The sequence below is a fragment of the Bos indicus genome, chromosome 21 (genome assembly GCF_029378745.1).
Source record: "Bos indicus isolate NIAB-ARS_2022 breed Sahiwal x Tharparkar chromosome 21, NIAB-ARS_B.indTharparkar_mat_pri_1.0, whole genome shotgun sequence".
NCBI classification, from domain to species: domain Eukaryota; kingdom Metazoa; phylum Chordata; class Mammalia; order Artiodactyla; family Bovidae; genus Bos; species Bos indicus.
In genome coordinates, this window is record NC_091780.1 from 59,208,991 (window position 1) to 59,279,135 (window position 70,145).

General features: G+C 46.7%; 3 protein-coding genes and 1 long non-coding RNA gene across 6 annotated transcripts in view; all 4 read right to left on the reverse strand.

Moving 5' to 3' along the window:
- Positions 1-5,928: 5,928 nt before the first annotated feature.
- SERPINA11 (serpin family A member 11) lies at positions 5,929-19,673 on the reverse strand. Of its 2 annotated transcripts, XM_019983963.2 has the most exons (6): positions 19,539-19,640; positions 17,227-17,346; positions 15,281-15,926; positions 12,919-13,192; positions 9,213-9,360; positions 5,929-6,273 (listed from the first exon to the last, which is right to left on the reverse strand). In XM_019983963.2, the coding sequence occupies exons 3-6, from the start codon at positions 15,921-15,923 to the stop codon at positions 6,070-6,072; spliced, it is 1,269 nt and encodes a 422-aa protein (XP_019839522.2). In that variant the 5' UTR covers positions 15,924-15,926; positions 17,227-17,346; positions 19,539-19,640; the 3' UTR covers positions 5,929-6,069. The 2 variants fall into 2 exon arrangements, with proteins under 2 accessions (XP_019839522.2, XP_019839521.2); XM_019983962.2 differs by lacking the exon at positions 17,227-17,346 and having other exon boundaries at positions 19,539-19,673.
- Positions 19,674-21,851: 2,178 nt separating this feature from the next.
- Positions 21,852-42,861, reverse strand: LOC109575749 (uterine milk protein). Its single transcript, XM_019984036.2, has 6 exons — positions 42,323-42,861; positions 33,288-33,487; positions 29,791-30,451; positions 26,888-27,155; positions 24,932-25,079; positions 21,852-22,726 (listed from the first exon to the last, which is right to left on the reverse strand). The coding sequence occupies exons 3-6, from the start codon at positions 30,425-30,427 to the stop codon at positions 22,439-22,441; spliced, it is 1,341 nt and encodes a 446-aa protein (XP_019839595.2). The 5' UTR covers positions 30,428-30,451; positions 33,288-33,487; positions 42,323-42,861; the 3' UTR covers positions 21,852-22,438.
- A 64-nt stretch (positions 42,862-42,925) lies between these two features.
- On the reverse strand, positions 42,926-56,886 carry LOC139178248 (uncharacterized). 2 transcript variants are annotated; one of them, XR_011562694.1, is made up of 4 exons: positions 56,455-56,886; positions 55,403-55,525; positions 47,772-49,336; positions 42,926-46,689 (listed from the first exon to the last, which is right to left on the reverse strand). It is a non-coding gene; the product is annotated as an uncharacterized lncRNA (long non-coding RNA). The 2 variants fall into 2 exon arrangements; XR_011562693.1 differs by lacking the exon at positions 42,926-46,689 and having other exon boundaries at positions 46,696-49,336.
- A 5,292-nt stretch (positions 56,887-62,178) lies between these two features.
- SERPINA12 (serpin family A member 12) overlaps positions 62,179-70,145 on the reverse strand; it is a 9,470-nt gene continuing 1,503 nt past the window's right edge. Inside the window, exons 2-4 of the mRNA XM_019984062.2 lie at positions 69,091-69,361; positions 65,235-65,382; positions 62,179-62,606 (exon numbers count right to left, since the gene is read on the reverse strand). Of these exons, the coding sequence (XP_019839621.2) occupies positions 62,415-62,606; positions 65,235-65,382; positions 69,091-69,361 (611 nt within the window). The 3' untranslated portion in view covers positions 62,179-62,414. The remainder of the gene's footprint in view (positions 62,607-65,234; positions 65,383-69,090; positions 69,362-70,145) is intronic.

Genomic DNA, 70,145 nt, shown 5'->3' on the forward strand with positions numbered 1-70,145 from the left:
AGAGACATATGAGACAGGATAAAAACATCTAATACATGCATAATCATGGTCCCAGAAAAAGAAAAAAAAATTGGAATAAAAGCAATTTTTAAAGAGATAATTTCTGAGAATTCTTCAAAACAGACATCAAATGGCGTATTCTAGAAGTTACATGAACCACAAACAGGATTAGGACAAGAAAAACAGCATGTAGAGACAGCATTTTAAAGCAGTTGGAAGACCAAAAAAAAAAAAAAAGAGAGAGAGAGAGAGAAGAAATTTAAAGCAGCCAGAGGGGGAAAAATTCATTACCTTCAAAGGATTATAAAAATTATGGATAGCTTTTCAGCCAAAAATATGAGTCAAATATAATGGAATGACATCTTTTCAGCACTGAAAAAAAAATCTGCCTACTTAATACCCAGTGAAATTATCCTTCAAGAAAGAAGGCAAAATAAAGATGCCTTCATGTGAATTAGTCTGGTTTCTTGATCAGGAAAAGAGGCACTGGGAGTAGTTTTGTAATAAAGGGTTTTATTATAGAAACTGGGGCTCTCAGGGGTGGGGGTGGATTGGATGAGGGGATGAAGTTCTGGAAGGCTGCAGCTGGGGGAACAGAAAGTCACCAACCTCTTCAGCCTAAAATACTGAAGTGGCATATGTGTGAATGTATGTTCGGTCGTGTCTGACTCCTTGTGATCCCCTGGGCTGTAACCCACCTGGCTTCTCTGTCCATGGGATTATCCAGGCAAGAATTCTGGAGTGGGTTGCCATTTCCTTCTCCAGGGGATATTTCCTGACCCAGGGACCTAACCTGTGTCTCCTGCATTGGCAGGCAGGGTGATAGACAGTGGCTTTTATGATGTTTTCCCCACAGGGTCCTGTGTATTCTGGCAGGCTGCACAAGGCCAGGGCCTTAGTTCCAGCACTCAAGGCCTATTTACCTACAACCCAGGGCAAAATAAGTGTAGCTGGCACTCTAAGGCATGGCAGAGATGGTTCAAGACCTACCAAAAAGAAAATGATAAGATCTTAAAAAATATAAATTTTAGGTAGCTGTTGACTTACATTGAAAATGATCAGGTTCTTCATCTACTTATGGTTACTAGGGGAAGGCGGAGGGGGAGGGAGAGAGAGCTTGGGAGTTTGGGATGGAAATGTGCATATTGCTATATTTAAAATAGATAACCAGCGAGGATCTACTACACAGCACAGGGAACGCTGCTCAAAATTCTGTAATAACCTAAATGGGAAAAGAACCTGAAAAAGGACAGACACATGCGTGTGTATAACTGAATCACTTTGCTGTACACCTGAAATGAACACATTTTTAGTCAACCATATTCCCATATGACACAAGAATTTAAAAAAAGAAAATGATCATGGTCTTCTAGATGGTTCGAAGTCTGGTTTGGAGTCTAAATACATCTGGAACCTGCACTTGGGGAGAAACATACTCAATTCACAGATGATTGAAAGTGACAGCTTAAGAAGGGAGTAAAGAAGCAGCCCAGTGAATGATCACCAACAATGATGTTTCTAGAGGAAACTCACAGGGCTCTCACCTGCGCAGGCCTCTGCAGTCTCAACCCTCATTCCTGGGCCAGCGGCTCCTCCTGGGTGCCACAGTACTGTCACAGCCAATGTCCCCCCACAGCAAATGTCCCTGGAGCAAGAGCGGTCTCACCCTCCAGGCGGATTCCCTGGGCAAAGTCCCTGAAGGCTCTCCACCCACACCTTTGGGTTCTGAGGATGTTCTACCTCCATGGTTTCACTGGAAGGGTTTACATCGCACACCTGGACCAGTGGTCACCTGAGGGATGTGGACACTCCCTAGAGCTGACCTATGCTCTGTGGGAGTAAAGGGCAACCTTGAGAGCTGGGGCAGCCAAGAGAATAGGGGGGGATAAAACCACCGTTCATTGAGCACCTACTGTATGCTGCTGCTGCTGCTAAGTCACTTCAGTCATGTCCGACTCTGTGCAACCCCAGAGACGGCAGCCCACCAGGCTCCTCTGTCCACAGGATTCTCCAGGCAAGAACGCTGGAGTGGGTTGCCATTTTCTTCTCCACCTACTGTATAACAGGTGCTTAATGCTTTGCACTCATGACCTCATTTGATATTCACAATTCTGTGTGTGTGTGTTTTTTAATGGATTTAACAGTATTTGAGTTATCTATTTATTTAAAAATAAGTATTTTATTTATAAATATGTATAATATATTTATAACATTTCACTGCATCAGCAGTGAAATAAATATAAATAAAAATTTATTTATTTTTGACTCTGCTGGGTCTTTGCTGCTGCATGAGCTTTTCTCTAGGTGCCCTGAGCCAGGGTTACTGTTCATTGTGGTGTGTGGGTTTCTCATTGTGGTGACTTTTCCTGTTGCAGAGCACAGGGTCTAGAGTGCACGGGCTTCAGTAGTTGAGGCACATGGGCTCAGCAGTTGCAGCTCCCGGAGTCTAGAGCACAGACTCAGTAGTTATGGCAAATGGGATTAGTTGCTCCACGGCAAGTGGGATCTTCTTGGATCAGGGGTCAAACCCATGTCTCCTGCATTGGCAGGCAGATTCTCTAGCACTGAGCCACCAGGGAAGCCCTGTACATTGGGTTTTGTGTTTTCCATTGTGGCCAAGATGCTGAGGCACAGACAGATCAAGCATCTTGTCCGAGGTTGTCCAGCCAGTGGGAGGTAGCAAGAATTCACTCATGTCCAGAAGTCTGCCTCAACTGGTCTCCCCAGGAAAGGTGAAAAGAGAAGACAGGAGAGAGAGTGGGCTGTCTGCCCAGCTTGAAAGGGAGTGGGTTCCCTCCCACTAAACCCTCCCATGGGACTGTGTCCCATGTCCCTCACACCACGCCCTTCATCAGGCTGTTTCCTTCTCACCTCTGAGGCTTTGCCTCAAAATGTCACTAGGTGGCATACCTCCCGCCTCACACCGTTCCATTGGTAAACGTGTTTCACTGCTTCCTTTGTATCAGTCCCCGACTCAGGAATGGCTCTAAACAGATGAAAGGGCACGTCTCTGTCCTCCAGGCATGCTTCTGGGTCTTTTCCTGTAACGTCTCCCCCAAGGGCTCCTGCTCACCGGCTTTCCCCCTCCTTCCCTTCTCCAGCCTAGGTCCTTGCAGTATTGGAGCCAAGGAGGTGTGTTTGGGTGACTTTTGAGTTGTTCTCCTGGCAGGTGAAAGTGAAGTGAAGTTGCTCAGTTGTGTCAGACTCTTTGTGAACCCATGGACTGTAGCCCACCAGGCTCCTCCATCCCAGGGATTTTCCAGGCAAGAGTACTGGAGTGGGTTGCCATTTCCTTCTCCAGGGGATCTTCCTGACCCAGGGATCGAACCCAGGTCTCCCACATTGTAGGCAGACGCTTTACCGTCTGAGCCACCGGGGAAGTCCAGAAGGTGTGCCCTAGAGGTGAAGCATATGGACTCTGGAGCTGGACAGCCTGGTTCAACTCCAGGCTCTGCCTTGGGCTAGCAAACCATGCCTCAGTTTCCCTACCTGGAAGAGGGTCGCAGAGCAGAACTACTTCTCATGATTTCAGGGGGGCAACTAATAAATTTATTGATATCTGTCAATTGCCTATAATGCTGTTTAATCCATAGTACTGAATGCATAGTGAGCACTGGACACAGAGAGGGAGACTTGAAAGGTTGGTCAATGGTTCTGTGATCACCATGCCTAGGCTGGAGCAGAGAGTTAATATCTCTAGACCTCCTGGCCACCTTGGTCTCAATTCAGAGCCTCTTCTCCAGTAGACAGGATTGGATTCCACCTGTAATTTCCTGGGTAGGAAGGCTAAAAGGGAGCACACAACACATTCTGCTGAAATTCAGCTTCATCCCTGGGTGCTCTGCTCAGTCACCATCAAGCGTCCTTCACGTGCATCAGACTTTCCTGGGTACATTCTCATCCACAGAGAACTCATCCTCACTGCTGTCTCTCTCTAGGGCAGCGGTCCCCAAACTTTTTGGTACCAGGGACCGGTTTTGTGGAAGATAAAGTTTCGTGGTGCCCAGGATGGTTTCAAGCACATTAGATTTGCACTTTGCTTCTAGGATTATTGCTGGCTCCACCTCAGATCAGAAGGCATTAGATCCTGGAGGTTGGACCCTCTGCTCTAGTGTTTATTTTATTTACCTGTTTCCTTTCCGCCACTGGAATGTAAGCCCCATGAGGGCAGGGCTTATTGTCTGCTTTTCTCACTGCCCTGTTCCCGGTGCCTAACAGTGCCCGGCACATAGCACATAGTAGGTGTTCAGTAAATCTGTGTTGAGGCAGTGCCTGTGTTCACCGCCATAGCGGTGCATGTAGCGCACGTGGTGGCCACCTACCTGCACACTTTAATTTTTTTAACTTAAAACAATTTTTTTTTTTGTTTCTGCAAGAGCAAATTCCAGTGTTGAAGAGGATTTGGGCAGCTCTTCAAGCTTTTGAAGGTTAACTCTTATTCAATTTTTAGTTCAAAGCAACAGAGAGGTTTTGTGCTTGGCAGCTTGCCAGGACACAAGGCGGGCCTCCTGGGATCCCCTCCTTTCTAATAAGAGAAGTATGGTCCACATAGGCAGGCAGGGCAAGGAGGGGAGGGGTGCAGAGGGCCCAAGGGGGCTGTTTGGACATGGGGTCACGTGTGCTGGCGGCCTGGCGGAGGCAGGAGGTGGGATGGGCCAGGACAGGGCACGAGGTGGGAGTGGACTTAGTGCAATGCCTGTTCTGGCTGAGCCCTCACACTGGCTTCACCACACCTGGTCTCATCCACACCCACCTGTCAGGAGTCTCCAATCACTGCTTCGTCCACACCCACATCTGCTTACACACTTGTACAGCCACTCCCCGCTGTGGACAAAACAGAGTTCACACCCTTTACCCCGGCAACCAAAGCCTCCAACATTTAACTTCATATCCCTCTCCAGCGTGACTCTCCTGTGATCCTATGCAAGCCTTCTATTGCTATGAAGCTGGTCTTCTCTTCTTTTCTCAGAACATACATTTTCCTTTCTTTTCTCTGGTGGTCTTTGCCCATAACACATCTCCTCCATCCTCTCCTGGACTATCTTACCCTCTTTCTCTTTATTTCAGGCTTCCCTGGCTTTCAAGATCCAATTCAAGTCTTACCTCCTCGGGATGAGGGTGGGGGAGTTCTACCACTTGCTCTTGTTGGTACAGCTTTTTCCTAGACATGTACCATCCACAGTCACCCTCTAGGGACCAACTTCATTGTGGGGATTGTATTGTCCCCACATTGTGACAATGTGTATTGTCACATTCATGGTACATACATGCAGCTGTGTTGGCATTTCTGAGTTTCCCCACTACTTCCAGACAGATGCCTTTTTAAGACTGGAGGCACACACTGGTGGGAGTGGGCCTGCTGACCCCCAAAAGGATGCATCATTGCTTAGATGCAAATTCATCCCACTGATCAAGATTGCACCATAAGCCCACTGTCTCACCACGCCATATTGATTTTTCCACTTTCTTTGATCTGGAGTTGTCCTTGGACACTTGACCTCTGTTTCTGGATTTTATTTCATTGGCCCATCCTCGCACCCCCTTCTTTTCATAGAACATGGCTTACAGATCCTGCCCTGCTTCAGTCTCCCCTCAAAGTGAACTACCTTCTGACATCCAGGCAATGATATTTCAGGTAGACATCACTTTGCTATACAGCCAAGATGGGTCACCAAGCAGCCAGAGATTCACTTACTCCTCCTGACGTCCTTTGCGCCTTTTCTTAGGACTTTTGCCCAAAGGACACTCAGGAAGGATCAGCTGTGGTAGCAGCATTGGTGGATGACTCCAGGGAGGCTATAACCGAAGGCTGTTCTCATCGCCAACTTTCTAGCCACAGCTGACTCCAGATTGGAAGAGACAGTAGAGTGAATGACTGACCCCTGCTCTGGGTGCTCAACCCCCTTTTGTAAGCATCACTCCTCACTGTTCACAAAACCCAGGGTCAACTTTATTAGCATCTTTGCACACTGATTCACTGGTCCTCACAGCAGCCCTGAGATGGAGGTTGGTGCTGGCCCTCCTGTTTTTTTAAAAACGGACAAGACACCCCCTGGCCTCCCACAATGGTCACCCAGCAGCTGGGTTGACAACTTTTCCCAGGAAGAGTGGGCTCTCGGTGGTCACCTCCCAAAGGAGCAGGAGGAAAGGCCGGTTAAAACCGGCGTGTGGGGCCGATGTCGCGTTCAGAGACCGAGGCTGGGAGAGGAGGCTGGAGGCCACAGCCGCCTCGGTTCCCCGCTCACTCACGTCCACTGTCGCCTTGTGTGACACCTAGGAGAGTAGAGGGGCAGAGACAGCACGGGGTCAGTGCGCTTCAAGGGGGCGAGGCCACTTCGTGCAGCACAGGGAGATGGAGGCGGAGTTACCCCACTCAGGCCCCGCCCTCCCAGGAAGCAACTCCGGCCTTTATTTCATTTCCTTCCTTCACATGTTTCTCTACCTCCATCATCTCCTGGGGTGTCACCCTGGCCATGCTGTTTGCTCTTTGAAGGAGAGACAGATAGGCCTGAACGGGGCTGAGGGCTGCACGAGCATGTATATTTGCTCAGTCATGTCCAACCCCATGGCCTATAGCCCACCAGGATCTTCTGTCCATGGGGTTTTCCAGGCAAGAGTACTGGAGGGGGTTGCCATTTCCTTCTCCAGGAGATCTTCCTAATCCAGGGATAGAACCCATGTATCCTGCATCTTCTGCATTGGCAGGTGGATTCTTTACCAGTGGACCACCTGGGAAGCCTGCTCAGGCATGCACCAGTCTGTAAAAAGCCAACAGCGACTCTTAGGAGCATTTCCCAAGCAGTCGGGTGTACGTGGCACAAGCTGGAGACTCATTTTCTGTTAAGAGCTGCACTTGTTCTTGCCAAGTCTCAGTTTCCTCATTGTTAAAATGGTCTGCTCCACCTAAGTCAATGGTTTCCAAAATGAGCTCAGCAAAACCAGGTTGTCTGAAGTGCCAAGCCCCCTACTGGCCTCCGTGAAAAGAATTCTGCTCTTCACTGTTTACAATAGCCAGGACATGGAAGCAACCTAGATGTCCATCGGCAGATGAATGGATAAGGAAGTTGTGGTACGTATACACAATGGAATATTACTCAGCTATAAAAAAGAACACATTGAGTCAGTACTAATGAGGTGGATGAAACGAGCCTGTTATATAAAGTCAGTCAGAAAGAGAAACACCGATACAGTATATTAACACATATATATGGAATTTAGAAAGATAGTAAAGATGTAAAGAAAACTTTTGGACTATGTGGGAGAAGGTGAGGGTGGGATGATTTGAAAGAATAGCTTTGAAACATGTATATTACCATATGTAAATTAGATGACCAGTGCAAGTTCGATGCATGAAGCAGGGTGCTCAAAATTGGTGCTCTGGGACAACCCAGAGGGACAACCCAGAGGGATGAGATGGGGAGGGAGGTGGGAAGGGTTTTCAGGATCGGGGGACAAATGTGCACCCATGGCTGAAACATGTCAACGTATGGTGAAAACCACCACAATACTGTAAAATAATTAGCCTCCAATTAAAATAAACCAATTAATTAAAAAAAAAGAATTCTGCTCTTTTAAAACCTTGTGAAAGTGAAGTCGCTCAGTCGTGTCTGACTCTTTGCGACCCCATGGACTGTAGTCTACCAGGCTCCTCTGTCCATGGGATTTTCCAGGCAATAGTACTGGAGTGGATTGCCATTTCCTTTTCCAGGGGATCTTCCTGACCCAGGGATCGAACTCGGGTCTTCTGCATTATAAACAGACGCTTTACCATCTGAGCCACCAGGGAAGTCATGCTAAGTCATGTCAGACTCTTTGCAACCCTATGGGCTGTAGCCCGCCAGGCTCCACTGTCCATGGGACTGTTCAGGCAACAATACTGGAGTGGGTTGCCATTGTCTCCTCCAGGGGATCTTCCCAACCCAGGAGCTGAACTCGCATCTTTTATGTCTCCTGCATTGGCAAGCAGGTTCTTTACCACTAGTGCCACCTGGGAAGCCCTTTAAAACTTCATTTTCACACAACTCCTTAGGAAGGTTTCTGAGGCTTTAAATTTAATTCAATTGAAAATGTTGGCCTTGACAATCTCTTTCGTTTCTAAAAAGATCTGTAAAGAGATAAATCTAACAGCGAAGGTTACCATAAATTAAATCCTTTAAAAGATTAAATTATTCCTTTTTCCTCTTGTTTGCTTTCTCCATGATGGGCAGGTACACACACACACACACACACACACACACACACACACACTCAGAACCCTGTCGCTGTTCCCTAGTTTCATGTTCCAAATCTCAGCTGCTCTTTCCGAAATTGAAGACAGTATACTTTCTTTATGAAATTCCTAGCAAAGACTAAACTGATAATTAATGACTCTTATCTTAGGAAGGTAATGGAAGAACAGAAGGGTCTTTCTGGTCTTCCCTCTTATGGAAAATTGCATTCTTCTTCTCAAATACGAACTCTCCCTTCCTGTAGGCTGTCATCAGCCCCCGCCCATGCCTGTGGCCTGCAGTGCTTCCTGCAAGAGAATATGAGCCCACCCCACTGACGGCTGTCTTAACTGTGAGATTCGTCTTAGTCAATGAGTGGCCTTGACAGAGGCCATGAGTGAGGAGAAGTGCTAAGAGACATTGCATGTTTTCTCTGTTTTTCCCCACTGCAATGAGAATGGCATGTCCCACATAGAAGCCTCTCTTTTAACCTACATTCTAGAATGAAGAAGACATGCGAAGTAGATTTGTAGTGAGATGTAGTGATACACCTCTGATATGTCACATGAATGACATAAACCTCTGTTACAAGAAGACACTGAGATTTGGGGATTGTTTGTTACTATAGCAAAGCTGATGGATACACTTCCTGTTCATGCCCACTACTCTCTACAGTTGTAACAAAGGTAGATAGAATCTCACTGGCTGCCTTTGGAGGAAGTTTAAAGGATAAAAAGAAGACTGGTCCCACTCCTGGGGCAATTCTGGCTCCGTGGATGGGCGCCTACTCTATTCAAGACTCTGTTGCTTCTTTGAAAAACATAGAAGTCTAGAAGAAAGGGGAGTAAAAAGAGAGCTGCCAGTGAAAAGAAGCCTTAAAGATTGTGATATTAAGGAACCAGAAAAGAAAAAAAGGAGCACTTGACTTTCAAATGAACCTTATGTCAAAGGAGAACATACCCTCCTCCTCCCAGCCAACACACACACCCACATACACCACCTTACCCTGGAGATGGTTCTGTTGAGCTGCCCAGTGATTCCTGAGTAGTCAGCTTCTGAGTTGAATAAGCCAGTGAGACCAATGTGGGGAAGTATCTCTTCCAGGTTATATGTTCCAGAAATGGAAAACTTTGGCAGGTGCAAATCCAGCAGGCTGGGGAGAGAATCAGATGGAGAAGCACTGCTGTCTCATTATACAGGCTGCTCTTGCCCTCTGTGTGAGAAGCCTGAGCTTTGGGAGGGAGACATGCTCCCCAGGGCGGGGTGGGGAATCAGGCTTCTCATGATACCACCTACTATGCCAGAACATCCCACAATCCAGAAACCCCTTTTCTTCAGACCACACAGAGTATCTTGTCTGGATCTAAGAAGACTCCTGGCACAGCCATAGGTGTTCATCTTTGTCACATTTCTGGAGGACTTTCTAGGTGCTGGACATTGGGTTAGGTTTCCAAGGCTTTGCTGATTAAAGTCACAGAGTAACTATGGAAGGTAAATGCTGTTAACATTGCCCCACCTCCATATCTGATTCATGAGCAAGTTCTGTTGGCTCAGTTTCTGAACTATATCCTAAACCTATCTACTGGCAACCCCTTAATAAAGTTACACCATCTCTAACCTATCTGGACTTCAGGGGGTGTTGAAGATCTGATGAGAGACCTTGCCTGTGAAGTGACGTCATGAATCCAGAGTAACTCTCTCCTGTTACTGCCATGCCTTTGCCATCAGATTGTCTTATTCCTGGATGGCATCACTGACTCGATGGACGTGAGTCTGAGTGAACTCCGGGAGTTGGTGATGGACAGGGAGGCCTGGCGTGCTGCGATTCATGGGGTCGCAAAGAGTCGGACACGACTGAGCGACTGATCTGATCTGATATTCACAAGTTTCCTTTGACCCACAGAATTCTGTCCCTTTCTTCCTGGGATTATTCATCTCTGAAATTATTGTTTGACAGTTGTCATGACACCTGCAAGCTTGGTTTAGTTACCAGCCAGCTTGGCAACTTGTGCCTCAAATAAATTCAAATTAGAGATGCTAATTCAATTTTTTATTGGTTTAACTCCTAGGCCAATATGAGGGTACAGATGTCTAACTGAAGTGGGAGGTAGTGGGAAGTCGGTGAGTTGAACCGTGATAAAAAGGAAACAAATGTGGAGGACAGAAAGCAATAGGGTATGGCAGAAATTACATTGGCCAATTTTTGAGCCTACCAGACACAATTTCATAGGCAGCCTTTGGAAGGCAGGTCCCGCCATAGAGTGGGGTTTGAGTACAGCCTAGCTGAGGGGTGTCTTTTAGAGAGCCCAACATAAGAGTAGGTGTTCAATCAATGTAAATAAAGAAATGGAGTTATCAGAAAGCACAGTTCCCCTGGGCAGACCAGCCTTTCTCATAGCTGAATAAAGGGAAACCTGCTGCTGCTAAGTCGCTTCAGTCGTGTCTGACTCTGTGCGACCCCAGAGACAGCAGCCCACCAGGCTCCCCCGTCCCTGGGATTCTCCAGGCAAGAACACTGGAGTGGGTTGCCATTTCCTTCTCCAATGCGTGAAAGTGAAAAGTGAAAGTGAAGTCACTCAGTCGTGTCTGACTCCTAGTGACCCCAATGGACTGCAGCCAACCAGGCTCCTCCATCCATGGGATTTTCCAGGCAAGAGTACTGGAGTGGTGTGCCATTGCCTTCTCCGAAAGGGAAACCTGGCAGCTTGAATTTTCCATGTCTGGAAGCCCATTCAAATGCCACCGTGATATTGTGACTCTCTAGCACAACACATGGTATCAGGGAACAACTGAGGTTTAGATAAATAACCTGGGTTGGTTTTGATCTTTGAAGGTCAAAGTGGGAGGTCAAAACAGACCCTTCTTAAGAAAAAAAAAAATCTCCTGGTCTAGAAGATTCTATGGTACTTCCTCCTGTGATGGGGGAAAGGGCAGGTTCATCCCAAGGGAGCTTGAGAATATGGGGCTAGAGTCAAACTGACCAGAGCTGTGTAGAGTCACAGACAACAGGAATAATACCCTAAATCCTGGCCTGTGTCCTTGACCTGTATCTTTTATTTGGTACTTGAATCTCTACCCAAACACAAAACACTGTTTCTCTATCCTTGGTACCTGTGCCACTGGGGTGCTGAGAGAAGGCTCCCATGGGGATGAAGGTGACTGACACCTATCAAGTAGTGATGGTGGATTTAAGAGGTTTAGTCTATACCCCACCCCTTTGAAGCCAGTGAATGTTCTGACCAATAGAATATGGCAGAAATGACATTGGCTAACTTCTGAAACCAGGCCTTAAAAGAGCGGGAGCCTTCACCTCCTGCCTTTCAGAATGCTCCCTCTTGGATCCTTGAGCTGTCTTATAGCAATATCAACTGTGCTGAGCTGCTGTGCAGAAGCCCAAGCTAGCCTCATGGAGATGCTACATGGAGAGAGACAGATGCCTGCTAAGCTCTTAGCTTAGCCAGCCAGTCAGCCCAGGCTCTAGACATCCAAGTGGAGGAAACTTCAATGCTCCACTTCTGGCCACTATCTGACTCTGTCTATGAGAGACCCAAGTGAGAACCGCCCAGCTGAACCCAGTCCACCCGCAGAATCAAGAGAGATACTAGATGGGTGTTTTTCAAGCTATTCTTTTGGGGGTGGATCGTTATGCAGCAAGAGGTAATTAGAACTTGAGGCCAGGTTTTATCCAGAGTACCCCATAAAAGAAGATAACATCTCAAGAATGGGTTAGTTGGAGTATGTGGTCTAGGGAAACCAGAAAAGGCTAAAACCACTATGAGAAAAACCACAAACCAAAAAGCAAGTGAGAGGGAAGCGGATAGGTAGAGTTTTCCCAAACTGGCGATCGGCATTTTTATTTTTACAATGTTCTTCTTGGTATTTAGGTTCTTTAAGGAATGTTTTAACTAAAACAGAGCCACTCTTAAGAAATACCCACTGTTCTTGTGAATCATAATTATTCTTAATATTGGATAATTGTCCTTGATCTGATTTGTTATGTAGACTTAGCTGTCTTCTGGTAGTAAATTATTATCTGGAGAAAAAGACAAGAGGAAAAGCAGAAAGATGTCCAGAAAGGGGTGAAGAAGTGAAGTGAAGTGAAGTCGCTCAGTCATGTCCGACTCTTTGCAACGTCATGGACTGTAGCCTACTGGACTCCTCCGTCCATGGGATTTTCCAGGCAAGAATACTGGAGTGGGTTGCCATTTCCTTCTCCAGGGGAACTTCCGGGTCTCCCGCATTGTAGGCAGATGCTTTACCGTCTGAGCCACAAGGAAGGGGTAAACATGATTAATGCCCGGGGAGCCCTTCTCCTGCACCAGGTACCACTCTCATATTCTATACATATTAATTTGATTAATCCTCCAAGCAACCCAGTGTGGTGGTTATAATGGCCCCATTTTACATTTGAGAAAATTTGAGACCCACATCCTGGAGAAGGGCATGGCAACCCACTCCAGTATTCTTGCCCGGAGAATTCCATGGACAGAAGAGCCTGGTGGGCTACAGTCCATGGGGTCACAAAGAGCTGGACATGACTGAGCGACTAAGAACTGAGACCTACATGGCAAGAATTGCCCAAGATCACGTAGTTGGTTAACTGACAGTGCAGAGAGCCAGGCTAGGGCTTAGGATCTTGCAACTGGAGTTGATCAAGACCTGCTGGTTTCTCATATAAAGTCAGCCAGAGTCCTTCCGCTCTGGCACTTACCTGGGGAGGAGCAGTTTATCCCATTTCTTCAGGGTCTCTGGCTGCAAAGCGGCCTCCACCTGTGCCATCTTCCCTGGGTCAGGGAGGATCAGCAGGGCCTGGGCATTTCCACTGTATTCCAGCTGCAGGACAGTGCAGGCCACCTCCTGGTCATAGAGGAACCTGTGCATTTCCTTCTGGTGCATCATGGGGATGCGGAGAGAGGTCCTCCCATCCACAAAGAAGCTCTCTTGCTTCTGGGTCTGGTAACGATTGAAAGGATGCTTCCACTTGGCTTAGGACAAAAAACCCACACAACCATGAGAAGACATTCTAGAAGGGCAAGCCTGGGGAGACATACACTAAGCTGCACTGGTTAGAGATGCAGGATCTCTCACAGTCCTGTCCACGTGTGCAGTACTTTGTTTCTTTCTACTTACCATCTCCACCCACAATCATCTCCTGACTTGACCTCCTGAAAACACTGGTCTTGGTGATGGGGGAGGGGGCTGGCTCATCCTGTCCTTCATGCCCACCCCCAATCCATGACCAAGTATTGCTGATTCTGTCTCCAAAGTTACCACTTTATTTGAAGCCACCATCTGACTTTGAACCATTTCAGGAACCTCCTAAGTTGTCTTTGTTCTACCCTTAAGTGAAGTAGCTCAGTCGTGTCTGACTCTTTGCGACCCCGTGGACTGTAGCCCACCAGGCTCCTCCATCCATGGGATTTTCCAGGCAAGAATACTGGAGTGGGTTGCCATTTCCTTCTCTAGGGGATCTTCCTGATCTAGGGATTGAACCCACGTCTCCCGCATTGCAGGCAGATGCTTTAACCTCTGAGCCACCAGGGAAGCCCTGTTCTACCCTTATTCTCCTCCAAATCATTTTCCAGATTGTAGCCAGACTGAACTTGCACCAGTCTAATTAAATTTGTTTCTTTCTTGAAAATGTAACGGTAACTCTTTTCCTTGGACCTTTGCACATAGTGTATTTCAACCTGAACCCTCTTCCATTCATTTCTCCCATAGCCTCTTTGCCTGAGTATGTCTAACTCATCCTGTGTGTCTTAGCTTAGATGACTTCTCTTCCGAGAAGCCTTCCCTCGCTCTTTGAATCTGGAAAATTATATCTTCCAAGAACTCCAGTGCACTCGTATCTATTCAGAAGAGTATCACTTTCCTACTGAGTTGTAGTTGTGCTTTTTCTTACTGACAACTCACATGGGACTGTGGCCTCCACAAGAATGAGAAAACTCTGTCTTATTCATATTGTTGTTGTGTGGTTGCCAAGTCGTGTCCAACTTTTTGTAACCCTGTGGACTGTAACCCACCAGGCTCCTCTGTGAATGGGATTTCCCAGGCAAGAATATTGGAGTGGCTTACCATTTCCTTCTCCAGGGAATCTTCCAAACCCAGGGATTGAAACTGTCTCCAGCAGATTTCCCCAAAAGGTAATGAAAGTCCTTGTGATATAGTTAGTACTTAATGTATGCTTTTGAATGAATGAATAACATTCCTAGAGGCCTTAAACATAAAGCCAAAGTTTACCTTGAAAATCATTCATTCAGCAAATGTCCTTAACCTGAACACATACTTAAACCTGTGTCAGACTCAGGAGAACCAATAATGATTTAGACTCAGACCCTAATGGTGCAAACCCAAGGATGTGAGGAATACACACCAACCCTAGGATACTGGTTGCCTTTAGGGAGGGATGGAAGGAGGAAAATGGGACCAGGGAAGGATTAAGAAGGAATTGAATGTCTCTGCAATATTACTTTAAAAAAAAACCTGAAGTGAATGGCAAAATGTTAGCATGTGTTAATTCTAGGTACATGGAGGTTTTTATGTAATTTTCTACATATTTCTGTAGGTTTGAAATAGGCAATAATATAAAACATAAAATATTTCCCTAATAGTGAATTACTAATAGAAAAGTAAGATTAACTGTAAATTGTATTAAAAAATCAGAGTAAAAGTAGAACAGAAAGAAACATGGCAAAAGAAATCAAATATTGATAAATTAAGAAGTAGTGATATAAGACCAAGGCTTCTCTGGTGACTCAGTGGTAAAGAGTTCACCTGCCAATCCAGGAGACGCAGGTTAAATCCCTGGGTTGGGAAGATCCACTGCAGATGGAAATGGCAACCTATACCAGTATTCTTGCTTAGGAAATCCCATGGACAGAGGATCCTGGAAGCCTACAGCCCATGGAGTGGCAAGAAATCAGACATGACTTAGTGACTAAACAACAATAAAAACAGATAAGACCAGTATTTAAATATAGGGAGGTAACTTCCAGAAGATACAGCTATAAACTTTTAGATAGGTGCCTTTTAGGGGCAGGGTTGGAGACGGAGGAGCCTGAGCCAGTCCTCACCTTTAAAGAACATATAATTCAAGAGAACCATGAGCGTGTCTGGGGTGAACTCCTCCAGGCAGTCCACGACCTGCCCGTACGTTTGCCTGCTCACGTAGCCATTAATCTGCTTCCTAGTTGCATCAGAGTTTGTGAAGTTGGCAGAAAAGGCAAAAACTCCATACAGCTCCCTGATGTTGTCCAAAATGTGCTGCTGAGGCTTCAGCTGTGTGTCCAGGAACAGAGAGTTGCCTAGTTTCAGTTCCAATTTGGGGCTGGGTAGGTCAAGGGTGTGGATGAGGCTCTGGAAACCCCGGTGGATGTCGGCTTCTGGGGTCTCGGTGAGGTTGAAGCCAAGGCCCTCCAGGATCTGAGTCCGGGTATTAGCTTGCACCCCCAGAGAGAGCAGGGCCAGGGTGCTGGAGAGGCTCACTGGGGAGAAGAAGATGTTTCCTGGGGTTTCTGCTGCCAGCTGCTTGTACAGACGCAAAGCGAAGCTGGTAAGGGTGGGTGTGATTTTCTGGTAGGCGGGGAGGGACTCTGAGAGCTGACCACGCGGGGCTTCAGGCACCCTCAGGCTCTTATCTCCATGGGCAGGAAGGGGCTGACAGTGGACAGAGGCCAGGATCCCAGCTCCCAGCAGCCACAGCCATGCTGGCCCCATCCTCTGAAAACAAGATGGGGAACACGTCATCCTTCTTCATAAACAGCCTCGTGTTTACACAGTAAACCCACATCCAGGCTGGATCCCACAGAGATGTCAAGTGGGGCACTGCAGAGGGTGAGGAGGGAGTGAGCAAGCTGGCTCCAGACACTTTCCCCCAGGGCTTCAGTCACAGCAGGAGCCCCTTCTCAGCTTTATGTACATATTCATCTATAACATTTTGTTGATTTTTCTGAACGATTAACCCCCCTTCCCCCTCCCCAAAATAAACCCCAACAACTTCCATGGTCTTTACCCTTTGCCTTCCTTCTCCCTGCCTTCCTTCCTTCTTCCTTCCTTCCCTTCTTTCCTTTTTCTTTCTACTTTCTAGTCATTCTTTCAATCATTCATTAACTTTCAAAGACTGGGGTGACCCTCAACAGTATAGGACAAAAGTCAGGACACTGTGACAGGAGGGATGCTGGCCTCCCCTGCACTTGGGTGTGACCTTTAACTAGCATCTTGCCTACTGGAGGGGTAAGATGCTGCATGAACCTCCTGGCCAGGCTGTCCCAGAAGGAGGCATGCCCTCTACTCTTCTGGTCTCCATGAGCTGGAGTGTGGATGTGACAATCGGCCTCAGAGACCTTATGGATGAGGGCAGCTCATGAGGCGGGGCAAAGCCACAGGATGAATGGGGCCCGGGGGTTGGGGGAGAGGAGAGAGATTTACTCCATCTCTGTTATCTCCAGTAGCTCTTGTCACTTGCAGGGGCTGAAACCTCTATCTTAACTGATGGAGAGATTTAGGAAAGACATCTGCTGAATTGAGTCTCCCACCCACAAATTCAAATGTTGAAGTCCTAATCCTCAGCATATCAGAAAGTGGTCTTGTTGGGAAATAGAGTCATTGAGTTGTAATTAGTTAATATGAGGTTGTGTGCATTCAGGCTAAGTTGGCTTCAGTCATGTCTGACTCTTTGCAACCCTATAGGCTGTGGCCCGCTAGGCTCCTCTGTCCATGGGATTCTCCAGGCAAGAATACTAGAGTGGGTTGCCATGTCCTCCTCCAGGGGAATCTTTCTGACCCAGGGATCGAACCTGCGTCTCTTATGTCTCTGAAGCTCTAATCTATATGAATGGTTGCATGGGCCCTAATCTATATAACTGATGTCCTTATAAAAAGGGGAACTGAACACAGGGACACACACAGGGAGAAGGAGATGTAAGGATGAAGGCAGAGATCAATCAGGGTGATGATTCTACAAGCCAAGGAACACCTAAGATTATAGGAGCAAAGAGAGCAGCCTGGAGCAGACTCCCACCTTGGAGCCTCAGGACCCAGCCTTGCTGACACCTTGATCTTGGATTTCTTGTCCTCAGAACTGTGAGAATCCGTTTCTGTTGTGTAAGCCACCCAGTTTGTGAAAGGTTGTTAATGCAGCCTAGGAAACAAATACAATAGCTCCTGCGCTTTAAGGAGCTCATTGATGTGACTCCATTAATATCATCCATAGTATCATAACATCATTAATATCAGTCTATTAATATGAAGTGGCCAGAAGAGCCTTCATGCCACCCCTAGGGGGTCAAAGTGCTTCAGGGTGAGGAGTGCAGCATCAGCTCGGGGTGAAGGCTTATCACACACACGTCCCCACATCCACACAGAGCATGCACTCAGCACCCCCCCACCCCCACCTTGCTGTCCTCGGTAAGAAGTCCCATCCCCTTGCTCCTTTCAAGACTGACCCTTCTGTTGTCCCATGCCACAGCGGCCATCCACAGCTCACCACCCCATCTTCGTTTGTCTATCCTGATATATTTTATGTTTTAACACACTATTGACCAGGGGATTTTGCAGAAACCAAATCCTATTGCTGGTGTTTTGTTATATAAGTGAATATTGAAATGACTCTGGTCAATAATGTTTCAGTAACAAAAGATATATCTCTGATCAGTACGTTGTTAATCAGCACCTTTAATGCCTTTCACTCAAACCAACGATCTCTGGGCCATTTACATATTTTTGCAGATGGTTTATAGCACCTGGTGCCCTAAAAATCCCATTAAACCCCAAGGCCAGTTGTTGGGAGGGAAGAATGTAGTCTCACTATCGATTATGTCGAAACACATTTGCTGGTCAAAGTACTGCAGGCAGATCCCCAAGGCCATGTCCTAACCTCTCCACTGCAGCTCAGTACGTGGCATCACTGACTCAACGGACATGAATTTGAGTAAGCTCCAGGAGTTGGTGATGGACAGGGAGGCCTGGCATGCTGCGGTCCATGGGGTCGCAAAGAGTCAGACATGACTGAGTGACTAAACTGAACTGAATTGAACAGGCCCACTTAGTAATGATTCTCATTCATATTGGGAAACAGAACAGCTTAAAAATTGGACTGTCCCTGGATAAAATTAGAAATACAGCTGTAATAAAACTTTTTCCAGTTTATTCTTTTTATCCCAGTGAACTTACTACCATTTTCTACTTATTGCACCCTGAGGACACCCAGACCTGCAGAGTTTCTATTTCACAAAGGACTGAACTGTAAGTCAGAGGGCCTGGGTTTGAATCAAGGCTCTGTAGTTAAATCACTGGGTGGCACTGTGTTAAGGAAGCTTTCTGAACTGCTGGTTGATATTTGCAAAATGCAAATGACAATGCCTACCCCCTGGGGGTGGGGTTGCTTAAGGATCGTAAGACATAATATAATATAAAAGCACCTGGCATGTAGGAAGCATGCAGTGCTAATTTTCACCCCTTTCTACTGAGACTGGATGTAGTTACACCAAAGTTATTCCTTTATTCCTTTTCCCAAAAGATCTCAGAAGAAAATTAAGAATCCCATGAATTAGGTGTAGTATCCCTATTTATCGTTTCTTTTGTGGTGGAGATGGAGATATTAGCTGTATTGGGTCACTAGTTCCCAGCCTGTTCTCAGATGCTGTGGGAGGGATGTGTGCGAAAGCGGGGATGATATTTTGGATCATCTCAAAGTCTGGAGAAGGAGATGCAACTGCAGTGTAGTGGGAGAGAGAAAGCTCTGGAAATGCTAGAATAGACTCAAGCCAGGAAGCACGGTCTGCCCCACATCCCAGCAGTGCCCCAGTGGAGGAAGACTGCTTCATGTCATTTCATGGAATCCTTATGAGAACCTAAGACCTCTGTAATATTATCCCTGTTGTACGCATGGGGAAACTGAGTCTCGAGGCCAGACAGACACAAGTGGCAGGAGCATGGGTCAAATTCCAGACCAGGGCCCTGAAGCATCCCTCTTTCATATAATAAAATGTCCCATCAAGTTGCTACGACCGTGCGATCATTTTGCTTTGGGTTGTATTGCTCTGTTTTCTTGTCTAACTGTGAGAAATACTGAGAGTTTCTCAAAAGAAATTTAAAGGCCAAGTTATTCATAAAAAGTTGTTTAAAACCTGAAGTTCCCGCTTCAAGGCTTAGAAGCAGTACACCATCACATTTTTCCTTCAGGGAACTCAGTTCTGCCATTTACTCTGCCAAAGTGAGAAGGAGGGACTGGTTGGGGGAGGGGGGCGGTGAGCAGGGGGAGGGAGAGGAGAGGGGAGGGAAAGAGAGTGCCGTCATCCCCACCTTCATTTCAGACACGAGCGTGGTACTCACAGCAAGGTCCCTGGGCTGGGGGCCCTGGGTCTTCAGCACCGCCTCGCCTCCTACCCGCAGGAAAATAGTGTTTGACAATCACGGCAGCCTAGTTAATATTTGTCAGGTCAATTCCTAGAACTGGTATGAAGGCCGGAAGTGACGTTTTCTTTATAGTTTGCGTCCTGCTGGCCTGTCCAGCAGAGTGAATTGAGATCCTGGACCCGGCCTGGTGAGTGAAGACATTCACATATGGATGTGACGTCAGGGGGTCGTGACGTGGCAGCTGCTGACCCATTACTGGTGGTTTTGTGTGTCTGGGTTGTGTCCTTTATGAATCACTCTGAATATGAGATGTTAACTACACGTACTGTGGTGATCATTCCACAATATGTGTAAATCAAACCATCATCCAGTACACCTTGAATAAATCCTTCATGGACTCCCTCTGCTAAATGGAACTGAGCCAGGTGGTAGATGCTCCCCTCCCCCAGGGTAAGCAGATAGAGTTTATTCCCTGTGGAATATCCAAGCTCCAAAACTCCAAAAATACAATAGCAGGACCATCAGGAGAGGAAGCTGGGCCTTGCCCAGACAAGAGATAAGGGACCACATATTTCTCATTTTCAAAGTCAAGAAAATCTTCCCAACTGGAAAGCTCCTTGGAGGTTAGAAAGGGAGGGGGCACCACCCCATAGTAAGTGATGTCAGTTACCTGTAGTCCTCTTCGATGGAGCTCATCTTGACTGAGAGATGCACATGTATACATGAGAGGACCCATCTTCCCAACCCAGGAATGGAACTGGAGTCTCCTGCATTGCAGGTGGATTCTTTACCAACTGAGCTATCAGGGAAGCCCAACTATGGGTTCAGAACCAGGCAAACCCAGAAGAAACGCCCTATATAGGTGATTAAAACTGCCACGAGGCACCACTCTCTCTCTCTCTGAGTCTACACATGTCTGTCTACATGTCCTGTACTCTTTTCCCCAAATAAACACTTTAATTGTTTCAGTACTTTCTGTATTTATGGGAATTCTTTTCTGCAAAGCCAAGGGGCCAGGGCCTTGTCACTGACCACTGGTCTAGTGATTAGGAGCTGGTCTCTCCCTGCAGCAACCTAACCTCAGTCTCTGACAAGGAACTGAAAACCTGCTTCAAGCCACTGCAGGTTGGGGCCACTAAAGTCAGGACCAGGCCCTCAACATCCTCTACAATCACCTTCCCTCTCTGCCTCTGCCATGCATCTGCTTGGATATGATCCGTGCCCAAGCATGGGTCTCCTGGCCTGCTTCCATTTGCTTATGCTTCTGACTCCACTTCTTCCACATTTTCTAAAACAATCCACCTCATGGTTCCTCTCTTGAGTTAGCTCTTTACTGGACTACTTTTCCAAGATACTCTTGTGGCCCATCCCCAAGCCTCTCTTCTTGTAGCTTGGGTTTAAGTGATAATGCCAATGGCAAGGCCTTTTCTTGGGCATCTTTGTTAAAAGAATGAAAGTTCTAGCCCTGAAACGACTCCTCTGGTAGTGGATGGGGTTCCTTCGGGCTCACATCATCCCCAGAACACCCTTGGGTTGTGTCCTAAATCCCACCACAGAGGGACTTTTCATGTTTTGAGGGGGCCCAGGTCTCTCTTGTCCAGTCCAAGGCTCCTGGGTCTACTGGCGGCCCCCAGGAGGTTCTGTCTTGGTCATGTCATTACATGGCTCAGGAGTCAGTGCCCCCTGCCCCATTTTTGTCCACCCGTCTCACTCCTGGCCTTGTGTTTTCAGCACTGAACCTGGAATTTCTACCAGAAGAGTTTCATTTCACCATCTGGCCTCGTCTTCTCTGGCTGCTACGCTGAGCTAACCCATCCAGGCAAGGTCCTGCTGCGTGGGTAGCGCTATTGGGTCAGCCTGTTTGGATGTCTTTGTGCCCTTGGCCTCTGGACCTGACTTGTCAAATGTCTGGTTGCCATCAGAGTCCTTGATTCTATATGTCCAAGGACGTTCATAGCCAGCCGGGTAATACCCAAGTCCCAGCCACACACACACACACACACACACACCCTATTCTGTGCATGATTGTCCTTTTTTTCCCACACTGCTTTTACTTCCTGTGTGGTAGGAGGCAATAACAACTCTCTCATAGAAGGCTGTTTTAGCTCAGTTGGTAAAGAATCTGCCTGTAATGCAGGGGACCCAGATTCGATCCCTGGGTCGGGAAGATCCCCTGGGGAAGGGAATGGCAACCCACTCCAGTATTCTTGCCTGGAGAATCCCATGGACAGAGGAGCCTGGTGGGCTACAGTCTGTGGGGTTGCAAGAGTCAGACAGGACAGCAACTGACTACCACTACTACTATTAGAAGCTTGCTGTGAAGGTGGAAAGAGGCCAGGGGAGGGACAGAGGAGATGCTGTCAACATACTCGGGACTTTCAACCTCTCTGGTACCCCATTTCTCCCTGGAGCTGGGTGAACATATGGAAGCCCCCCAGGGGTCTGTCCTCTTCCCAGCCTCCTCTCTGCAGTGGGACCTGCCTCTCCCTGGGGCTGCCAGGGGCAGGGGGCAGGGGGTAGAGGGAAAGTACAGATGAAGGGCCACGCTCTGACTTCCAGTTGGGCAGGAAGCAAGGCTGTGAGACAACCCCCGACTGAAACAGCCCTCCTGCACCTGCTCACCCACTCAGAATTGCTTCTCTGCCTATGTCAGCCTTGTTCCAGGATAGAAGACATCCTGGCCAAATGTCCCTGGCAGACCCCCTCAACCCCTTTATGCCGCTCTGTTCCTGGACAGAAGACCAGTGAAGACCTGTCCCCACTCCATTCCCAGACCACACTTCTCAGTTTCAGTGTCTCTGATGCATGGCTGGTGAATTGTACTCTTTTTATTCTTGGCCTGCTAAGTTCCTGTGCTGCACAGTGTGGCCCTGGCTCTACTCAACTTGGGGGTTGAGGACTTTGCCCACAAAGAGGTCTCTTTGAGTCTTCTCATCCTCCACAAACAGCAAGAAGGGTCTGTTGACCTTCACGACCACCGGGACCTCCTTTGTGTTCATTGGGACTTTCACAACCACTGGGACCTCCTTTGTGTTCATTGGGACTTTCACGACCGCCGGGACCTCCTTTGCCTTCATTGGGACTTTCAACAGATTATCTGTGTGAATGGCTGTGTCCACGGTTAAGGCGTGCTCGCTCAGCTCTATCTCAGCTTGATGTAGGGCCTGGAAGACACAGATTCTGAGTTAGCCCCAGACCAAGCTGGCTGGAGTGGGGGTGGCAGTGGGGGTGGGGTGTGCCCAGCAATTTCCTATGGCAAGATCGAGAGGCAGCCTCCCCTGACAGCTGATGCCAGTTGAAAGAAGGCTGGTTTCCACTCCTGGAAAGCCACCAGCAGTTGGAGGAAGGCTAGCTTCCACTCCTGGAAAGCTGCCCTTGGCTCCCAGCAACCGAATTCGCCCTTGAACGTCAGATGTCCCCAAAAGGGGTCAATTACTAGGGTTGGGGATTGTTGGGTTCAGACATCCTCAGGGTTGGGCGGATGACTCAAGGAGTCTGCGCATTTAAAAGGGAAGAAAGGGGAAGAAAACAGAGAGGAAGTCTGGGTGATCTGAAGGCTTAGAAAAAATCCCGCAAAATAACTGAGAGATAGTCCTTTCCAACACTTCTATAAAAGGATGTGATGAAAACCACCAGGGAGCTAGGTTTTCTTGTCTCCATCCAACCAAGGACAATTTGCCCTCTGAGAAAAAGCGCTTGTGCCAGAACTCACATGACCCCCGATCTGCAGGAGGCCCTGCTGGGGAACGTGGCCATGACATTGTTTGTACTGGATTGTGAAGAGCTCAACATCTCCCAAACCCAGCACTCAGGGCACATCTGCTGGGTGGATTTTGTTAGTGGCTCAGGTGGTAAAGAAGCTGCCTGCAGTGCAGGAGACCCGGGTTTGACACCTGGGTTGGGAGGATCCCCTGGAGAAGGGCATGGCAACCCACTCCAGTATTCTTGCCCGGGAAAGCCCATGGATAGAGGAGCCTGGCAGGCTACAGTCTACAGGACTGCAAAAGAGTCAGACATGACTGAGCCACTAGCACTTACTTACTTATACCCACTGGGCCATGGAAAGCACAGCATGCCTGTGGGGTCCCAACCTTGGGAACTCCATCCAATGTCTCTGAGCAGCAGGTCCCTCATCTCCCAATTAAAGAACAGGGTTCTTTGCGTTCATTGGGAGACTGAGCGAGAGAAACCGTGAGAAAGTGTTTTGTGGTTTGTCAAGCGCTGTACCAGGATGAGAGACTGTGATTGCTGTTTACATTCTGGGCAAAGTGTTACAGGGCAGCCACAAGGCAGCCAGCTAGTTAGTGACCTTGGCGGAGTCATTGGAGGGCAACCCCTGTGTCCACCAGGGTGGGTAAAGTTATCTCATGAGTAGATGCTTCCTGGCATCCGAATGTCTAACTGGCATCTCCAGTTTAGCAGAGCTAGTCTCTGCCTGCCCGAGACCCACCCCTTCTTCATCTTTCCTGCCTCAGACTTTGGCTCCATTGTTTCCCACTCTTCTAGCTCACAAACTGACTCCCCTTCCCGCTCCCCAGCTCTGTCTAAAAAGCCCACAGCACCTTCTCATCACCATTAACTCTCCCTTGAATGCCCCGTCTAACCGCCAATATCTCTCACCTAGGTTACCCACCAAACTTCCTACTGGGTCCCCTCTTCCTCCAGGGACACTGCCTGTTTTCCACATGGCAAAAAGTGATCTTTCATAAAACACTCATGTCAGCCTTGGTGGTCTCCCATGTCGATCAAATAAAACCCCAGTCCTATCCAGGGCCTGGGAGACCCAAGTGACCCGGCTCTGCCTGCCTTCTGCCCTCACCTCCTACCAGACTGTGTCTCACTCATCACTCTAGCTGCCTGGGCTTTCTTGTGGTTCTTAAAAAAATGTCGGGTTCACATCCCCTCCAGATACACTGGTTGGTCTCTTTGCCCAGAACACGAGTCCCGAGGCATATACCCCCTTGCTTTCCCTTGGCCTTTATCCAGGACTTGGCATAAAGGCCACCCCAGCCCTTCTAATGCCTGCCCACTGCACTCCAGCCCACTGTTCCTGGTTTCTCTGCTTTCTTCCCTTCAGACAGTGTACTGCGGGTGGATGTAGAGCATACAGGTCTGTGGGCATGCTCACTGCCCTGTCAGGAGAACATAACAGCTACTAGAGTCAGATGTTGTCTGGCTGGCCCATGACTTTACCCCCGAATGCCTCCAGGGCTTGAAGCAATAACCTTTGAGTGAGAGAATGATGAAAGGACCCCCAAAGCCCAGGGATCTGGGCAGATAAGAGCTATAACTGCTGTATTAAAAAACTGATTTTCAATCAGGGCTGTGGTGGATAATAAAACAGAGACCCTAGAAATTGCCCCACTCACCTCCAAATTAGGCAGGGGAGCCTTCGATGTGATGGCCTGTGAGATTGCTGTGGCAGTCAGTATATGTTTGGGGTCAATCTTGGGAAGCAGATGCTTAAAGTTTATCTTGAAGGAGATCTTCAACTTGGGCAAAATTAAGCGCACCAGTCTGTTGAGAATGAAAATGACAAGGAAGCTGAGCTATGTCTCTGTCCTGGCATCCACAGGCTGCACCTTGCTTACGCTGAAAGATCTTTTCCTAGTGGAAATGTAATGGAAGTGTTTGCTTCAGGGCTTGCTTGGTGGGGGGCAGATTAAAGATGCTAGGGTCTGAGCTGCAAGGTTGAATTTCCAAGCAAACCACTAACTCAGAATACACTTTACTATTCAAATGATTCCCTTCACAGGCTTTCTATACCAGAGAAGATGAAGGTCAGACCAAGGGCATCCAGCCCTGAGTCCCTCTAACCCTCCATCTGGAAGCAGCAGTTTAAACTGTATGGTGACCCTAAGCATGCTGAGGGGGTTGGGGGACATGGGGTCCTCTTGCCGCAGGTAGAGCATAGGGAGTTTTCACAGGAGAGGAAGTTCCATCTTGGATGATAATCTTTGAAACAGAAAGGAGGACTCCTCCTTCTACAGATCAGCAACTCTGTAACTAAGGGAGAGTATTAGAAAGTGATTGCAAAAAGTCAGATATGACTTAGCAACTGAACAAAACATTAGAATGTGTAGTGCCAGCCCTCTCACCCAACATTTTTGGTTGCTCACAGACCAATCCGTCTTAGCCTGTGTCAATGCAGTGTTGAGCTTCTGATTGGATAGCGACCCACTCAGCTGGGTTCCTCCACTGCTGAATCCCCTCTGCCCCAACTAGGAATACTGTGGGATGTACAACTGTGGCAGAAAATGACAGATCCACTCTGCGGTGGCTCTCAACTGTAGGAGTAAATGCTATTTACAGATTTCTTCCCAATCTGCACATTTGTTGCCCAAAGACTATTCCCCGACTCCCGCCATTAAGATCAGTGGGCCATTGAAGATCACAGTTTCGCTATGTAATTTATCCACATTGATTGGAGCTCGACGGACACGGTACTCAAGCTGGATCAATTCAATTCTCTCTTCCAGGAATATGTAATTGGAACTGAAAGATGCTCAGTGAGGTGTGGGTTGGAGCATCTGATTGAATGGAAGAGAGTCATGTCTGACCACAGCAGTCTTAGCTTGACATTTACTTCCTTAAGATCATTTCCTACTTAAGATCCCTGATGAACACTCCACCACTGAATTATGTTATATACCCTACTCATTCTCTCATAGCTTTTCTACAAGTTGAAGCTACTTATTTGTTAGTTGACTTTCTACCTTCCCTACCAAACTGAAAATTTCATGAGAGCAGAGATGTGTTTGGCTAATCATTGTATTCCCAGTACCAGGCAGTTTCTGGCATAGAATAGATACTCAGAAAATATTCTGGGGGTGAGTGGATTGTGTGCTAATGTGTGTGGGAAAGCTGGTTTGCTGAGCTGGAGAGGTAGAAATAAGGACTTGTGACAAGAGAGACGGAGTTCCAGGTGACTTTGCTGTCCCTTGTTCCAATCCCTCATGAGACCTGGCTGTGTTTATTCCCTGAAATTGCATTTCATGTATTTTGTAAGTTTCGTGAAATTCCCATGTATCTTTCCAACCATTCCTCTCTGTATCTAACTTGATCTTTTATGAAGTGGGTTTCTGATATTGTACATGTCACCAAAAGAACCATAATTAACAGTTTAAGGGGCTTCCGACTTGGTAATGGGATTCAGGCCATTATTCTTCCTGTTTGGTTTGTTTCGTTTTCTACAAATATCCTAGGAAATAACTAGACGCCAAACTCACCCACCCTTGCCGCCCAAATAAGGCTTTTGCATAGAGGAAGTGAGGGCTGAGCAAAAATCTAATTCAAATCTAAAGTATTCATTCAGAATAGCATACCTGAAGTCACTGATTTTCTGAAGTTTAGCTCGCTTAGCAGTCATCTTTTTAAGATCAGTGTCAAATTGTCCGGCATCTGGAAGCATGAGAGTTAGGGACACATTTCCTTTGCAAGGCATCTTAACCATCGTAGCATGTAGCTCCTCTGACCGGCTGTAAAGCATCCGTTCTGTCTTTCTCATCATGTCCACCTGCACTTTGGTTTGGTCATTCACAAAGAAGACCTCCTTCTGGGTGAGTTTGGGCTGAAAAGCTCTTTTCAAGATGCCTGGGAAAATCAGGAAGGAAAAGTCAAAGAGTGATCTGGTGGAAAAGTCATCACCACCTTCATGTTTGGGGTCCCAGAGGTGATCTGCTTGAGAAGGAAGCAGTCCGTTTAAGGTGACACCTTGACTCTAGTGAGCAGAATAGTTAAAAATTCTAGACTGATGCAAAGGAAATAAAGGCAAACACATGATTTTCAGAAATAATCACCCTACAATTTCTTTAACTCTGTATTTCTCAAAAGATGTTTACCAAAATAACTGCCTTTGGGACTATAACACCGAGAAAGGATTTTGTCATCAAATAATTCAGGAAACATTGATCACAGCATCCCTTCTTTGAAAATTTCTACTGCATTTGAGTGTTTTAAGAGTTCAAAGAATGGTAAAGAAATCTATTTAAAATGTATTAAGCTTGCTGTTAAGTAGAAGCTAACACAACATTGTAAAGCAATTATACTCCAAAAAATTAATTATTTAAAATAAAGTATATTAATTTTATTCAAGGAGGTAAGCTTTTTATCAGAAAGGCACACACACCTCAGTACACATGCACATCCCTGCGTGAAATTCTATTTTAAATAATGCAATTCCCGGTGGGTTTTAAGAAACATTCAACGTACACACCAGTTTAAAAAGGCATCCATCACCCAGAGTGATGGCCATCTGGTCTGGTCTGGAAAATCTCTACAAGTGTTAGTCTTGCTTCTGATTCTAGAGGCAGACTCACGGTCCTCTCTGTTCTGTTGCTGCTACTTGCTTTTTCTAGAGAGTGATATGGATAAAGCTTTTGGAAAACTGTTGGAAGCTGGAGGGCTACAGTCCATGAGGTCGCAAAGAGCTGGACATGACTAAACCACCACTGCCAAGGGGGAATCATGCTGGAGAGTTCTCTGGAATATCCAGAGAAGCGATCCCTCCAAGATCATTCATGTTAGGACTTCCCTGGCAGTCCAGTGGTTAAGACTCCCTGCTCCCAATGCAGGGGGCACAAGTTCAATCCCTGGTTGGGGAAATAAGATCCCTTAGGCCACACAGTGCAGTAAAAAAAAAAAAAAAAAGATCATTTGTGGAGCACTTTTTATGTCCCAGGTACGTAGTTTGGAACTGTGGGCCTAAATATGAATAACAGGTGGTCCCAGTGGCTTCAGCAAGCATCCTACGCTGGGAAGCACTGTTTTGTGAGCAGTTCCCTCACTTATCATGCACAGGACAAACATTATTCATGTCCTGGTAGGAACCCTGTTTAATCAGTAATAGAATATCCATGAATTGACTCATTTAAACCTAAAATTTCTTGAACTCAAAAAATGTTCCAGGTACCATACTACATACTGAGGTTACAGCAATGAATAAAACAGAGACCTGATTTATGTTTTAAAAAAACTGTTCTGGCCTTGTAATGGAGAAAAGGTTGGAGGCAGGCATGAATGGCAACAGCGTAATCAACTTTGGAAAGTCATCTAGGCAAGAGTTAGTGCTGGCCTGGGCTAGAAACCTCTGGGATAGGCTTCTCAGATGGCGAGAAGTCAACACATTCCAGGTCGACTCTGCAGGCAGAACCCATATGACTTGTGTTCTTGGATCTGGAGGTTTTGTCTGGAGCAGCTGGGTAGATTGCACTGTGATTCTCTGAGATGAGGAGACACAGGGTGTTGGGGGTGGTGCCAGGTTGGGGAATTGTGTTTGGGGGTCTTGAAACATCCCCCCAAAGGTCTTAGAATCTGGACCTCAGGGGAGGTGGTCCGGGCCTAATCTAGAGACTAGGGAATAGAGTACAGATGGTGTTTGAAGTTGTGAACCCAGGTGAGGTGAGAGACATTTCTAGAAGTCAGGAGAAGAGAAAACAGCAAAGGAGACAAGAAAGGGATGGGCTCTGGGCTAAGAGGAAGGTGGGAGTCCTTGGGCAGAGAAGACAGAAAGGGAGCCACCTTGAGGATGACGAGGGCACAGCTATTTCTTCACTGTAATGGAAGGGGAGAGTGAGAGGAGAGGCGTGTGTGCCTCAGACAGCACGTGGAGGACATCTTGCCTGACCTGCTTTCTTGTCCCCATTCGGGCAATAGGAGAGGTCACAGCTGAGAGTCAATAGAAGAAGGAGACAGGAGATACTGAGTGGAGGAAGAAGACGTAAATAGACACCAGCGAGGGGTGACTGAGGCCACCTGAAGAAACATTGGTGATGTCAAGATCTGTGACCAGGAATTCACACTGATATTTTAGACACCTGGTGTGTGACCCTGAATTCAACACTGGACGCAGCTGCAGAAAGCATCTCATCTCGCACTAATCCGAGACCATACACGACAAGTGAATTAGCCGATGTTCATGGCTCTGCAAAAAAAGATTTCTTTGTTTTCCCCTTTTTTATCAGTGAGAGTGATCACATTTTATTCCAAAATATCTTAAGCACCACAAACAAGATGACTGAGAGGATTAAGAGAAGAGACGCTGAAAAATGCTAGACAATGCAGTGATATCAAAGTCAATTAAAAAGCTGGATCTACTGGTTGCTGAGAAAATGGGATATACCGACAAAAATTATGGCTTTTTCTTTTTTTCCCCCTGACTTAAACCTGTTAGGAAACGCAAGGGCAAAGATTACCCAAAACAGGAATTCATGCAGTTAATAAGCCTCACCTTTGAAGAAAATGTGGTTAACAAGACACAGGATGGTCTCAGGGTTCAGGTCGGTGATTAAGTTTGTGATTTTCGTATGTGTTTTTTCAGCCACATGGTGGCTGATGGTCTTCTTGGCTTTTTCTATATCTGTAAAGTCAATCATCTGGATGTCCATTCCCTGCAGCTTGCTTATCTGCTGTAGAAGCATCTGGTTGACCATCATTTTTCTGTTGATAAAGAGAATGTGCTGGTGCTTCAGTACCTTCTGCTTCACTAGCTCACGCCCCACGTGGACCAGAGGCTGTAAGTACTTGTGCACATCCAACAGTTTGGGCTCAAGTTTCAGGTCCTCAGGGTGGTGGGTTCTCATTGTAGACTTGATCCCCAGGGAGAGGGTGGCCAGGGTGGTGGTCATGGCCATGGGGGAGAAGATGATATTCTTTCTGGGATCCTCAATTATCAAAGCCTTGAACAATTCTTGGGCAAAATCCTTAGGGTGAGCTTCCATCTTCTGGGAGAGAGCTGAAATTTTCTTTAATAAGACTAGGTTCATGTGCTTTTGAGAGTGTTGTTGCTTTTCACAGAAGATGCTATTAAACAGGCCACAGAGGATGAAGACCAGAGACAGGGCCAGATTCATTCTCCCGTGGGACATTTCTGCGGCAATCCAGAGCTGTTACTGGAAGGAAGAGGCATACAGGTGAATATTCTATGGAACGTGTTCTCAATGCTGTAGGGGCTGAAAAAGGCTCATTTTATCTATATGCAGCTCACCTGGGTGGGGTTGCTATTAGTCCTGGATTGGAGAATGTTAGCTAAGTCCAACGGAGAAGGTAATGGCACCCCACTCCAGTACTCTTGACTGGAAAATCCCATGGGTGGAGAAACCTGGTGGGCTTCAGTCCATGGGGTCGCTAAGAGTCGGACACGACTGAGCAACTTCACTTTCACTTTTCACTTTCATGCATTAGAGAAGACAATGGCAACCCACTCCAGTGTTCTTGCTGGAGAATCCCAGGGACGGGGGAGCCTGGTGGGCTGCTGTCTATGGGGTCGCACAGAGTTGGATATGACTGAAGTGACTTAGCAGCAGCAGCTAAGTCCAATGAGGAAGGTCTAATGAGGATTTTGGAACCTGACTTAGGACAAATTAAAGTGATTTGGTTAAGAGGGATTTAGTTCTGTCCCTAGCTGACCCTGCAAGTGGATCTTCTCCATCCACACTTTTTTTCTTTTTTTAAATACAGGGTTCATGACTCAATCCTGAAAAGTGTGGAAAGGAAAGAAACAAGAGGAGAGAGAGAGAAAAGATTGCAGATTCAAACACCCATAGAGGTCTGGCCAGAAATACTCACACAGAAAGGCAGCTAGTTCAGTGAAATAGGCACTCTGGGGACTGTGGAAAATGGGCCAGTGTGCCCAGGTTGAAGGGGCTGGCATTACTTAGCTCCAGCTGTGACTAGGATCAGTTCTGGGGCAGTGGTGTCGGGTGTCTTTTTGTTGTTGTTGTTGGTTTGTTTCTGAAGCATCAAAAAATCTGGATTTTAACATGAAAATTCAACCTTTCCCAAAGCAACTTGCTAGCAGCCCAAAGTCCAGATGCAGGCCTGCCACATCTGACCTTAGAGATGCTGGTGTGATTTCTAAAGTGAATCCCGGGTGGTGCTCAGATGACTTGAACAGCAGCTGAACCAAGGGCCTGGCAAAGGTCATCTCAGGAGATCCCGGTCGCCTCACTTAAGCCCTCTCCCTGCCGTCAGCTACTGCTCATCACCCACTGTCAGGGCAAAAACCCCTCTCTGTCCCCGTATGCAGGCTTCCCAGGTGGCGCTAGTGGTAAAGAATCTGCCTGTCATTGCAGGCAACGTAAGAGACACGGGTTTGATCCCTGGGTCAGGAAGATCCACTGGAGTATAAAATGGCACCCTACTTCAGTATTCTTGCCTGGAAAACTCCACAGGCAGAGGAGCCTGGAGGGCTACAGTCTATGGGGCCACAGGGAGCTGGACACAACTGACTGAGCAATCATAAATGAAGGAATGAATGTCCCTATATATGACCCCACAATTGAGACCAGAAGTCAGGCCTTGCACCTGAAGGGAGCACAGATGGCAGGATTTCTGGCTGCACTGATGGGAAGGAAACAGATGAGAACCATGGCCTGATTTTGTGCTCAATTTTACCTCCTTCGGGCAGGGCCTGTCCTCACTTCCTTAGTTCTCTATGGCACCCAGCTCAGCTCCAGGTACAGGATCCACTTCTCTGCATTATCCCTGCCACCCCTGGTGTCCCTTAAATAGCATCTACTATGGACTGAAAGTTCATGCCCCTCGAAATTCCAATGTCAAAAGCCCTAGCTCTGAATGGAACAGTATTTGGAAGGAAGGCCTTTGGCAAGTAATTTGAGTCGGATGAGGTCACGAGTATCCCTTGTGTGTAGGCATGTATTAGTTTCCCGTACAAGAAGAGACACCAGAGTACGGGCTTTCCCCACTCTGTCCCTGCGTGCGCACCACAAAGATGAGGTCCGGTGAGGACACAATGAGAGGACAGCCATCTGCAAGCCAGAACTCGCACCAGAATCCAGCCATGTTGGCACCCTAATCTTGGACTTCCAGCCTCAGAGCTGTGAGAGAATACATTTCTATTGCTTAAGCCACGTGGGTTATGGTATTTTGTTATGCAGCCCAAGTTGCCATGACAGCATCACCCGCCTGTCAATCTTTCCCCCACCAACATTTCTGGACACCCTGAAGCCAGAGTGGGCTCCTCAGAGTGTCAACCACTTCTGTTTCGTGGTTCCCCATGAGTTTCAAGGGGATGGAGTCCAAATTCTTCAGGTGGCAGATAAGTCCTGCCACACCCTGGTTCCTGCCAACCCGACTCAGCAATCCAGTCCTAAGCAGTTTACATCAGTCCCGCATTGTCTCCAATTAGCCCCTACCTCTCACTGCCAACCATTGTTCTCCCAGCCTTCCTCCCTTCATCACGTCCTCCATCTACCTCATCTGAGCGGGAGTAGGGTTGGTGAGAAAGGAGGACATTGTGGTTGAGGGAGCCAGTGAGTGGAAGAGAGCTGTGGGGTGGGGAGAACAGTGAATGCAGGAGATTCTAGAAAATATACACATCCTTGTTATCCTGGATCCTTCATCATCTTGCCCAAGGCAGAGGCTACTTGAACCATAGCAAAAGAGCAATAAAACACTTACCCATGTAGAACCTCACTGTCCCCAAGAGAAGAAAGCTGACTTACCCTTCACGGGAGCCTGCTGTTATCTACTGATGTTGCTCTTTGCCTCTGTCAGTGACTTATTTATACTGCCATTGGTGTAGTGAAATGGATAAACCTGGATTAATACTAACTTGGCCAAATAACTGTGTTCAAATACTGTGCAGACAAAACAAGAACTGAATCATTTCAGTTCCAGTGAAGCAGTGAACAAATCAATGGATTGTGGTACTGTTGGAATGACCATTCATTCAATTACTCATGCATTATTTCAACAAACACTTACTTAGCTTCTAGTAAGATTCATGCTCTGGGCTAGGTATAGGGCGGGTAGGGAGGGGCATGATGCTTAAGGCCTGATTTTCACCCTTGAGGAGAACCCCCGGCTTCAAGGATATCTTCGTGTTGAGGAAGAAACAAACATGAAAAAGGACCGTGGGCCACCTTTTGGCTGGTTCATGAAGAGCACACACTGCCACTCAGGAGCTGCGGACGGAAAGAGAAGGGCACAGTTAAGAATCAGGACAACTCAGATAGGTGGAGTAACTGTTCCTGGGAGTCTTAAAAAACAGGCAGGAGTCAGCATATAGTCAAGGAAGCCTGAAGAGGGAATTCTGGATGCTGGGATTGGCTGGGGTTCCCTGGAAGAGTGGTGGTCAAGGCTTTACCTGCAAGGTTTTCCCAAGTCGAGGCAAAATTCAGTTCTGACATGGTGGGGTACAGTGACTGCCAAATGTTCTCTTCAATAGCAACTAAAGAAGTGGGCAAAATTGACCAAAAAACAACCATTTCAGTGCTATAGAAATTCACCACAGGCCCACAACAAAGAAAAAGGGTGATGAAAATAAGGGTTCATTAATGAAAGTACTGAACTCTGTGTAAGGACAGAGGGAGTCTCTGATATGCTTGTCCGGGGTTCTGCTGGTGGATGGTCTATCCAGAGTCCAACTGCTGCTGCCAGAGCAGACTCACCTGACTTGGAACATTGTCCGTTAAAGTGATAATATTGGTGACAAGCAAAGCATGTGTGAGCATGGGTTGGGGGGGCAGTGGTTCTGTTAACCTGCAGCTGTATTTGGATCAATCAATGGATTAATCAGTGGATTAACATGGGACTAAACATGGAGTTCCAAGAGGTGTGACAGCTGTAGGGGGCTTGATGAGCTCCCTGCATGTCCCAAGTTGAAAGGTGCTTCTGCACATGGGCACCAGAGACTGGAGTAGACCCAAGCTACCCACACCTCCCTGGCCCTTGGGGAAGCAAGAGAGAAAGATGGAAAGTAAAATATGGTGGTATGTGAGGTTTGAATGGGCTCATCGGCCTGTACACAGATCCATCATCAGAAAGTAGAACTTTTATTGGCTTGAGGTGTTTGAAAGCAATTTCTTTCAAAATATGGCTGAACAATAAGCAACACAGCTCTGTGATGACCTAGAGGAGTGGGATGGGGTGTGGGAGGGAGGTTCGAGAGGGAGGGGATATATGTATACATATAGCCAATTCACTTTGTTATACAGCAAAAACATATATAATGTTGTAAGGCAACTATTGTCATTCAGTCGCTAAGTCATATTCGACTCTTTGCAAACCCATGGATTGCAGCACACCAGGCTTCCTTGTCCTTCACCATCTCCCAGAGTTTGTCAAACTCATATCCATTGAGTTGATGATGTCATCCAACCGACCATCTCATTCCCTGTTGCCCTCTTCTCCTCCCTCCTTCAATCTTTCGCAGCATCAGGGTTGATTTCCTTTAGGATTGATGGGTTGGATCTCCTTGCTGTCCAAGAGACTCTCGGGAGTCTCCTCCAGCACCACACTTCAAAAGCATCAATTCTTCAGTGTTCAGCCTTCTTTATGGTCCAACTCTTCCATCTATACATGACTACTGGAAGAACCATAGTTTTGACTATACAGACCTTTGTCGTTAATGTCTCCGCTTTTAATATGCTGTCTAGGTTGGTCATAGCTTTTCTTCCAAGGAGCAAGTGTCTTTTAATCTCATAGCTGCAGTCATTGTCCCCAGTGATATTGGAGCCTAAGAAAATAAAACCTGCCACTGTTTCCATTTTTTCCCTGTCTATTTGCCATGCACTGTGGGACTGGATGCCGTTATCTTACTTTTTTGAATGTTGAGTTTTAAGTCAGCTTTTCCACTTTCCTCTTTCACCTTCATTTAAGAGGTTCTTTAGTCCCTCCTTGCTTTCTTCCATTAGAGTGTTATTATCTGCATATCTGAGATTGTTGATCCCAGAAATTTTGATTCCAGCTTGTAATTGATCCAGCCTGGCATTTTGCATGATGTACTCTGCATATAAGTTAAATAGGCAGGGTGACAATACACAGCTTTGATGTAATCCTTTCTCAATTTTGAACCAGTCTGTTGTTCCATGTCCAGTTCTAAATGTTGTTTCTTGACCTGCATACAAGTTTCTCAGGAGGCAGGTAAGGTGGTCTGGTATTCCCTTCTCTTTCAGGATTTTCCACCGTTTGTTGTGATCCACACAATCAAACGCTTTAATGTAGTCAATGAAGCTTAAGAAGATACTTTCTTGGAATTCCCTTGGTTTCGCTGAGAGCCAAAAATGTTGGCAACTTGATCTCTGGTTCCTCTGCCTTTTCTAAATCCAGTTTGTACATCTGGAAGTTCTCAGTTCATGTACTGTTGAAGCATAGCTTGAAGGATTTTGAGTATTGCCTTGCTAGCATGTGAAATGAACCCATGCCACGATGACAGAGTAGAAGGACTCATCTTCTCCTGTGAGAGCACCAAATTTGCAATTAGCTGCTTAACAACCCTCTACAGGAGGATGTTGGAACCCACCAAAAAATGATATCTGACATCCAAGGACCAAGAAGTAACAATGAGATGGTAGGAGGGGCTCAGTCATGTTAAAATCAAACCCTATATTTGCCAGAGACTCTTGGAGAGCACAAACAAAACCTGTGCACACCAGGACCCAGGGGAGAGCAGCAGTGACCCCTACAAGAAACTGAATCAGACCTGCCTGTGAGTGTTTGGAGGTCTCCTGTGGAGGCATAAGTCAGCAGTGGCCTGCCGTGGAGACAGAGGCACTGGCAGCAGCAGTTCTGGGAGGCATGTCATGTTGGCATAAGTCTTCTTGGAGGAGATTGCTATTATCCCTACTATAGAGCCACTGGGCAGGTGACCCATAAACTGAAGAACAATTATACTAAAGAAGGGGTCAGCTTATACCAAAGTAGATGTGCAACATGCTACTGTGGAAGGGCATAGAAATAGCTCCAGAAAGAATGAAGAGGTGGGCCAAATCGGAAATGACACCCAGTTGTGGATGTGTCTGGTGGTGAAAGTAAAGTCTGATGATGTAAAGAACAATATTGCATAGGAACCTGGAATGTTCATAGATCCATGAATCAAGGTTAGATGTGATCAATCAGGAGGTGGCAAGAGTGAACATTGGCATTTTAGGAATCAGTGACCTAAAATGGATGGGAATGGGTGAATTTAATTCAGATGACCATTTTCTCTACTACTGTGGGCAAGAATCCCTTAGAAGAAATGGAGTAACCCTCATAGTCAACAAAAGAGTCTGAAATGCAGTACTTGAGTGCAATCTCAAAAATGACAGAATGATCTCGGTTCATTTCCAAGGTAAACCATTCAATATCACAGTAATCAAATTAATTATGCCAAAGAGCTGCCACTAAGAGTGGTAGTTAGTGCAACCACTACTGCCAACGAAGCTGAAGCTGAATGGTTCTATGAAGACCTCCAAGACCTGGTGGAACTAACACCAAAAGATGTCCTTTTCATCATAGGGGACTGGAATGCAAAAGTGGGAAGTCAAGAGATACCTGGAGTAACAGGCAAGTTTAGCCTTGTGATACAAAATAAAGCAGAGCAAAGGCTAACACAGTTTTGCCAAGAGAACATACTGGTCAAAGCAAACACCCTCCTCCAACCATGCAAGAGCCAACTCTACACATGGACATCACTAAATGGTCAATACTGAAATCAGATTGATTATATTCTTTGCAACCAAAGATGGAGAAATTATACAGTCAGCAAAAACAAGACTGGAAGCTGACTGTGGATCAGATCATGAGCTCCTTTTTTCAAAATTCAGAGCTAAATTGAAGTAAGTGGGGAAAACCACTGAAGAGAAGTAGGCCATTGAAGTGAAGTGAAGTGAAGTGAAAGTTGCTAGGTCGTGTCTGACTCTTTGCGACGCCACGGACTATACAGTCCATAGAAGTCTCCAGGCCAGAATACTGGAGTGGGTAGCCTTTCCCTTCTCCAGGAAAGGGAACCCAACCCAAGGACAGAACCCAGGTCTCCCTCATTGCAGACAGATTCTTTACCTGCTGAGCCACAAGGGAAGCCCAAGAATACTGGAGTGGCTAGCTTATCTCTTCTCCAGTGGATCTTCCCGACCCAGGAAGTGAACTGCGGTCTCCTGAATTGCAGGTGGATTCTTTACCAACTGAACTATCAGAGAAGCCCCGTAAGGCCATTGAGGTATGACCTAAATCAAATCCTTTATGATTATACAGTAGAAGTGACAAATAGATTCAAGGGATTAGATCTGATAGAGTGCTTGAAGAACTATGGATGGAGGTTCATAACATCATACAAGAGGCAGTGACCAAAACCATCCCAAAGAAAAAAGCAATTATGTTCCAATAGAAAAACATAATAAATGGGGATAAAAAGCATTACAGACACAAGGTGACCTCTAAGAAGAAGGTTTAAAAATAAAGAAAGATTGAGAAGAAACATCACTAGTCAGTAATTGCAGGGGAACCACACTTCACAGGTCAGTCCAGGCAAATTTCTAAATAAATCAAATTTCCAAACAAACAAAAACAAAAACCCTCAAAAGGGAAAGAGTCAGAATCCAGAGTTACTACTATATGTTATCTAAAATATCTAGTATTCAACAACAGAAAATGTGTAATAAATGCAAAGAAATAAGAAAGTGTGACCCATATTCAGGAAAAAAAAATAAATCAATAGGAATGGTTTCTGAGTGTCCAAAGATGTTAGATTTAGCTGCCAAAAACTGCACAGCAGCTATAACAAATACTTCTAAAGAAATAAAGGAAACCATGTTTAAAGAATGAAAGAAAAATGAAGACAGCAATACAATATGTAGGGAAACTCAATAAAAAGATAGAAATTATTTTTAATAGAAATTCTGGATTTGAAAATAGGCATAATAACTGAAATAAAAATTCATTAAAGAACTCAACAGTAGATTTGAGATGGTGGGAGAAAGAATCTGTGAATTTGCAGCTAGACCAATAGAAATGATCCAATATGAACAGAGAAAGGAAAATTTAAAAACTGAAAAGTAAATGAACAGACCTCTCATTGACCAGTGATACAAGATCAAGCATACTAAGATAAGTGTAATGGGAGTCCCAGAAGAAGGAAAGAGAAAAGAGTAGAAAAAATATTTGAGGAAATACTGATGGAAATCTCCTCCAAGTTGGTGGAAAAACATTAATCTACAAACCCAAGAAGTCCAAAGAGATCCACTGTAATTAAATTGGTGAAAGGCAAAGGGAAAATCATGAAAGCAGCAAGAGGAAAAATAACTTATCACATGCAAAGGAATAATAAAACAATTAATGGCTGACTTCTAGTTTGGAAGAATGGAGGGGGAAATGCAGTTGAATGACATAAAGTGCTGAAGGAAAGAAAAACCTGTCAACAAAGAATTCTGTCCAGTGAAGAAAATGAAAGTGAAATAACATTTATAGATAAATAAATATTCAGAGAATAATTGCTAGAGAAACTTTTTTTACAATAAATACTAGAGCAAGTCCTTCAGTTTGGAAAGAAATGATACCAGATGGTGGCTTCAATCTACAGAAAGAAATAAACAATGGTAAAAAAAAAAATTGTTCTTGTAGCTCAGTTGGTAAAGAATCTGCCTGCAATGCAGGAGACCTGGGTTCGATTCCTGAGTCAGCAAGATCCCCTAGAGAAAGAAATTGCAACCCACTCCAGTATTCTTGCCTGGAGAATCCCAAGAACAGAGGAGCCTGGTAGGTTCCCAGTCCATGGGATCGCCAAGAGTCAGACACGACTTAGTGACTAAACCACCACCACCACCAAAAATAGTAAATATGTAGGTAAACATAAAAAACTCTAAGTGTATATTCTCATTATTCTTTTCTCTAAATTGCATAAGATTGTATAAAACAATGAATAGAACAATGTGTTGTTGTGTTTCCGACAGAGGATGAGATGGCTGGACGGCATCACTGACTCGATGGACGTGAGTCTGAGTGAACTCCGGGAGTTGGTGATGGACAGGGAGGCCTGGCGTGCTGCGATTCATGGGGTCGCAAAGAGTCGGACACGACTGAGCGACTGAACTGAACTGAACTGATACATACAATAAGATCCCCTTGAGGAGGGCATGGCAACCCACTCCAGTACTCTTGCCTGGAGAATCCCATGGACAGAGGAGCCTGGTGGGCTACAGTCCATAGGTTTGCAAAGAGTCGTACACAGCTCGAGAAACTTTGCATGCATGCAGATATATACAATATACAAATAGACAATAATAGCACAACCTGGGGGAGGAAACAGCAGCTCACTCCAGGATTTTTGCCTGGAGAATCCTATGGACAGAGGAACCTGGTGGGCTACAGTCCATGGGGGCGAAAAGAGTTGGACATTATTGAGCACGTGATGGAATAGCACAAAAGAGGGGAGGAAATGAAACTATATTGGGCTCAAGGTTGTATATTTTACTGAAATTAAGTTAATACTACTTTGAAGCAGATTATGATAAATTAAGATTATATTGCAATCCCTAGAGCCAACAAAAAGAAAAAAAATTCAAAGAGAAATTAAAGTGATTCACTAAAAATTTTTACTTATCCCCAAAGAAGGCAATAAACAAGGAACAGAAAAGCAAAATGGGTATGAAGTTGGCAAAATGTGAGATATAATTCAAATATATCAATAAATACAAATGCATTAAACTTTGCATTTAATTGAAACAGACTGTCAGGCTGAATAAAAACCCAAGACCCACCTATATGCTATCTATAATGGATACAGCTTAGATTCAAAGACACAAATAGGCTAAAATGATGGGAAATCCTGTTAAGGGTAGTATATCATCTTCTCAACAAAATAGATCTAACAATAAATTGAGAAGAGAAATTATAAGAACTATGTTGTCTGAGTGGGCTTCTCAGGTGGCTCAGTGCTAAAGAATCCTCCTGTCAAGCAGAAGACACTGGTTCAGTGTCCGGGCCGGGAAGATCCCTTGGAGAAGGAAATGGCAACCCACTCCAGTATTGTTGCTTTGGAAATTCCATGGACAGAGGAGCCTGGTGGGCTATGGTTTATGGAGTTACAGAAGAGTCAGACACAACTTAATGATCAAACAACAACAACTTGTTGTCTCACTGACACATTTATAACAGAAAGAAATCTAAAAAAACCCCATAAATATTTGGAAAATAAACAAAGCGCTTCTACATAATTCATAGTTCAAAGAAGATATCATGGGGAAAGTAAAAATATTTTAAACTAAATGAAACAAAAATATCAGCATATCATAATTTATGGGATGCTGCTAAAGCAGCTGAGAGAGGGAAATTTATAACTTTAAATACCTATATCAGTAAAGAAAGTGACAAGATAATTAAATGGGGAGGTGCTCAGTTGCTAAGTCATGTCTGACTCTTTGTGACCCCATGGACTATGGAATTTTCCAGACCAGAATACTAGAGTGAGTAACCTTTCCCTTCTCCAGGGCATTTTCCCAACCAGGGATTGAACCCAGGTCTCCTGCATTGCAGGCAGATTCTTTACCAGCTGAGCCACAAGGGAAGCCCAAGAATACTGGAGTGGGTAGTCGATCCCTTCTCCAGGGGATCTTCCCAACCCAGGAATTGAATTGGGGTCTTCTGCATTGCAGATGGATTCTTTACTAACTGAGTAATGAGGGAAACCCATTCATATGCAAAGGTAAAACAAACAAACAAAGAAAACCCCTATATCCTTACTTCTCAGTTCAGTTCAGTTCAGTTCAGTCGCTCAGTCGTGTCCGACCCTTTGCGACGCCATGAATCGCAGCACGCCAGGCCTCCCGGTTCATCACCAACTCCCGGAGTTTACCCAAACTCATGTCCACCGAGTCGGTGATGCCATCCAGCCATCTCATCCTCTGTTGTCCCCTTCTCCTCCTGCCCCCAATCCCTCCCAGCATCAGGGTCTTTTCCAATGAGTCAACTCTTAGCATGAGGTGGCCAAAGTATTGGAGTTTCAGCTGGTTGGATCTCCTTGCAGTCCAAGGGACTCTCTAGAGTCTTCTCCAACACCACAGTTCAAAAGCATCAATTCTTTGGCGCTCAGCTTTCTTCACAGTCCAACTCTTGCATCCATCCATGACCACTGGAAAAACCATAGCCTTGACTAGACGGACCTTTGTTAGCAAAGTAATATCTCTGCTTTTTAATATGCTATCTAGGTTGGTCATAACTTTCCTTCCAAGGAGTAAGTGTCTTTTAATTTCATGGCTGCAATCACCATCTGCAGTGATTTTAGAGCCCCCCAAAATAAAGTCTGACACTGTTTGCACTGTTTCCCCATCTACTTCCCATGAAGTGATGGGACCAGTCAGCATATACCAAATTCAACTCAAACGGGCCATCGTTTTATGTTTGTGTTAAAATCATAATGTTTTTGTAAGAAAACAGAGGAAATTATTTTTGTGACCTTGATTTAAGCAAAGTTTTCTTAGATCTAACACCAAAAGCATGAATCAGACAAGAATAAAAAAAATTTGATAAATTTCATTAAAATGTTGGTGTTTTGGACATAATGAAAATGAAACATCCAGGCACAGACTTGGGGGAAATTTTTGCAAAATGTAAATGTACTTGGGGACTTTCATCCTAAATATGTCCATAACTCTTATAACTCAATATACACTACTGAGACTGTGTTTAAAATAGACAGTTAATGAGAACCTACTTTATAGCACAGGGAACTCTACTCAGTGCCCTGCAGTGACCTAAGTGGGAAGGAAATTTTAAAAAATGAGGGGACATATGTAAACATATAGCTGATTCACTTTGCTGTGCAGTAGAAAGTAACAGAACATTGTAAAGCAACTATACCCCGATAAAAATTCATAACAAATAATAATAAAGAGAAAAGCTATCTAATTTAAAAATGGGCAAAAGACTCTATAGACATTTTACCAAAGAAGACATGTGAATAGCCAGTAAGAACATGAAAATGTGCTCAGCATCATTAGTCATTAAGGAAATGCAAAAGAGGCCAGACTCAAAAAACTACGTACCATATCGTTAATGTAATAAGTCCAGGAAAGGTAAGGTTTTAGGAAGAGTGGATTGCGGGTGACCTGGAGCTGAGAATGAAACAGCAGGATCTTATGATTCTTGCCTCCCCAACCCCCTCGCCCCAAGTCCTCTGCCTGCCTTTTGTTTGGGGAAAATGTGCGTGGCAGAATGAGTTTAATCAAAGAAATGAGGAAAGCAGAAACAAAGGAAAACAGCCAAAGGAGACCAAATAATAATAATGTAGTCATTAAGCACAGTCAAGGACCTTTAGTTCCTTCTCAAGGACTAAACACAATATTCTGAGCCGTATCCTGTGAGCTGTCTTACAGATACTAAAGCACCAGGTGGAAGACGTTAACTACATGATGACCAGGCTGTAGCCATGACATAAGCTGCTACCATTCCGAGAACTGGCCTCAACGAAATAGGAACAAACAGAGCCTGGAACTGATGATTAACTGTACCTAAAACACCCAGGATGACGCTGGTCAGACCACTGATGACCGATGTCAAGATGACTGCCAGAGATGACAGTGCTGTTTCTGCTGTAGCTGCCCCCATCCCCACCCCTCACCCCCCGGGTATAAAATCTCTTGCCCCATGGTTACCTAAAGGTGGGGAATCAGCCTTTGAACAGACATCTGCCACCGTCCACACTCCATCCCCCGCCTCCCAGTTGCTGGCATCTGAAATAAAGCAAACTTTCCTTTCCACCAACTTGGCCTGTTTATTGACTTTTGAGCAGCCAGCAGCCGGACCCACCGCACACACTCTTTTGGGAACAAGAACACCTACTAGAACGGGCTAAAATGGGCTTGAGGACGTTTCTGGTAATTGAAAAAAAGTTTTATATAACTGGATAGAGATGATGCTGCAGAATGTTACGAACGAACAAAAAAAATAATTGAATTAGACATGTAGAACGGATGAGTTTTTCATATGCAAATTATGGGCTCAGTAAAGCTATTGTTGTAAAAAGAAAGATGAGCAGTGGCCGTAGGCTACCTAGGAAATATGATGAGCTGGGGTTCCAGGGACCTGAAGGTGAATACCAGAGTCCTGACTGTGGGCGTCTGTGGGGCCCCTGGAGCGAGTTACTCATCTTTCTGAGTCTTAGCTCCCTCCTTTGCAGTAGAGAAATAGTATTCATTTTGCAGCTTGTTCTGAGAGGTTGTCCCTGCAGCAGGAAATGGCAACCCACTCCAGTATTTCTTGCCTGGCGAATCCCATGGGCAGAAGAGCCTGGCAGGCTACAGTTCATGGGACATGACTAACTGAGCATGCTGAGAGCTTGATGATTTAATGTATGTACCTGGTAGGTACCCAATACATGACACTCTCCTGGCTTACATCTGACGTTCTAAGGGGTTCAGAGTCCCCTGGGAGCCAGCTGCTTTTTCCCACTGCCTGGAACCCTGTCTCCACTCCTCCTCCTTCTTAGGCTAATTCAGCTCCTTCTTCAGGACTCAGTTCAAATCTCTCCTTGAGAAGGCCTTTCCTGACAGCCACCCTCTCTCCTTCCACCTGGGTGGGGCTAGGCTCTGTGAGCTCCTACAATGCCCCATGCTCACCTCTCACGACTGTGTCTCACTAAATACTTGGGTTCATTTCCTCCCAGTCTGAAATCTTGGAATCATCTGCATGTAATTCGTGATCCTCTCCTTTGTGCTGGCACACAGCAGGTGTACAGATACTCAGTAAATGAACAAATGAGCACATTAGATTCCTTTGAGGGATCCTGTCTTTACAGAGAAGCCCCCACCTCCTCCCAAGGGCCATGCCTCTGCCCGTATGTGGTGGGTCCCTTGGGGGCACTTCTTTTTTTTGATTGGGGAGCAGAGGTTGAGGTAGAGGAAGGAAGGGCTGCAGTATCCAGCCCTCCCTCTGTCCAGACCCCTGTGAATATTGAATAGCAACAGTGGCCGCCTCTATGCCGAATGACGCTGAGTATCACTCCTGATCTTCGGTGTCTCATTCAACCCTCACAACAATCTCACCGAGGCAGGTAGCATTCTCACTGTTCCTGTTTTAGAGCTATGGACCCAGGCTCAGAGAGGTTCAGTAACCCACCCAGAGTCACACAGCTAGTGGGGGACGGAGCTGGGATTCACGCCGGTGTCCACCTGACACCCGAGCCACGCTCCTAACTCAGAGTCCCTTGGCCAGTCATCTCCTCTTTATGGTAATAGATCCTGGACTATTATGTGTCGAAAACTCTTGGAGAAAAGGGCTTTTAAAAATTCTTTAACTACTTCCTCTCATCTTCAGTAATGATAATATTTTTTTGAAGATTTTTTTTTTGATGTGGACTGTTTTTTAAAAGTCTTTACTGAGTTTGTAACAATATTGCTTCTGTTTTATGTTTTGGTTTTTTGGCTTGAGGCATGTCCCGACCAGGGATGGAACCTGCACCTTCTGCAATGGATGGTGAAGTCTTAACCACTGGATGACCAGGGAAATCCCTGAAATGACATTGTTACAGAGAACAGCAACATCAGCCTCCTTTCTTAAGTAACTTTTGTTCTTTGGTACAGATACATTTTAATTTTCGGCTTCAATCGATATAAATAAGTTCTATGCGTGTGTGCTAAGTCTCTTTAGTCATGTCCAACTCTGTGCAATCCTATGGACTGTAGCCCACCAGGGTCCTCTGTCCATGGGATTCTCCAGGCAAGAATCCTGGAATGGGTTGCCATGCCCTTCTTCAGGGAACGTTCCTGACCCAGGGATGGAAGCCGCGTCTCTTACATCTCCTGCACTGCACACAGATTCTTTCCCATTAGTGCCACGTGGTAAGCCCGAATAAGTTCTGTAGCATTTCATTTTAAACTGGGGCTTCTGAACACACTTCCTGTGAATCTGCTGAGCTGGGGAAGGTAGAGGGTGTATTAGTACCAGAAATCAGCCCCACATTGCAGAATGCAAAGGGTCCCCTGGGTTGTGGATGGTCCTGAGCTGGAGTGGGTTGGAGGATGCTGGGCAGACAGTGAGGGATATTGTGGAGGACAACATTCTGCACAAACAGGTGTCTTTTCTTCTCAACTCCCAGTTTGGAAAGGAGCTAGAAAGAAACATCTTTGTTGTTTTAAAATGTTCCTGGTATGGAAACAGTCAGAACAATGACATTAATGGGTAGACTTCACGCAGTGCCAACAGTTGGCAAGGTATTGTCCTGAGGACTGTCTATGTTGACTCATATGACCGCCCAGTGATGCAGGAGCCCTGGGTGTCCGACCGTGACTGGGAGCTGGAACTGGGGATCTTTTGAAATCCTCTTTCCCGACTTTCGTCATCCCTGTGCTGTGTTATTCGTCCAGCACAAGGGTGGGGGTGGGTGGGGACACGGGTGCCACACCCCCAGTCCCAGCTCCTGCCTGCCTTGGCACACGGGTGGCCGTCATCCCCCAGGAAAGGCAGAGATGCCACTTGGGTGACTGCCCTGCCCTGGGGGCTTTCTCAGTGCTTGTGCCCAGGAGGATGTTTTTGAGTCACATCACTAGCTCCAATTTCTTGTCCTGAAATCTCATGAAAGGCTGTATTGAGCCATCACTTACAGTATCTCCCCCTCTCAGGATTATAAGCCCCATGAGGCAGGATTAGTTCCTTGTTGTAGGCCCAGTCTCAGCACTCTGTCTGGCCCATAGCATGCGCCCAGTTCATCTCAGTGGCTGCACGTGGACTCACTGGGCAGGGCACTGGGCAGGTGGAGAAGTAACACCCACCTAGAGAAGCCAGATGTTCCGAAGTTTTGAGTGGTCAAGTGTTTATGATGCCTTTTAAAACACTCAGCACAGACATGAGGGAGGTGGCAATTTTTTTTTTTTTGTACATCCTGCTACTTCTGCTAAGTCACTTCAGTCATGTACGACTCTGTGTGATCCCACAGATGGCAGCCACCAGGCTCCCCCATCCCTGGGATTCTCCAGGCAAGAACACTGGAGTGGGTTGCCATTTCCTTCTCCAGTGCATGAAAGTGAAAAGTGAAAGTGAAGTGGTTCAGTCGTGTCCGACTCTTTGGGACCCCGTGGACTGTAGCCTACCAGACTCCTCTGTCCATGGGATTTCCTAGGCAAAAGTACTGGAGTGGGTTGCCATTGCCTTCTCCTAAGACTATCATTAGGTATATCTAAAACCCAGAAGTTAACAAAGAGGCCTTTTTCACCTAGAACTGAGTGGGATTTTCAACTTTCCTGATGAAGACCAAGGTCTTTGTGGCTTTGATTACAGCCAGCAGTATGAAGGGCCTGTTAAAGGAGATGGTAGGATAAAGGGGGCCATCCTTTGACTGGACTATGAGCTTGGTATCAGTGGCTTCTGTGGCCTGTATCCCCTCCTCGATGATGTCCAGCACAGCCTTGTGGGCCACCTGCCAAGGGAAAAATAAACATCAGCAATTGCCATGCAGACACCTTTATTTACTGAGTTTTGGTGTTTTGTCTGGGAATGGGGATACCCCCTCAAGAGGCTCCAAGGTGATACGTGGCACTGGGTTTCCTCAACTAATTGCAGCTGTGGTGGTTACTGGTCAGTTGGCTCTGAAGTACAGAGTTAAATGCTTACAAATACAGACTGGAAAGACCTGGTTTTGAGCAATTGCAATTGCTACCATTGTTGTATAGAAAACCTAGGTTAGGTATTTCTAAGTAGTACCTCCTGGTTTGGTCAGATAGGGAAAAAATTCATGTCCTCCTCAACTGCAGGGGCCTGGAGGACTCTCGACAATTACAACCTTTGTTTTTCTTTTTTCAGCTATGTATAAAATTTTAATTTTAATCCTTGTTTTTGGTATGTGCAGAGAAGCATGCCACAGGAAAAGTCCATGATGGCCTTCATGTTCCAGTGAGATCTCTCTGCACTCCTTTCCTGAGCACCAGTGATGAAGAGCCTCTTCTCTGGTCCAGGACCACTTCTGATCATTATACTCTGTTATCAAAATAAAATTTCAGGTTAGGGGTCAGAGACCCATGTGGACAGGGGCTGGGCAGGTAACTCCCGTGAGATGAGGAGGTGTCTCGTAAGGGCAGAGGGCACAGGGGGAACCTGGGGGGCTCCCTCGGGCTGACTGTTTGGGCTCACTGAATTTGGCTTGGTGGCTTCTTGCAGGAGAATCAGAATCTAACATTTTAGATCCAGTATCTTACGGAAGTCAGCTGTTTCCCTCCCTCCCTCTTCCTTCCTTCCTTTCTTTCCTCCCTCTCTCCTCCCTTCTTTCTTTCATCCTCTCTACCTTCCTTCTTTTCTTTCAGTTGCAGAGCAAACACCACGCCTCTACAGGGTACCCCTGGCCTATGAGCGTCACATGATGACTTGTGAGCACCTAGGCTTTAGGAAGACGAGGTCAAATGCGGGGCAGAAGAATGGTGCCAGGCAGCTGCTCGTCTGCGCAGCTTCCTGACAAGCAAAGACTTGACTCTCAGAGCCCTGTAGTTGGACCTTAGGAACACTTACTTGAAGAAGGATAAAGGATGCCGGGGTATCAGTGGTGTGTATGCTCAGTCTTTCAGTCTATCGACCCTTTGCGACCCTTGGGGCTGTAGTCCACCAGGCTCCTCAGTCCCTGCAATTCTCCAGGCAAGAGTACTGGAGTGGGTTGCCATGCCTTCCACCAGGGGATCTTTCTGACCCAGGGATCGAACCTGCGTCTCCTGCATCTCCTGCACTGCAGGTGGATTCTTTACCACTGAGCCACTGAGGAAGCCCCTATCAGTGGTATAACAGCCATAAAGCCACAGGCCTGGTAGCTATGAGATCCAGTCTTACTTCTGTTGTAGAGAAGTCATTTTGCCTCTTGGGGCTTCTATTTCCTAATCAATGAGATGATTAGGCCTCCACAAGCCAGGCCTTTCGGACTCACACTTACATACAATATGCTTCTCAACCAACTCACTTTGTAAACTTGCAGGGAGCCTGTCTTTGTGATTCCAGAAAAATCAGCATTTTTGTCAAAGGCATCCTGGATGCTCATCTTTGGGAGGATGGTTTCCAGGTCATAAGAGGCAGAAAAGGAAAATTTTGGAATGAACACTTCTAACCACCTGTGGAAAAGAAGAAATGACCAGGTGTGGTGGTAGCCCGAGGTAGCCATTCTAGGTGGATCTCAGAAGACTCTGCTCTTCCTCCAGGCACTGGCTGCTGCTAGAGAAGTCAACACATCCCGGAAAACAACCTAGGTTGCTCTGGAAGTAAACCTCATGGATGAGCAAGTCCAGCTTTGAAGATCAGTTCAGTTCAGTTGCGCAATTGTGTTCAACTCTTTGCGACCCCATGGACTGCAGCACACCAGGCTTCCCTGTCTATCACCAACTCCTGGACCTTGCTCAAACTCATGTCCATTGAGTTGATGTCGTGTTCAACTCTTTTCGACCTCATGGACTGCAGCACACCGGGCCTCCCTGTCCATCACCAACTCCTGGAGCTTGCTCAAACTCATGTCCATCGAGTTGCTGATGCCAACCAACCATCTCATCCTCTGTCATCCCCTTCTCCTGCCTTCAGTTTTTCCCAGCATCAGGGTTTTTCTAAGGAGTCAGCTCTTCCCATTAGGTGGCGAGAATATTGGAGCTTCAGCTTCAGCATCAGTCCTTCCAATGAATATTCAGAGTTGATTTCCTTTAGAATTGACTGCCTTGATCTCCTTGCTGTCCAAGGGACTCTCAAGAGTCTTCTCCAACACCACAGTTCAAAAGCATCAATTTTTCGGCGCTCAGCTTTCTTTACGGTCCGACTCTCACATCCATGCCTCTGGAGGTGGTGTAACACCCTGGTCACACATCTAGTGTGTGTTCTGCCTGGGATTCCAAGTCAGGTCTCAGATCCCGTGATCCCAAATTCAAATCCCAGATCCCACATTCTGCTTTTTCTGCTTCATGCATGCTATGCATGCTAAGTCACTTCAGTCGTGTCCGACTCTGTGCGACCCCATAGACGGCAGCCCACCAGGTTCCCCCGTCCCTGGGGTTCTCCAGGCAAGAACACTGGAGTGGGTTGCCATTTCCTTCTGCTTCATAGGGTTACTTAAAAAAAAAAAAAAAAAACTTTTTAAGTTAGGGTATGCATACACACTAAGTCACTGCAGTTATGTCTGACTCTTTGCAACCCTAAGGACTGTAGCCCACCAGGCTCCTCTGTCCATGGAATTCTCCAGGCAAGAATACTGGAGAGGGTTACTGTGCCCTCCTCCAAGGTGATCTTCCCAACCCATGGATCAGACCCACATCTCTTGTCTCCTGCATTGGCAGGCAGGTTCTTCAGCACTAGAGCCACCTGGGAAGCCCAAATTGGGGTTCAGCCATTTATAATGTTTTGGTAGTTTCAGGTGAACAGTGAAGGGACCCAGCCATTCATATACGTATATCCATTCTCCCCCAGACTTCCCTCCCAACCAGGCAGCCACATACGTTGAGCAGGGTTCCCTGTGCTATACTGTAGGTCCTTGTTGGTTATCCATTTTAAATATAGCAGTGTGCATGTCCCTAAGGGCTTCCCTGGTGGCTCAGTGGTAAAGAATTCACCTGCAATGCAGCAGACCCAGGATAGATCCCTGGGTTGGGAAAATCCTCTGGAGAAGGGAATGGCAACCTACTCCAGTATTGTTGCCTGGAGAATCCCATGGACAGAGGAGCCTGATGGCTACAGTCCACAGGGTTGCAAAGAGTCGGACACAAATGAGTGTTAAATGTACAGCATGTCCCTGCCTAACTCCCTAGCCATTTGTTGTTCAGTCGCTCAATCATGACTCTTTGCAACCTCATGGACTGCAGCATGCCAGGCTTCCCTGTCCTTCACCATCTCCCGGAGTTTTTCTCCAACTCATGTCCATTGAGTCTGTGACGACATCCAATCATTTCTTCCTCTTTCATCCCCTTCTCCTCCTGCCTTCAATCTTTCCCTAAATCAGAGTCTTTCCCCTAACCATAGGGCTACTTTTTTTTGTTTTGTTTCACATATGATATTTTACATGTTTCAGTGTCATTCTCCCATATCATAGAGGCTACTTTTTAAAGAAGTGAGAAAGAGAAATCAGACTTCAAAGTCCCAACCTCAACAGCCAGAAATGCTCTTACCCCTTAGAGATTCCTCCAAATACCCTTCATCCCTTTTGTGTAGATCTGATAATTTTCTCACCATGGCTGCCTGCCCCTCCCTAGCAAGAGGTGTTTGCTGGTGTGTAGATGCCCTTCAAAAAGTGAAAACTCAGAGTAGAAGCCTACCTACAACTTTGGTTGTCCAGATGCCTCCTCCCTGACAGGTGTCCTCCTTTGGCATAAGGAGGATTTTAGACTCAGTGACCCGACTGCCACTGGAAACTCCAGCAGTTTTGGAGTAAGTAAGTCAGGGTTGAGATTAAAAAAATATGTATTTATTTATTTGGCTGCATCGTCAGGTCTTAGCTGTGACACGTGTGATCTTTGTTGTTTCATCTGGGAAGGCTCGTTGTGGTGCGTGGGCTCAGGGGTTGCGGCACTCGGGCTTAGTTGCTCCACAATATGTGGGATCTTAGTTCCCCAACCAGGGATCAAACCCTTGTTCCCTGCATTGCAGGGTGGATTCTTAACCACTGGACCACCATCAAGGAAGTCCCAGGTTGTGGTTGTATCAACTCTGAGTCCATGATGGGCAATTTTTTAACCTCTCTGGATTTCAGTTTGCTTATTCTGCTCTGTGACATTGAGATAATAATACAGCCCTGTAGAGCTGTTCAGAGGATTGAGGGCAATAAGGCTTGTCTATGTCAGGCCAGTCCTAACATGATAGCCGCATTCCCAACAGCTTCTTTGCTGAAACTAAATTTATGTAAGTTGGACATTTTATCATACCAAATATAACTAAAGTTTGAGAAATCTTTTTGATGAATGAATAAGTACTTTCAGTTCAGTTCAGTTACTCAGTCTTGTCCGACTCTTTGCGACCCCATGAACCGCAGCACGCCAGGCTTCCCTGTCCATTACCAACTCCAGGAGTCCACCCAAACCCATGTCCATCGAGTCGGTGATGCCATCCCACCATCTCATCCTCTGTCATCCCCTTCTCCTCCTGCCCTCAATCTTTCCCAGCATCAGGGTCTTTTCCAATGCTACTCCCTCTTCTCCTCCGCGTCCTCATGTGTCGGCAAGCCTTTCAGCGCCTGTACTTGGTTGTGATGCCCTCCTCACTTTAATATCTCTGTTTTACCCAGCTCATCTCATCACACCCACGGGTTCGCTACTAAGATTCAAATCACTCATTACTTTCAATCTCCATCTCATCTGAACTTCCTGTATCTAACCACCTACTTGATATCTCCTTCTGATGTCACAAGTGAACCTTAAGCTCAACGTGACCCAAATGGAACTGACACTCTTTTCCAAACACACTCTCCCAAGGAAAGTTACAACTGAAACTTCCTTTCAACATCTCCATCTATGCCACCACCACTCAACTAGCTATTCAAATGTAGGATTTGTCCTTGAATCTCCTTCTTCCTCTTTCTCCTTATCAACGCATCACTTACCAGTTTAAATGTACCCATTCTGAAGGATGAAACTGACCAGAAATGAGCAAAAGAGTTTTGTTTTTTTTTTTTTGGGTCTTAATTAGGGCGATCATTCCACAGTTTTGAAGGTAATTTTCACTGTCAAAATCAGTGTTACACACTATAGAGGAAGACAACAAAATCTGGATAAAATATTGCAATGCCACAGTGTCCAGCATCCAACCAAAACTGCTAAATATTCTAAGAAATGGGAAAATGTTATCTATGTCCAGAAGAAAAAAATTAGCCAATAGAAACAGATGCAAATGTGACTGAAATTACGGAATTAACAGACAGCAACTTTAAAACAGCTGTTTGTGTGTGTTAGTCATTCAGGGGTGTCTGACTCTTTGTGACCCATGGACTATAGCCTGCCAGGCTCCTCTCTCCATGGGATTCTCCAAGCAAGAATACTGGAGTGGGTAACCATTCCTTTCCCCAAGGGATCTTCCCAACCTAGGGATAGAACCCAGGTCTCCTACATTGCAGGCAGAATCTTTACCTTCTGAGCTACTGGGGAAGCTTTTACAATAAAGCATGATATAAATCAAATGTATAAAAAGAATCACATTGGCCTTTCAGAGATGAAAAATTCAGTATCCAAAATGAAAAATTGGCTGGCTAGCCTTATGAGAAAATTTAAATTATACAAGAGATCAACAACCTTGAAAATAGAGCAGTAAGAGAAACCCAAACTGATGAGAGCAAACTGGTGGAAAAAAACAGGAGTCTCAGGGACCCATGGGAAAAAATGAAGTGGCCTAATATCCTTGTAATTATAATCTAGGCAAAAACTGGGTGTGGGAAGACAGGAAAAGCTTTGAAGAAATAATTGCCAGAAATACTGTGTAATTTGCCCTGTATACACTATACCTAAGTAAAAAAGACTAAATGCAATAAAATGAAATGAAGGCAGCCCTGCCAGTTTTTCCCTTATGCTGTATGATCATGCATGACTGTCCATCTGTCTAGATTGCCCTGGACATTCTCCCCACCTGACAAACTCCTTTTCAAACTTCCAGCTCCAGTTCCAAATCACCCGGTCACCAAGTATTCCTGAATCCCACAGAATGTTTGACCCTCCTTTTACAAACCCCTGCGACAAGCCATAGTGATCTACCTTCCTATGTGTCTGCCTCCCTGGTTAGAGAGTGTGGACCTTTTGTGGCTTCCTCTGGGGCAGGAAATATGATCAGGGAGTAATGGGGAGAAGACTAAAGGGGAATATAAAGATGATGGAGGCTGTGGATGGGAAAATGGGAGCCCCGAGGGCCAGGTTCTGCTGACTCACCCATACCCAGGGACTTCTGAACCATAAAGAAAGCTGAGTACTGAAGAATCAGTGCTTTTGAACTGTGGTGCTGGAGAAGACTCTTGAGAATCCCTTGGACAGCAAGATCAAACCAGTCAATCCTAAAGGAAATCAACCCCAAATACTCATTGGAAGGACTGATGCTGAAGCTGAAGCTCCAATCCTTTGGCCACCTGATGTGAGAAGAGCCAGCTCATTGGAGAAGACCTGATGCTGGGAAAGACTGAGGGCAGGAGGAGAAGGGGATGACAGAGGATGAGATGGTTGGATGGCATCACCGACTCACTGGACATGAGTTTGAGCAAACTCTGGGAGATGGTGAAGGACAGGGAAGCCTGGCACGCTGCAGTCCATGGGGTCCCAAAGAGCCGTACAGGACTTGGTGACTGAACAAGAAGAGCTCTGGGTCTTTGTTGCTGTGCAGGGGCTTTCTCTAGTTGCAGTGAGCAGGGGCCGCCTTCTGGGGGCAGTGTGCGGGCTTCCCACTGTGGCGGCTTCCCTGACTGTACAGTGTGGGCTCCAGGGTGTGGGGGCTTCAGTAAGAGCAGCTTGTGGGCTCTACAGCTCGGGCTCAATAGTTGTGTCACATGGGCTTTGTTGCCCCGCAGCATGTGGGATCTTCCTGGATCTTGGATGGAACCCATGTCCTCTGCATTGGCAGGCAGATGCTTAACCACTGGACCCCCAGAGAAGTCCTATTTAATGTATTCTTGCTCTTAACTGTAGAGCAGAGTGGGTGCCTCAAGGCTGACCCTGCAGCACCATCTTAACCAGAAGTGACGCTTCAGAGCTTCCCAACAAGGACCCAACGTCACCAACTGTGGACCTGTGCACCTGCCTCGAGGGGAAGGGCTCCCCAGAGCTCCCGGCAACCTCTTTTGCTACAACACTGCTCATTTCTTAGCTTGCCTTGGATGGTCGCCTGACTTTCAGGAATCTGAGCCAAGCTGAGGGTGGAGATGGGGAAGGGAGGCAGGTCTAGATGGATGCCCAAGCCCCGAGGAGCTTTTTTTTCTGTTTGTTTCTAGTTGGTTTTTCCTAGTCCAGGAATCTGTGAATCATCTGTTCACAGCATGCCAAGAAAAACAACAGCCAAAATGTGACTCGTGCTGGAAGGGCAAGCAGCTTTCATGGGAGCGCACACAGTACAATGCCCTACAGACCTGGTGCCTTTAACGGGCGTCTCAGATATGGATGGGTGCCCCCCAGGTGCAAAGTAGATTCACATGCATTTCATCACCTAATCCCCCTCAAATGCCCCGTGAGATGGATATGATGATTCTCCAGGCAAGAATATACTGGAGTGAATTACCATTCCCTTCTCCAGATCTCCACTTCACAGAGAGGAAAAACTAAGGGTCGGGCCCAATTAAGTGCCTTGCCTAATGTCACAAACCAAATGCAAGGCAGAGCTTTGAACATGAACTTCAGCCTGTCTGACACCAGGGCCTCCTGCCCCAATCTCCAGCCCCTTGAAGCCCCTGCCAAAGTCCTTAAAGTAAAAGGTCATTAATTTGCAACACAATACCTTGGGTTTTAGCCTGGAACAGATGAAGAAACATTAGTGAAAAAAGCTGTTGAAATCCAAATAAAGTTCAGTTAATAGTACTGTACCAGCTTCAGTTCTTTGTGTCAAATGTCTCCTGATTGTATGTGGGCTTCCCTGATAGCTCAGTTGGTTAAGAATCTTCCTGCGATGCAGGAGACCCCAGTTCAATTCCTGGGTGGGGAAGATCCCCTGGAGAAGGGACAGGCTACCCACTCCAGTATTCTTGGGCTTCCCTTGTGGCTCAGCTGGTAAGGAATCTGGCTTCAATGTGGGAGATCTGGGTTTGATCCCTGGGTTGGGAAGATGCCCTGGAGACGGGAAAGGCTACCCACTCCAGTTTCCTGACCTGGAGAATGCCATGGACTGTACAGTCCACGGGGTTGCAAGGAGTCGGACACAACTTAGTGGCTTTCACTTTACTGGTTATATAAGATATTAGTATTGAGGATATTGGGGCCAGAGAATGCAGAAACTCTATACTATGTTCACAACATTTTTGTAAGTCTAAAATTATTCAAAAATTTAAAATTTATTTAAAGAGAATGGCCAATCAGGTAAGTAAGTCATGAACACATTCCAACATTGATCTGAGACTCTGGGTGGTGGGGCGTAGGGTGGGGAAGGTAACTTCCTTGCATTCACACATTAAACGTCTGTGATTTTTGCCCCTGACATGGACCCACAAAGTGGCTGTATCCTTCCCTTACCAGATCTGCTTCCTGATCTCCTCAAGCAGACAGTCTCTTCTTGGTTCCAGCATGTCTTTACAGCCGTTGGATGGCGGCTGACTTTCCTTTTCAACAAAGTAGACCAGGCTTCATGTTCAGAGGCTTTAGGAAACAACAGTCTCAGTGGAATTTAATTGCTGTATATTTTTATAATTAATTTTTATTTATGTCAAGTTTGGGGGGGTTTCTATACATGACTGTGATATTAATTTTCCTGTTGAAACATATTTTTTTTTAATGTGGATTGATTTAAAGGTCAATCTAGGTAAATAACAGAAGGAAAGAGATGAGGACTCAGCCGCAATCAGAAAAGGGCTTGAGGAATGGATGTAAGTTGGGAAATTAAGTGGAAATGGAAAGAACAGTTCACAAAGAGAGATGATGTGTTGGCCTTGACAGCTTAAGGTTACACTTGATCACTGACCTGGTGACCCAGTGGGGTTGGGAAACGCTCTCTAGCTGGGCCTGAGCCAGAGGAAGTCAGCCTTGGGACCCTAAACTCTCACCTGGCTTTTCCACACGGGTACCCTGCCTGCGTGAGTGTGTGTTAAGTCGCTTCAGTCATGTCCGATTCTTTGCAACCCTATGGACTGTAGCCCTCCAGGCTCCTCTGTTCATGGGATTCTCCAGGCAAGAATACTAGAGTGGGTTGCTATGCTCTCCTCCAGGGCATCTTCCCTACCCAGGGATCAAACCCGCATCTCTCATGTCTCCTGCCTGCATTGGCAGGCAGGTTCTTTACTACTAGGGTCACCGGGGAAGCCTGGCACCCTGCCTGGCACAGACTCAAATGCTCAGAAACTATTTGTTGACTAAAGGCGTGGAAGAATGAATATGCAGATAAAGCTCTGGAGTTAGTTCTATGGATTTCCAATACGAGTGTCAAAGTATTGTCCAAGACAGCAGGGCCTTGGGGGACCATCCAGGACACCCCATCATGGCACAAATGGGAAACACAGGCCGGGCAAGAAGGAGGTGTTTGCTCGAACCACACAGTGCGGGGAAGAGCAGGATGGGAAGGAGCTTATTACCTGTGATTATCCTCGCCAGCACGCCAGCCTGTCACTTCCAGTGTGTGACCACAGGAATGACCTCCCCCAGGGCAAACAGGAAGCCAGCCTCCAGGCACCCAACGGGCACTTGAAAAGCCATCTGCTCGGAAGCTGCCCGAAGGCGTTCTGCATTAGTTGGAAGGTCAGGTTGGATCACATCCCAGGGTCCTTCCTATCTGGGATTGTGATGTCGGGCACTTCCATGCAGGGGCACTTCCATCCTCTCCTCTCGAGGAGTACACCCATCCGTGGGCATCTTCTGGCTCAGAAGGCTCCAGGCACTGCCTCACAGACTGAGGAAAGGAGCATCTCAGTGGTGCCACCTTCCCAAAAAGGGCAGACTGACCACCATTGTCCCTCCAATCACCATGACCTGCTCTACACAATGTTCTTATTTATTTATTACTCATACTGTTTATGATCTGCCTCTGCCTCCAAGCCTGGAACTCCCGCAAGGGCAAGGAGTTTGGTACATTTTGTTTATTGATATGTCCCAGCCCCTAGAACAGTCCCTGGCACCGTGTAGACACGGCAAATATTTGTTGGATGGCTGGCTGGCTGGACAAATGTTCCAGAGTCCCAACTCTATGGCTTCCTAGCTGTGGGGATTTGGGCAAATTAAGCGATTTTGAGCCTCAGTTTTCTCATCTGTAAAATGGAATGGCCATACTAACTTGAAGAGTTGGGCTGACAGGGACTTGTGGGCAGGTCCTACTCAGTACCAGGCTCCTAAGAGGCATTTAAACATATTCATTTGCTCATGAGGTCGGTCAGTCCACAAACACGTGGCCTGGTGAGGCCTGCGTCTGACTCCTATGTCTTTCTTAGAAGACGTAGGAGTCAGTCTTTTCTAGAAAGATGAGTAACACGCTGAGAAGAACTGCGGGAGGTGGAGAGTATGGGAAACACTGGGAGTATCTGGGAGGGGTGGGATGGCAGGAACAGAGGCTGGAGAGGGTGACGCAGAGGGCGTGTTCCGCAGATCCTTGTGAAGAAGGGGCATGGACGAGCCCCCTGATGGGCCTGCCAGGTGGGTTAAGGCACGTGGCCTTCCCTCCCTGAGCAGGGGAGAGCTCGGGAAGGGGCTGGCCGTGCCTGGAACATGGGCGGTGACTGGGGCATTCTTTCTTTTCAGCAAACATGTGCTGGGCATCTTCTCCACTTCATGCATTGGCACCTGGGCCCCAGGGGACTCGGAGATGCCCAGTCTGCAGCCTTAGGGACACTTACAACACAGAGTCTGCCTGGGTCACCCTCTAACTAAACGCCTGCTAAAGTTCCCCATAGTCCTTCAATTCAAGACCACCATTCTCCCTGTAGCCCAGGAGGGCCCACTCTACCTCTCCAGCCTCACTGCCCACTTCTTCCTGCTTTATTTTGTTACTCTGGTATATTCATCTCGTTTCAGTTTTTTGTCCACATCACTTTCTGACCTCAGAGCCTTTGCACACACTGTCCTCTCTGCTTAGGACAGTTTCCCTCTGCTCCCCACCACAGCCTTCCCTCTCTTGGTTACCCAGATAGAATTTATTTCTGTAGTGAAGAATGAAAATATAACTGTGCTCATTTCACATGCTAGCAAAATAATGCTCAAAATCCTTCAAGCTAGGCTTCAACAGTATGTGAACCGAGAGCTTCCAGGTACAAGCCTTTAGAAAAGGCGGAGGAACCAGAGATTAAATTGCCAACATCTGTTGGATCATAGAAAAAGCAAAGGAATTCCAGAAATGCATCTACTTCTGCTTCGTTGACTATGCTAAAGCCTTTGACTGTGTGGATCACAACACACTGGAAAATTCTTAAAGAGATGGGAATACCAGATCACTTTACCTGCCTCCTGAGAAACCTATATGCAGGTAAAGAAGTAACAGTTAGAACCAGACATGGAATAGTAGATGGGTTCTAAATTGGGAAAGGAGTACGTCAAGTCTATTTCCTCACCCTGCTTATTTAACTTATATGCAGAGTATGTCCTGTGAAATGCTGGGCTGGAAGAGCACAAGCTGGAATCAAGATTGCTGAGAGAAATATCAATAACCTCAGATATGCAGATGACACCACCCTAATGGCAGAAAGCAAAGAGGAACTAAAGAGCCTCCTGATGAAGGTGAAAGGGGAGAGTGAAAAAGCTGGCTTAAAACTCAATATTCAAAAAACTAAGATCATGGCATATAGTCCCATCACTTCATGGCAAAAAGATGGGGGAAAAAATGGAAACAGTGAGAGACTTTATTATTTGGGCTCCAAAATCACTGCAGACTGTGACTACAGCCATGAAATTAAAAGACACTTGCTCCTTGGACGGAAAGCTATGATACATCTAGAGAGTGTATTAAAAAGCAGAGATATCACTTTGCCGACAAAGGTCTGTATAGTTAAAACCATGATTTTTCTAGTAGTCATGTATGGATGGGAGAGTTGGACCATAAAGAGGGCAATGAAGAATTGATGCTTTGAACTGTGGTGTTGGGAAGACTCTTGAGAGTTCCTTTAACTGAAAGGAGATCAAACCAGTCAATCCTAAAGGAAATCAACCCTGAGTATTCATTGGAAGGACTGAGCTGAAGCTGAAGCTCCAATACTTTGGCCACCTGATGCAAAAAGCCAACTCACTGGAAAAGACCCTGATGCTGGGAAAGATTGAAGGCAGGAGGAGAAGGGGATGACAGAGGATGAGATGGTTTCATGGCATCACTGACTCGATGGACATGAGTTTGAGTGACCTCTGGGAGACAGCGAAGGACAGAGAAGCCTGGTGTGCTGTTGTTCATGGGGTCGTGAAGAGTCAGGTAGGACTGAATGGCTGAACAACAAATAAGTAGGAAATCTTACAGAAAAACTGGGACAGTGATTGCAGCCATGAAATTAAGAGACACTTGCTCCTTGGAAGAAAAGCTAAGACAAACCTAGACAGTATATCAAAAAGCAGAGACATCACTTTGCCAACAAAGGTCCGTCTAGTCAAAGCTTTGTTTTTCCAGTAGTCATGTATAGTTGTATGACTTGGGCTATAAAGAAGGCTGAGTGCCGAAGAATTGATGCTTTTGAACTGTGGTGTTAGAGAAGACTCTTGAGAGTTCCTTGGACTGCAAGGAGATCCAACCAGTCCATCCTAAAGGAAATCAACCCTGAATATTCATTGGAAGGACTGGTGGTGAAGTTAAAGCTCCAATACATTTGCCACCTGCTGCGAAGAGCCGACTCATTGGAAAAGACCCTGATGCTGGGAAAGATTGAGGGCAGGAGGAGAAGGCAGAGGATGAGATGGTTGGGTAGCATCACTGACTCAATGGACATGAATTTGAACAAACTCTGGGAGACAGGGAAAGAGGACTGCAGTCCATGGGGTCACAGAGTCAGAGACAACTTAGTGACTGAACAACACCACCTATTTAGAATACAGCTGGTTAAAATGAAGATGAATGAAGCACTAGACAGTGACCTTCATTTCTATTAATATTTGAAAGACCAATCAGGGTTTACATATTATTAACTATATGAGGAAAAACACACCCTTATGCAGTTTTAATTAATAGCTATGATTCAAAACAGACATGCTCTCAACATTCAGAGCTGTTCCCAATTGTCATGTTCTCAGTGTCTGAGTCCCCAGACAAGGTCTGGCCAACTTGTTGCAAACTCTGAAAGCACCCGTGACCAGCTTTCATCATGTTCACTAGAGCCCACGGTCATGTCATTATTTGATTCATGCTTGTTTCTTTCATTGGATTTAACTCCATGAAGGCAGGGGCCAGGTCTGTTTGTATTAACAACTAGCCCAGGGGTTGCTGTCCCTTGAGTCAACATTTCAGGCAGGATTTATTGTAACCCATGTGGAAGCGGTGGGGAAATTCAGATCCAGGAGCCATCACAATGCATGGGAGGTGAGTATTTTATTGAACAACTGCTTGGTAGACAAAATTCCATAAAGTGATTATTATGGATTGGGCATTGGAGGATGAGTAGGAGCTCGTTGGGCAGGAGGTGAGCATGACCGGTAGAGGAGATAGCAACTTTCAACACATGAGGAGGTGCTCAGGCTCAGAGGCTTTAAACGACATACCCAAGTCACCCAGCTACTAAATGGCTTGCCCTCTTGTCCCATGTCCCCAGTGGCACATGCCATGGACCTGAGCGAATTCCTGGGGATTCTGGTGTTGCCCTGGTGTCCTCCCACCCCCCAGCCCCCAGGCTGGTGCCTGGGAAATGGTGATTGTCAGCAAAGTGCTCCAGGGAGTGCTTTTGCCCCCACATCTGTGTCCTGGGTGCAGAATCTCAACCTTCTCACCCTTCCCACCTTCTTAAACAGAGGCTGCGTACTCTGGTGCTGCCTGATCTTAGCACTTAGCATCCTAAACTAGTCCTCTCCCTCTCTAGGCTACCTTCCCTACCAGCTTGTGTGGCAGCTGGGTCTCCAGGGCCCTGCAAGGGCCCGGGACAGAGGAGGAGGTGCTTACTGAACACACGTATGCGCACACACACACACACACTTGCGTGCACGCACATGCCAAATGGGGCAGGGCAGCTCTCTCACCTGGGACTGGATCTGAGAAATGCAATAACTAGCTGGGCCCCCAGGTCTATGTGGAACCCCTCCCTTCCCACCCTAGACCAGATGGCATGGCTGTTTGCTGCCTGTCACTAACCACGAAGACACAGGAAGTCACTTCGTCTCTCTGAGCCTCACTTCCCACACCTCTCATACGAATGTCCATTCTGGCTGCGGGCAGGGTAGCTGTAACCAGGACAGAAGAGGCATGGTGAGCCGTGAATTGCCAGGGGATGGCAATTGCTGCCAGCTCAGACTTCTTGGAGAAGGAAATGGCAACCCACTCCTGTGTTCTTGCCTGGAGAATCCCAGGGACGGGGGAGCCTGGTGGGCTGCCATCTGGGGTCGCACAGAGTTGGACACGACTGAAGCAACTTAGCAGCAGCAGCAGCAGCAGCAGACTTCTGAGTGCCAAGCCAGTGAGGATCCCTTCCTCCTTAAACACCTTCAGCACTGGCTTTGGGTATTCACCAAGCAATCAGGTGCTTAAAGAAACCCCACACGCATACTTAGTCCTGTGAACACAGGTGCCGTCTAGTGGTTATAGGCAGACCCTGCATGGCCATGCTTTCTGGGTAGGTGAACCGAAATGATTAACTCTTCAGCTGAGCTTGCTGACAGGTTCAAACTTCATGCTCTCCACGCTGTGCCCAAAATAGCGGCTCTGGAGTCAGACAAACCTTGTGCTGGGTCTCCTGGCTACTGCTACTCTGGGTTTCATCCGCCTAATGCTGGACCAGCCCCACTGCTGTTTTGTCATCTGCCTGGATGCTTGGCTGAGCACAAAGCTCCCAAGGGGACCCTGTGCGGAGGATATCTGTGTAGCTCACATGCCAAACACCCCAAGCCAAGGGCTCACAAAGGGGAGCTAACTCTTCTCAAGTGGTGTGCTAGCCTCCTCGGAGCCCTGGAGAAGTATCATTGTCCTCAGTCTTGGTCTAGTTCTATGGGGAAACATAAGTGCGGAGAGCATATGACTTTCCCAAAGACTCTTTGTTTCTGAGATTTGAGCCCAGGTCTCCTTCACTCTGAACCCCAGGCGGGTACTCTCCTTGGCTCACAGCATCCCCATATTATCCACCAACAGTCAGCAGATCTTGGGAGTGTTTTTTATTAAATCATAAAACCCCTCTGCCTACCAGGGGCGGGGGAGAAGGTTACTATCAACTGGGTGGGAATGGGGCATCTAATCCTGAAATTTGAATGGGCGGTGAGGGGGCTAAGGGGGGGAAATGGGGCCCAGAAGCCAGTGGTGCTGCCTCTTTGGACGGTGGTGTGGAGAGCTCAGGATAATGTGAGATGAGATGAGAAAGTCCCTGTGGTCTCAAGGAGACAAAACGCATCCAACCCCAGGACATAGCTGGGGTCTGCAGGAGGTCGGGTTTCTGCCTTATCTCCCAGAAGGATTAACAATCTTTCCAAAGAAGAGCAGGTTATTCATTTTAGTCTCCCAGATCATCAGCAGGAAGCGGTGGTTTATCTTGACCCTAATCGGTGTCTCCATGGGCAGCGTCTGCGCTCCGGAGCCCGCGGCTCCCTCTGTGCCCTTCTCATCCATCTTCAGGGTAGCCTTGTGCACCGCCTGCAGGAAACGGGAGTAGGGTCAGTGCTTGGGAAGCCACTTGGAGGCCCTGGATAGGCAAAAGCTAACAAGAGGCTGTGGAACAGAGCACTTGCATGCGTGCTAAGTCGCTTCAGTCCTGTTCGACTCTTTGTGACCCTATGAGTGGTAGCCCACCAGCCTCCCCTGTCCATGAGATTCTCCAGGCAAGAGTGCTGGAACAGGTTGCCATGCCCTCCTCTGGGGGATCTTCCCAACCAAATGATCAAATCCTCTTCTCTTACTTCTCCTGCTTTGACAGGCAGGTTCTTTACCACTAGCACCACCAGGGAAACCCTTGAAATGAAGTATTTCCTGCCATATCAATAAACAAGGATGTCAGAGCCATCAGCTATTCCGGCCCTCCAGATGGGACTTCCTGAGCCTGGGGGGCACTCAGAAAGAACAATGCCTAGGATCCAATGATGGTCAAGGAACTAAGGATGTGAAAAATCAAATCACAGGATGCTGGCCCCAGATAGCTGAGATACATATGAAAGGAATGATTTCAGTGAAGCCAGACTCTTGCATCTTCCCAGACAGAAAAACAGTAAATTCCTTAACTTGAAATCTCTGGTTTTCCTTAATTAACAATAATCTTTTGATGTTCAGACTACCTGCCCCTTGTCACCAACTTCTATATAACCTAACTCCTTCACCCCGCCACACCCCTACTTCCTCTGAACAGTTTTCTCAGGGTTACTTGAGATGCTGTCTTCCAGGCTTGCAGTCCTAAAAATTCCCACCGAATAAACCATAACTCTCAACTTGGAGACTGTGACTATCTTTTAAGTCAACAAGGCTCAGAGAAGAAGAGGCCTCTGCCTGAGTCACCCGGTAACTTGACTGGTGCCAGTGACCCCAGGGCTCACGGCTGCTCTGCTGTCATCAGTTAAGGATACTCAACAAGCAGATGCAGCTTGAAAGAAAAAGTGATGCAGGAGAGCATCAGTTACTGGGAGGGGAGACGGAGTGGGATTTTCTGTGTTTCCCAAGACTCTCAGGGATTCATCAATGGTAGTAATTGCAGAAAGGCTGTGCTGAACTTTAGCTGGATGGGAGGGAGGTGAAGGCACCCCTGGCCCAAAGCAGCCAGCCCCTCTGGACTCCTTTCACCCTCCTGGTGGAATGTTAAGAGGGAGTCTGATTCCAGGGTGGCTGTTAGAGATAACTCAGGCCCCAGATCCACCCCAAAGGTATCAACATCCGTGAGGAAGTAATGGACACTGGAAAATTGATGGGCTTCTGTTAAATATTGATACATTTCACTCCATTCTGCTGCTGCTAAGTCCCTTCAGTCATGTCCAACTCTTTGTGACCCCATGGACTGTAGCCTACCAGGCTCCTCTGTCCATGGAATCCTCCAGGAAAGAACACTGGAGTGGGTTGCCAGGCCCTCCTCCAGGGGATCTTCCTAACTCAGGAATAGAACCCGAGTCTCTTACATCTCCTGCGTTGGCAGGTGGGTTCTTTACCACTAGCGTCATCTCACTCTGTTCTACAGAATGCTAATTATTTTACTGGCAAGTCAATAGTTGATGTCTACACATAGAATCACAGCTGTCAACTCCAGCCCCTAGACTCCACGCCTTCTCACCTCCCAGCCTCAGGCTGAGGTGCTTTCCTCCTGGAAGATCTTCCTCCCACCTGTCTCTGCTTGCTGAAATCTTCCCCGATCTCAGTGCCTTTTGAACCTCAAAGTACGATTGCCATAAAAGTATGGATAAATTTGAATTTCCAGTTAAATTTGAATTTCAGATAAATGATGAAATTTTCAGCGTAAGTATATCCCATGCAATATTTAGGCTATACAAAAAAACATTCATTCATCACTTATATGAAATTTGAATTTCGCTGATGTCCTGTGTTTTATTAATTTAACATTTTTTTTTTAAACGTGGACCATTTTTAAAGTCTTTACTGAATTTGTTACAACATTGCTTCTGGTCTATGTTTTGGTTTCTGGGGTCATGAGGCATGTGAAATCTTAGACCCCCGGCCAGGGACTGAACCCTAACCCCCTGCATTGGAAGGCGAAGTCTTAACCACTGGACCACCAGGGCAGTCCCTGGTGTGTTGCAGTCTGTCTGCTACATCTGGGCGCCTCCCCCCACCATCTGGTCCTTCTGACTGTCACCAGCAGGCAGGGGCTCAGCCTTGCTGGAGACCAAGGGGTCCTTAGCTTGCTTATCTCTACATTATGTAGAAAAATGTTCACAACTTACTCCTCACAAGCCTGGGTCACTTGTAGGCCTGATGACTGCTCCAAGCCTCCATCCATTGTTGCACTGAACCAACTTCCAAAGTAGGACTAGGAGATCGACAGGTCTGATTTTGAAGACTAGAAACATGAGGCTTGGGAGGGTACGTGATTTGCCCAGGATGGACAGGGAGGCCTGGCGTGCTGTGACTCATGGGGTCGCAAAGAGTTGGACACGACTGAGCGACTGAACTGAACTGAACTGATAGGTGGTTCGGGGCAGTCAGGCTTGGCCTGACTGGTGGGGGCACTCTTGGCTCATGCAGCTGCTGTGAGAGTGTGTCTGGCCCGGGGCGGTAAGGCGGGTCCCTGAGCTGGAGGAGGGCCGCATCCCGGCCAGGCAGGCTTACCTCGCCCACTTTCAGGTTCCGATGAGGGGAGATCCTGGTGAGATCACCGTGTTCCTCAAAGATTTTGCTGATGCCCAGGTGGGAAAGCATCTTCTTCAGGTCGTAGCTACTGGTGATGGTCAACCTGGGCACAAACACATCTGCAACCCTAGGGAGGACAAAGTGACAAAGATGAACAGCGGGGCCCTGCCGTTTTTCCAGGCAGGCTTTAGGATGGTGACGAGGCATCTGGCCTCCCAGCCCCCGAGGTCTCAGAATTTTTCTCTATCCACAGAATAAAGAGAGACTCCTTAAGCCTGGACTTAAAAAAAAAATTTAGTTGTGCCGGGTGGGGTCTACTTCCCTGACCAGGGATTGAACTGGGGCCTCCTACATCAGGAGCTCAACCTTAACCACAGGACCATCAAAGAAGTCTCCTGGGATGGGTTGTTAAAACATCCAGGCTCTCTGACTTGTGTTCTTATTTTTCTATCAAACTACCCGAGCCCTCATCCACAGCAATGTCCCCGAGCCCCCCTGTCTCAGGACCCCTTCAGGGCAGCCATGGAGGGTCTCTCCACTATAGCCTCAGCCACACCCATGCGCTGAGCTGATGCCAGCAATCTGGTGCTCTCGAGGTAGCAAGGCCCTGAGATGGGAAGCTGGCAGAACTGAGTTCAGATCTACTCTGCCTTCCAGGAGCTCTGTGGTTGGGATCAGATGATGTCACCTCTTTAAGCCATTTGTATGAAAATGAGGACGGTGACCATGGCAACCACAGACCAGAAGGGGCTAAAGTGAGTGCCTCGTGCATCCTGCTTCGGAGGCTCAGCAGTCAGAGAGCAAGTGTTCATCCTCTCAGCCTTGAATGAGCCGCTTCAGATTCTCTGTGGTTGGGACCTGGGTTGGCGTCCCTGCCCTGGGGTCAGCCGTGCTGAGGCCCCTGTGGAATCTGGGTTCCTGTCCACGGGGTCACAGACCCCGTTTCTCTCTGCCTCTCCAAGGACCTCATTCCTGCCTATGTTTTCTTTTCCTCCTGCACAGTCCATAAATGGCTTCTACTGGACCGCCCTCAGTGGCAGACCGCAGGCTCGAACAACCCTCGTCCTCAGTTCAAAAGCAAAATCAATTCCCTTGGCCTCTAGTCACGTCTTCAGCTTCCAGCCCACGTCTTTCTTTCAGAGCAGAGAGGAAAAAAAACAAAACAAAACTTGTCCTCCCATTATTTGTTGCTGTTGTCTCTCAGTTGCTAAGTAGTATCCGACTCTTTTGCGACCCCATGGACTGCAGCCCCCCAGGTTCCTCTGTCCGTGGGATTTCCCAGGCAAGAATACTGGAGTGGGTTGCCATTTCCTTCTCTATGGGATTGTCTGGACCCAGGGATCGAATCCACGGCTCCTGTGCTGGCAGGCAGATTCTTTACCACTGAGCCACTAGGGAGCCCACTTCCATTATTGGCTCAGACCATTTTCCAGAGCGGCCACTGACCTTGGCTTGTTAGAGCCAGAGGCCAAAAATCAGGAAGTGGCACCTGATAGTCAATCCATTCTGAAGCATTCCCACCCAGATCCATGCCCTCTGCCCTCCCCTCCATCCCTGGGTGCTCCTTCTCTCATCCTTTGCTGGCTCCACCTCCTCGCCTGTCGCTCACCATTGAAGTGCTCCCAGCCTGCCTCCCACCAGGTCCTCCTTTCTTTTGTTTTTTTTTTCCCCCATCATCTGTTCTGTCTTTTTTCCCTCTTGGGGGATTTCATTCTGTGCCTTGGATTTTAACATCCACGATAGGCCCAATGACTCTCAAACTTACCTTTCACTTATCTGTTCATTTGACACAAGCTTATTTAGTGCCTACTGTATACCAGGCTCTGTTCTACATGCTTAGATGCATTTAGAACAGGCAAAAATCCATGCTCTTGAACTTGTGCTCTACTAGGGAAGAAAGACAATAAAACCATCACAACAAAAGGGAGACAAAGAGTAGATACATGGACTGGGAGTCTCAGTAAATGCCATGGGAAAAATACACAGATTGACTTGGGGATCAGGAATGCTGGAGTAAAGGGAAAGGCTGAGCAAGCTTTCAAGGGGGCAGAGGAGTCCGGCAAGTTTCTTTTTTGTGTGTGTGTGGTTATTATTATTTTTTTTTCTGAATGAAATGGGGAGTCATAGTAGAGTTAGACTTTATCGTTCAGAAATAGAATTTCTCTCCCATGAGCTGGCAGCTAAATCTGGATATCTAAGACGCATTCTTCAATTTCTCCAAAGACTTGTTCCACGTGAAGGAAACTCTGTTGGTTCACTTATCACTCATGGACAGCCCAGCTCAGTCCTAGCATTGTGTCTGCCTCTCTTAGAACCCTCCGCCACTCCTGACAGCATGTTGGGCTTGGCAGAGGTTCTCAGAAAAGGACTTTTGGATGGAGAATTATGGTGGAGCCAAGGTGGAAGAGAGAACAAAAGGACCAAGGAGATATCCTGACATTGTTTCTACCAAAGTGGAAGCTCCCCTTTCCATCTCATAGACCCACTGAAATGGAGCAGGGCCCTGTGGTCTCTTCCCTGCACGTCCTCCACCTGCTTTTAGTCTGTGGGAAAACTTTAGCCAAAGAATAAGTTTAATCAGAGAAGTGAGAAAAAGGCAGAAACAAAGGAAGGCAGTCAAATGAGACCAAATAATAATAGTTTAATCATCAAGGTCAAAGACTTTTAGTTCCTCTCAAGGGTTCAGATAATATTCTGAACCATATCCTTCGAGCTGTCTTGTAGATACTGACAATGCTACCAGGTAGAAGCAGTTAGCTACATGATGATCAGACGATAGCCATGACACAAGTGGTCACAGTTCCGAGAACTGGCCTCAAAGAAAAGGGAACAAACCAACCCTGGATCTGAAGACTTAAAACAATCAAGATGATGATCAGACCACTGATGACCAATTTCAACATGACTGCCAGAGGTTTCTGCATGGAGCCCCCTCCCTTCTTCTATAAAAGCTCTTGGTCACTGATTGTCAATCGGCCTTTAGACAGCAGTCTGCCCTTCCTCCCATTCCCTGCCCCACTGCTGGCATCCAAAGTAAAGTAAACTTTTCTTCCCATCAATTTGTCTCTTTATTGGCTTTTGAGGAGTGAGCAGCAAGACCTCCAGTTTTGGTAATATCACCATGTCTCCTGGCTGCCACAGACCCTGTCCTAGCCCAGAAGCCTTCAAGGCGCCTTGCAGGTCTACACTGATGTCAACTCCTCAGTTCTTAATTCTAGCTCTCATCCTTCCCAAGAAAAGCTGTCAGTAGGCTCGTGCCTGGGTGAGATTCTGGAGGCTTACCTTAAATCTGTTCTAATTTTATGTTTGAAAAGAAAAGTATTTAGTGACTTCAGTCCCTCAACTATTATTAATACAACTTACTTGGCTCATCCTTCACTGGTTTCATTATGACACCATGGTTGAAAACATCCTATGTACAATGTACAACTCACAGCTCCCTTTGACACCCCACTTGGGCTTGTCCTCACCTAGGACACCTCACCTAGGGTTTCTCCTCCTTCTGCCTAGGATTCTGTCTCTCCTCATCCTTCCATATGTACTGCTATTCAGCCTTGAAGATGTGGCACCAATGCCACCTACTCCATGAAGCCCTCCCTGATCACCACTGCCCACCAAGTTGCTTCATCCTCTGCACTCTTACAATGTTTAAGTATCTACATTTCTATGACTTGTTCTCTAGCATACTTCCTACCAAAATATAAATTCATCATGGAGCCCAGAATGGGCTTATCCATGGGGTAAGAGCTCAATGAATCTGAGAAAGAAGAAGCAAAGACAATGGAGGAGAGGGAGGAAGACGGAAGGTACTGCATACGTTAGGCACCCTCCTTACCTTCGTACGAGTAACTTCTTCCATCTGGCAAAAGTGTCCGGCCCCAGGGCTTGCTCCACTTGCTTCATTCTGCCCTCCTCAGGAAGAACAAAGATGGCCGTGAAGTTGCTCTGGTAAGGTATTTCCAGGATGGTACAGGAAAGCTGGTCGTCATGCCCCACTTTATACATGCCCACATGGAACATCATGGGCACCTTCACGGTCTTGTTTCTGTCCAGAATGAAATCTTCCTCTTTCGTTTCCTTTGGGTCAAACTCATGTTGCCACCTGGCTTAAGATGGAAGAATAACAGAGTGATGTAAGTGTCCTGAGGGAGAAGGGGCTACTGGATCCTGTTAACCATGGGGTCTCTGTCCCCACGGACTTAAAGAAGGAGTTTGGTTGCTCTGGTGTATCAGAGCTGGTGCACAGGAATCCTTGGCCTCATGCCATGCCCTGAACACCTCAGGGGACGTGAGCTTGGTCCCAGTTATCATTTATTCCAGTAAAGCCAAGACCAGGGCCGCTGACTAAGAGGGGAACTTCAGACTGCCCCAAGACTCAAGGCTCCTGAGGCTGAGAAAGCCTGTGGATTCTGTTACAGAAGCAGACCCTGGATCACACTTAGTGGGGGCTATTTGGGTCTGAGTGAAAATTCTCACACCTACTCCAAGCAGCCCTGGAGAAGCCCCTCTCATGTAGGACTAAGAAAACTAAACTAACAGACTGCCCTTGGGAGCATGCTGAAGTGCAGTGAACTCTTAAAACTGGGCATTTTGATTCTCTATTTTTGACCCAGAGACCTCTCTGATGGCATAAACTCAGACCTGGGTCTCTTCACTTACTACCCTCAGAGCCCCCAGTATAAGGCCCTTAGGTCCAACTCCCCAAGCTCAAATGTCTGGCTTTATTGCCAGACAAAACCTTGGTCAAGTGTCTCAACCTCCCTGGGTTTCAGTGTCCTTGTTTGCCAGCTGGGGGTATTGATGGGAATCTCACAGGGCTGCTGTGAGACTCGGTGGGGAAGGGCAGCACAGCTCAGTGACTGCGGGTAGGTAAGTGTTGAGTGGATGCTA

Excerpts from the sequence above, each read along its gene's own strand:
- SERPINA11 (XM_019983962.2), bottom strand. The coding sequence starts at position 15,923 with ATGGGGCCAGCATGGCTGTGGCTGCTGGGAGCTGGGATCCTGGCCTCT. Across the intron at positions 9,361-12,918 it reads GATAAACTGCTCCTCCCCAG|CCTGCTGGATTTGCACCTGC; the intron begins GTAAGTGCCAGA and ends TTCTCTCCCCAG. Across the intron at positions 6,274-9,212 it reads TCAACAGAACCATCTCCAGG|GTGTCACACAAGGCGACAGT; the intron begins GTAAGGTGGTGT and ends CTACTCTCCTAG.
- LOC109575749 (XM_019984036.2), bottom strand. The coding sequence starts at position 30,427 with ATGTCCCACGGGAGAATGAATCTGGCCCTGTCTCTGGTCTTCATCCTC. Across the intron at positions 27,156-29,790 it reads TAACCACATTTTCTTCAAAG|GCATCTTGAAAAGAGCTTTT; the intron begins GTGAGGCTTATT and ends TGATTTTCCCAG. Across the intron at positions 22,727-24,931 it reads CTCCCCTGCCTAATTTGGAG|GCCCTACATCAAGCTGAGAT; the intron begins GTGAGTGGGGCA and ends TGTGTCTTCCAG.